General features: G+C 47.1%; 1 protein-coding gene across 1 annotated transcript; it reads left to right on the forward strand.

Moving 5' to 3' along the window:
• The first annotated feature begins 22,982 nt into the window (after positions 1-22,982).
• fscn1b (fascin actin-bundling protein 1b) lies at positions 22,983-39,069 on the forward strand. The gene is made up of 5 exons (XM_056280686.1): positions 22,983-23,829; positions 25,481-25,637; positions 25,747-25,868; positions 26,004-26,174; positions 37,789-39,069. Exons 1-5 carry the CDS (start codon positions 22,983-22,985, stop codon positions 37,992-37,994), a joined length of 1,503 nt encoding a protein of 500 aa, XP_056136661.1. The 3' UTR covers positions 37,995-39,069.
• The last annotated feature ends 14,889 nt before the right edge of the window (positions 39,070-53,958 follow it).

Raw genomic sequence — 53,958 nt, forward strand, 5'->3', positions numbered from 1 at the left:
AGCTTTTGATACAAACATATAATGTAGTGTCAGCAACTTGGGGGGGGGGGCACATTTTGGTGTCCTTACTTTGTGGGATTTTTGATGTAGGAAACTTAAAATTTACATCACAGAACAAAGAAAAAGTCAGTATCTACTTTTTCAGATATGCCTCACATTTCTGGGCTGCCAAAATAATTTAGATGGATAAAAATTATATTGGAATACAGAAGTAATTTTACATGCATGAAATTTTCTTGTGGTATCTAATGAGTGATTACCATATTTTAAATATTTTTTTCATCCAGGGGCTCTTTGCCCCAATATTATAATCAGCTTGCTTATTTGATATATTCCTATGAAAATTAATTTGTTCATGTAGTCAGACTGATTGTGCTCCCAGCACAGATGGCCACAATTGTCTGAGGAATCAAACTTGCATCTACTATTTTCTATTGATTGGTTCAGAGAAATCATTCAGGGTGAACACCAAATTGCAATGTAGTGTGTGTGTGTGTGTGTGTGTGTGTGTGTGTGTGTGTGTGTGTGTGTGTGTGTGTGTGTGTGTGTGTGTGTGTGTGTGTGTGTGTGTGTGTGTCACTGCAGAAGAGCAGGATGAAGGCTTCGGGTTAAAAATCTCTCGTGGATTTGCTGACAATGAAGCCCATGTTGGACAAAGGCCCTGTACAGGTAGACATCTGCCAAGCAAGTTTGGTCCTGCATGATGAAAGGATGAATTCTGAGTCCGTTGTAGAATTTGTATTCTATTTCACCTTCCACTGGAAATGAATTGCATGAAAACTAATTTAAGATTTTACTGGTGGAGCTCATGCCAGAGAAGAAAGGACTGACCTTCCTGAATCATATGCAATATGAACTTAAAACTAAGGTTCCTTTACATATATTCACACACACACACACACACACACACACACACACACACACACACACACACACACACTACACACACACGATTATTTATGTGTAACCTTGTGGTTAAATTATAGGCCTTAGATATATTATATTGCACTATTAGATAAGAGTTTGGCCTATGTTTGTTATTTTGTATACCTTTTGAATATGAATATATTATATTGTTGATATTGTTCTGCAAAACAGTTGTTTACCAATGTGAAATGCATTTACTTTCGTGTTGAAACTTACCATTGTTGTGATTGGTTGGCTGTGGAGAGAATACCTTACCTTGAATGTGATTGGTTGAGAGGGCAGCGGAAAACGTCAGCACGAGCAGACTGGACGGAGGGAAGGAGGTCTCTCGTCCCTTGTGTGAGCAAAACGGAGCAGTTTGATGTCGAGTTGTTATATGCTATTTTGCGGTGAGAGAAATGTAATTGAAGTTTAGCGAACAGTGATGTGTGCGGGTGTCTGACCGAGACCCATCCCGGGAACTGTTTGTGTGGACTGTGGAGACAAACTGACTACTCGTCAGTCCCATATGTGGACCCAGTGACGTTACGGAGCGAGTTAGCCAGTCGGTGTTCGTTGCTAGCACAGCAAGACGGGCGAATGGACTGGATGCGGTAAGGGGCTCTCCCCACAGTGAGTCGGGCCGTCTTCTAGTTTAGCGAAGTAACGTTATCAGTTACAGTGTAGTGGTGGGTTCATGCGACCATCGAGGAACGCAGAAGGAGTCGTCTGTTGCCGTGTTGGGCTGCCGAGGCGAGCGCACGGTTCGACCGTGAGATGGTGCTAACGGCTAACTAGCCAGTTAGCTAGGATGGCTGCCGGCCTGACGTTCGCTGCTGCGCTGCGGCGGGAACCGCGAGACGAAGAGGAGCATTCTTTGTGAGTACAAGCCGGATGTGCGGGCTCCCAAGGGGAGCGAAGAGGGCTGTTTAGGGTCCCCACGTACCCGATAAAGAAACAGGCCTGCAACTGGGGGTTGACTTTCTTTTATTTTATTGCCGGCTTAGTTATAGGGTTATTGAGCTGTATGCTAATGTGTTAGTCTGATTAATTTGTGTATATCTGAATGCAGATGCTCATTAGCCATTGAGGCTTATCACTTTCATTCATTCTAATTATTATTACTCATAATACATTTGTATATATAATTCTATGTACCTGTGTGAGTGTGGATTATTCATGTGTGTTTATTCCTGTGGTGTCTAGACCATGTTAGATTGCCTTAAAGGGGTCATATGCCATATTTGAGCGCCTTAAAGGGGTAGTCAACTTTTTTAGTTGGAGTTACCAGATGACACTGTAAGACATTTAGAGCCTTTAGAACATACTTTAAACACATAAGAAGCGAAGTTAACATACTTCAATAGTTTATTGGATACCGAGTTGTATAGAGAACTCAGGAGCGTTGTCCTTGACAGTTAGAAGGGATAGATAGCGCTACATATGTATGTGCATGCACATGCACATGTGCAAAGAAGCGGCTGGCGACTCCACATGTATCGGAGGAAGCATGTGGTAGTCTGCAGATCGGCAGAGGGGGTGGAGCAGCGACCGGGACGGCTTGGAAGAGTGGGGTAATTGGCCAAGTGTTCATTCTGTTCATACACGAGTTAATGATTAACTTCACGACACGGTTTGAACTTGAGGGGTGTGAGAGACCTCAAAAGATGGCGGTATTTGTCCAAGGCTCGTGAATGTTACCCCATGATTTTAGCGTCATAGCTGATAAAGATTCCCGTTGGCTATATGGTGAGGCCTTTTATCTGAAGTGGTGTTTACGCGTATGTGTGCGCTGAAATTTGAAGCCTGGGTGGCTTTGGTGATGTGCAAATGCAATGGGACTCTGGCTATGTTACTGTCAAACTCTACTGCAGTCGATCAGTTTATTGGTCTCCTTCACTCCAATATTAAACCGCTAAGAATCTTGGCATCATCTTTGACCAGAACAGTATGTCTTTTGACCACCCTGTTAATAAGCTTGTACATTTAGTCCTGTTTTCTTAAACTAAGAAATATCGCAAAAAATCAAATATGTTGTCTTGAGGGAAAATGTAACAATTAATTTATACTTGTCATGGTTGTGTGTTGTCATGTGTTATTTCCAAGGCTCACCTGTTGCCCATAACCTGTTTGGCTTGCCTTGCCCGTTTCTGCCCCTGCTTTGCTCTCCTGTTCCCCATTCTCTCATTTGGCTTGCCATTTCTGTTCCTGCCCTGCTCACTGGGTCTGCACACTGGGTCATCGGTACTGCATTTGGGTTAGCACTGTTCCATTGTGCTGCAGTCGTTGTGTGATGTCTTTGTGGTTGTTCTCGAATTGATTGGTTGAATCTGATGTAAGGTTTTTTTGAAATGGAGCGTAAACGAGCATTGCGTTGATGCTGATACTGTGTCATGGTGTGATCCTTCAAACATAATATTGGCGACGAAGATGGCTGATATTTCTCTTCCACCTCCTGCCCCCTTTCTGGCATTGTCTGATGAGCCTCCAATACCCTGGACTCGCTGGTTACAGTCCTTCGAAACTTACCTCATAGCCTCGGGGCTGAGCAAAGTGAGCGCGGCTCGGAAGACGGCTCTGTTCCAGCACTGTTTGTGAGCTGAGGGTCAGCGTGTGCTCGGGACGCTAGTGACCATCCCTGACTATGACACAGCTGTGGGGCTTCTGAACACCTATTTTGCTGCTCCACAGAGTGCCCTCCCGCGGCGATTTTTATTCCGTCAGCGACACCAACTGCCCGGGGAGTCTGTGCAGCAGTATGTAGCTAATTTGCGAGGGCTGGCTAGCTCATGTAAATTTGGCGCGCTGCAGGACGAGATGGTCCGCGACCAGCTGATTGAATACACCAACAGCGCGAAGGTGCGTGAGACACTTTTACTTGAACCAGATGATCTCTCGCTGTCTAGAGCAATTACCATTGCATTGCAAGTGGAGAGTTTAGCTGAGTGTGCAGCTATGCTAACTACACAGCAAGTGGCCACCCCCAGTCAAGTTGCCCCCTCAGATTGCTCTCTTTACTCGAGGCTTCCCCCGACACGCTTCCCAGCCAGAGCGAAGCAGACCCCGACTCCTCGGATGTCGTGCAACTGGGGCAACGACAGCGTTCTCGGCCCCGCCCACAACAGCCCTGCCGTAACTGTGAATCTCGGTCTCACGCCTCAAGGGTCCAGAACTGTCCAGCCCGTGGCCAGACATGCCGTCGCTTGCTGCGGTAAGCAAAATCATTTTGTTAACGTCTGTCACTCCTCCCCAGCTGGGTCAGAGAGCTACGCCTCCCAGACTGCACCCACCATTATTCATAATGTGACCTCTGGGCCAGTGCCATTCAAATCATGCACAGTCAACCTCCATGATGTGTGCATTCCTCTGCTGTTGGACACCGGTGCCAGCATGTCTCTTCCAAATGTTGATACTTACAATTTTTCAGATCACTACCGCTGTCCGCACCCTCAGCTGCCCTCTGCAGCTATGGTGACTCGAGAATCGATCTGGTCAGCTCTCTCCGAGTGACTGTCCGCTATGGAACCAAGCTTGTGCCCAGTGTTGTCTTTCATGTTGCCTGCCGTGGGGCCAACCTAATGGGCCTGGACCTGTTCTCTGCTCTGGGGTTCTCCCTCTCGGACATGGGGGGGTCAGTAATCCTAAATGTCACCACGCTATGGCAGCAAAACAGTAATCCTAACTGTCACCATGCCATGGCAGCCCAGACCCGCAAACATCACTGTTTGCGGGTCTGGGCTGCCTCTCTGCCTTCACCCATCAACCTCTCCTCGATCCTGCTGTGAAACCCATCATCCAGCCACTGCACTGCATCCCACTGGCTCTCCATGATGGGGTCTCGGCCGAGCTGCAACAACTGCTGGAAGCTGGCATCACTGAGCCAGTGGACGCTTCACCCTGGGTCTCAAACCTTGTGGTGGCTAAGAAGAAGTCTGGGGCCCTACGTGTCTGTGTCGATCTACGTGCAGTGAATAAGGCGGTGATCCCTGACAAGTATGGCATCCTGTGCATCATGTTCTTCATAAATTTTATGTCCATTATAATTCTGTTATCCTCTTTCAATGTTGTATTATGTAAATTGCGTGAACACAACATCCATTGCACGCTGTCCGTCTTGGGAGAGAGATCTCTCCTCTGTTGCTCTCCCTGAGGTTTCTTCCTATTTTTTCTCCCTGTTAAAGGGTTTTTTTTAGGGAGTTGTTCCTTATCCGATGAGAGGGTCTAAGGACAGGATGTTGTGTTGCTGTTAAGCCCACTGAGGCAAATTTGTAATTTGTGATATTGGGCTATACAAATAAAACTGATTTGATTTGATTTGATTTATTAAGTAAGTGAATTAATTAATTGTAAAGCGCTTTGAGTGGCTGTTGCAGCTAGAAAAGCGCTATAAAAAATGCAACTTGAACTTGATTGAAGTATCCACTACCCACCTCAGAAGAGCTCACAGCTCAGTTCTGTGGCTCTACGGTGTTCTCCAAGCTCGACCTCAGACAAGGATACTTACAGGTGCCTCTCCACCTCGGCAGCAGAAACCTCACAGCCTTCGTGACACATGCAGGAGTGTTTCGCTACACTCGGATGCCTTTTGGCCTCAGCTCTACACCTAGTTGCTTCCGGAAAGTCATGGTCTCTGTGCTGGCTGGCATACCGGGCGTGGCCATATATCTGGACAATATAGGCATACACGGGACCACCACTGAAATCCATAACGAGCGACTCAACAGGGTTTTCGCAGCTCTAGCAAACCACAAGCTAACTCAATGCTGAAAAATGTGTCCTCTCTGTGCCAGCCATTGAGTTTTTGGCGTTCCAGTTGTCAGCAAGTGGCATAACCCCACTCCAGTCCAATGTGAACACCATTCAGGCCATCCCCGAGCCCAGCTCAACCGCTCAGGTCACCTCCTTCTTGGGTATGACAGGATACTACCTGAAGTTCCTCCCTCAGTACTCCGCCACCATAGCCCCCCTACGCCAGCTGCTGCGTAAGTACGGGCCTTGGGTGTGGTCTCAGGCATGCAGTGACGCTGTGCATGATCTCAGAATGCAACTGACTTCACCACCAGTGTTGGCTCAATTTGATATCTCCAGCCCACCATCGTGACTTGTGACGTGTCGGCCACAGTGATAGGGGCTGTGCTGTCGCAAACCCAGAACAGCATGGAGAAGCCCATCGCGTTCATCTCCCGTACCCGTAACCAGATCGAGCAGCAGTACTCTGTGGGTGAGCGTGAGGCATTAGCCTCCATCTGGGCCTGTGAAAGGTGGCACCTGTACCTCTATGGCTGCTCCTTTACCCTCAGAATGGGTCACCAGGCACTGACAGCACTGCTGTCCACATCTGGAACAGGCCACAGATCCCTGAGGCTACACTGCTGGTCTGACTGCCTCTGCCAGTACAACTTTAGCCTGCAGCTCACCTCAGGCAGAGACAATGTTGTGGCTGACCCTGCTCTCTTGCTCTGTCTCTGCCCCAGCCCTACACACAGGCACTGACTGTGTGGAACAGGACATTATTCAAATGCTACACACACCCCTCCAAGCCACTGTCTCTTTGCAGGAGCTGAAGGAAGCCTCCGAACAGGACCCTGTCCTTGCTCAGCTCTGCACCTACATCCAGAATGGTTGGCCTCACAAGGTCCCAGAGGAGTTGGCTGCTTTCTCCCGAGTCAAACAGGAGCTCTCCTGCTGGAACGACACCTGTGTGGCATGTGGGCTTTGCACAGTGGTCTCAGGTGCTCTGCATGCGCATGTGTTGACCATGGCGCATGAGGGCCACCTGCGCATTGTGAAGCTAAAACAGTGCTGCCGAGACCTGGTGTGGTGGCCAGGGATAGACAGAGACATTGAGGCCCTGGTCAAGAACTGCTCTGCCTGCCTCGTGAGTGGCAAGATTGGCCACCAGGTTCCCCCACCCCGCAACCTCTTGCCTGACCGTCTCAGCCCTGGAAACACCTGCAGCTGGACATCTGCGGAGAGATCCACGGGGTTGGTGGTTGCCTACGACCTACACTCAAAATAGCCTGAGCTCACCACTACTGACTCTGTGACCTCTCAGGTCATGATCGACTTCCTGGACTCTCTCGTCTCACGCTGGGGCCTCCCAAAAACCATTGCCACCGACAACGGTCCTCAACTGGTCTCTGCAGAATTCACTGCTTACCTTGAAAGCAAGGGCATCCGTTATGTACGCACGGCGTATTATCACCCCCAGGCCAACGGCGGCATGGAACCCTTTCACCAGTCACTGAAAAACGACCTCAGAGCACACCTGGCCCAAGGGTGCTCCTTCACGCATGTCATCCGTCACACACTGCTGCACTACAGGGCCACACAACACTCGACCACGGGCGTCTCCCCAGCCTCTCTCATGCTGGGCCGGGAGCTAAACATGCCTCTCGACAGGCTCCGCCTGTCTAGACCCCAGGCACCACCCTCTGCGGCAGAGCCTCAGTCATCCATCAGCAGGGACGGATGAAGCAACGATTTGACCAGTCAAAACGAGCCAGGGTGCCAGACATCAATGCCTCAGACTGCGTCAGGGTCCGTAGGCCCCACTGGGACAATAAAATGGCCTCATACTGGTCCTCTCCAAGTCACCCGTCAGCTGGGCCCAGCCACCTATCTCCTCAACGATGGCACTCGGTGGCACTCCAGCCGCCACCGGAAGGTACCAGCTCCACCACACACAGCTGGTGACACACCCCAGACCATACCCTCAGCATGGCAAGACGCCCCAGGGCCTCAAGCAGCCCCTACACAGGCCCCAGACATTCCTGGACCTCAGCTGCCCCTGCCTTCTGTCTCTTCACCTCGGCCTGCTCAGCCTCATGCCTCCCCGCGACCTGTTCGCACACGTTCACACCCTGGCCAACTACAGGACTTTGTGTCAACTTTTCATGTTTGAAACCTTGCCAGGGGGGTGGAGAGAAATTTTATGTCTGCACACTGGTTCATCAGTGCTGCATTTGGGTTAGCACTGTTCTATTGTGCTGCAATCGTTATGTGATGCCTTTATGGTTGTTCTTGAATTGATTGGTTGAGTTTGCTGTAAGGTTTTTTCTAAATGGAGAGTAAACGAGCGTTGCGTTGATGCCGGTACTGTGTCATGGTGTGATCCTTCAGACATAACTCACCTGCTCCCCATTTCCTCGATTGTCTTAACAGCAGGTATGTATCCCTCCTGGTTGCCGTGGCTCAATGTCAGGTTGTAAGCAAAACTTTACACTTGGCGCCCGGGTAGCGTAGCGGTCTATTCCGTTGCCTACCAACGCGGGATCGCCAGGTTGAATCCCCGTGTTACCTCCGGCTTGGTCGGGCGTCCCTACAGACACAATTGGCCGTGTCTGCGGGTGGGAAGTCGGATGTGGGTATGTGTCCTGGTCGCTGCACTGGCGCCTCCTCTGGTCGGTCGGGGCGCCCCCGGATCGGCGGAGAGGAGGTGGAGCAGCGAACGGGACGGCTCAAGAGGAGCTGGGTAATTGGCCGGATACAAATTGAGGAGAAAATTGGAAAAAAGGGAAAAAAAACTTTACACTTGTTAGTTCACGTTGGACTGGTGCTTCATTCCTTCCCTGTGTTTTTGTACTTATCGTTCAGTTCAGTAAGTACCTTTGTTTCATTAAAGCCTTGTTTTATCCCAGCCTGTCTCCACTGTCTGCATTTGGGTCCTGTTCCTGCTCTCCCCGTGACAGTATAACCAGACCCTAAAATGGACCCCGTAGATCTGCTCAGCCTGCTGTATACTTAGGAGGATTTCGGTGTCGAGGGACACTTTCCTCAGAGAAGAGTCAGTCTGTTTTAAGCTCATTACCATCTGGAGGAATGGCCCCGAGTATGCCCAGTAACTGGCTTTTTCCGGTGGAAACTCTGCGTCAAACCTGTTCCTCCAAAGCCTGTCATTTCGGCCTGCCGTGTTTTTCCGGAGTCTCAGCTGCCCAGCGCCGCACTACGAATATCCTTCCTGTTCCAGTGGTCGGGATGTTCCTGCCGACGCCCAGTCTGTTCCCGCTCCTGAGCCATCAGCTGTCTCTGCTGACATCCAGGCTGATCCTTTCCCGAGCCATCGTTTGCCTTTGCCAACGCCCATCCTGTTCCCGAGCCGTCGGCCGCCTTTGCCGACGCTTGGTCAAATCTCGATCCGCCACCCGCCTTTGAGGTTGCATGTCTCCAGCGGCTCCGACGCCCGAGCGGTCCCGCGGTTGTCCCGTCTACGTCGCCGACCTCCCGAGCGGTGGACCTGTCTGTCACGAGGAGAACAGGACCCAAATACAGACAGTGGAGACAGGCTGGGATAAAGCAAGGCTTTAATCAAAGAAAGGTCCTTACTGAACGATAGGTACAAAAACACAGGGAAAGAATGGAGCACCAGGCCAACGTGAACTAACAAGGTTAACGCTTCACTATCGACCGACACTCAGCCAGGGCAACCGGGGGAGGGGGGGGGTATATACCTGCTGGAAAGCCAATCAAGGAAATGGGGAGCAGGGCAGGAAGGGAAATGGTAAGCCAAATAAGGTAATGGGGAACGGGATAACACAGCAGGAACCGAAATGGCAAGCCAGTCGGGGGACAGATGAGCAAAACGGAGGCAGGAACAGACATGGCAAGCCAATCAGGTAATGGGGAACAGGTGAGCCTTGGAACTAAGCCATAACAAAAGCATAACCATTCCATTTTCTCCCGTCTTGATTGCTGTAACTCTCATGCCTCAGTCATGCTGCTGTATGTAGTTCACGGTTGCTTCAGCTGCCATACTTGACTAGAACTAGCTGTAGGTCCCACATTACTCCTGTTCTTGCATCCCTCCATTGGCTTCCCGTAAAATTCAGTATAAATTACAAGATCTTATTGATTACGTGTAAAGCATTGCATGACCTTGGTCTTTTATCCATCACCCGCTCCAACTGCAAAACAGACGCTTGAACAAAGCTTTAAAAACACAAATAGCAGGAAAAGACAGCGGGAAAGCTCACAAAATGACTGGGCGATCTGGCGACCAAAAGTGTCTGTGAGTGGCTCAGGGAGTGTCTCGTGAGCGTGTGTGAGACGAACCAACAATAATCAGGGAGATCGGGCGCAGGTGCGCAGGACAGGGCAGGAACCAGACAGCCAATCGGAGAAAGGGGAGGGAGATTGGGTGCAGGTGCGCAGGAACCGCACAGCCAATCGGAGAAGGAAACAAGTGAGTGAAGCCGCGCAATCAGGGTCACTCAGGCACACGGGCGCAGCTGAACTGAAACACCAACCAGGGAATGGGAGAGCCCCGATGACCCAGAGCACACACCCATGAAAACTGACACTTTGATTTAACATAAAACATGAAACGTCATCTGAGTTTGTGAATACATGCTTCTTATATTCATTATCAAATCTGTACTGTGCATCTGAGTAACTGGGCAATATTGCGTAGCCCATAGTAGGTAGATAACTAGCGTGTTTTATGTGTCACGGGGGGCGGAGCGGGATTTTAAAGAAAAGTCCAGTCATTTCTACTGGGGAGTTGTGCTGACCCAAAAGAGCCTCCAGAGAGAAATTGAGGTTGAAATTGGGGTTAATTTATTGTGAGACAAACACAAGTTAAGAACAGATTTAGGAATAAAATGTAATTAAAGGACATAAAATGCCGCAGGATTGAAAGAGCCCAATGTCCAATCCAGCTAAGAGCAGTCCTGTTTTAGCTTTGGCTGCGGCACGAGGGTGGTCTCCAACTGGCGAATACAGAGGGTGAAAACAAATCAATATGTCTCCGTCTCCTAAGGCACCAACAGCTCATAGGATGTAAGGTGGAACGTTAACTCATAGGGGGGAGTCAAAATAAATTTTAACTCAATACACTGCAACCAAAACAAACCAAATATCAATGCAAAAAAGAAGAAAAAAGCCCCAAACGTATCAAACAAAAGCCAATGGAAATAAACACAAAGGAAAGGCTCTTTCCTATCCAGCTCCTATCAATTTTTCCTAAGCCTTTGAAGTTACTGTATGGACTGGTACCGCCTCCTCACGTTTAACAGTTCAAAAAAACAAATGTGAAAGCGGGACTAACTGAAGGAGAGGTGCGATGTGATTTAGATGTAGCGCTATCTGTTAGCCACTGGAGGTCACTGTGAGCATATGTTACAGTGACGCAAGGACTTCTGGGTAACGTTAGCGGTTCGTGTTATGTTCTGAAAGGAGTTAGCCGGCAGTAGTGAGGAGTTTTGTGCTAGTGTATGACTAAAGTATAATAAATGGTCGAGTTCAACAACATGAGTCAGTGAATTCACAACAAGGGGTGAAGCGTACATTCACTCCTCCGCTTTCCCACGAAGTGTGTGCCTCTTTCTTGCAACGGCCCGCGGGTGCAGTATGCCTTGTACGCCAAGCTCCTTCTCCTTCCCTCCGCCTCACTCGCGGCTCCTGCAGGACGTTCGCTGTTCTCCCAGCTTCTACACTCTCCTTAATCGCGACTAGGCCATAGGCTGGCGTCTTCCCTTTGCTCTTGCGCGTCGTGCACGCCAAGTCTCTTCCACACTGCTCCGTCACGGCGTCCATGAGCGCTCCTCTCCCGATCGGCACACCTGCCCTGCACCTCTGTCCATTATCTACCAGGATCGGCATCCCCTACAGAGCCTAGTGCACCGATAACAACGTGCTGAACCCAAGTATCTTTCCAGGTCAATGTAAAACCCCGCGAAAGCCCAAAGTTCCCACCCAAAACAGCGCCATCACATACATCCCCTCACAAATCACCCTGTTACACAAGTCCTGCATCTGTATGATGAAATGTGTAAAATAATACCGGGCGATCAAATAGCTTGTCAGGTTACATTGCGTTGGCTGTTAAAGCGGCAACGTGCTTGTTATGTCTGCACACTACGACAGTGCTGCATTTGATTTGGTGCCGTTCTATTGTGCTGGGATCGATTGGTGATGCCTGCGGGCTCTGGGTTGTTTGATCGGGTCTGCCTTTGATGCTGTGTCAGTCAAAATAAAGAATGCCACGGAGAGGTTGTGTCGAGCGACAGCGCTGTGTCCTGAAGTGATTTAAAAATACAATATTGGCGACGAGGATGGCTGATATCTCTCTCCCACCACCTGCCCCCTTCCTGGCATTACCTGGTGAGCCTCCGGTACCATGGACTCGCTGGCTACATAGTTTTGAAAATTACATCATCGCCTCAGGGCTCGACGACGTGAGCCAGGCTAGGAAGACGGCTTTGTTGCTACACTGCTTGGGAGCAGAGGGTCATCATGTGCTCGGGACTCTGGGGAACGTCACAAGCTTTGACGAAGCTGTGGGACTTATGAGCACCCATTTCGCTGCTCCACAGAGTGCCCTCCTTCGGCGATTTATATTCCGTCAGCGACACCAACTGCCTGGTGAGTCTGTGCGGCAGTACGTAGCTAATTTGCGAGGGCTGGCTAGCTCATGCAAGTTTGGCGCGCTTCAGGACGAGATGGTTCGCGACCAGCTAATCGAACACACCAACAACGCAAAGGTGCGTGAGACTCTCCTGCTGGAAAAAGACGATCTGCTGCTGTCCAGAGCAATTACCATCGCACTACAGGTTGAGGGAGCAGCTGAGTGTGCTGCTATGCTAAATACACAGCAAGTGGCCACCTCCAGTCAAGCTGCCAACGACTCCTCCCTCTACTCACGGCTGCCCCTCGGGATGCAACCCAGCCAGAGCGAGGCGGGCACCGACTCCACTGGGGACGTCTTGCAACTGCAACGACGGCGTTCTCGGCCCCGCCCTCAACAGTCCTGTGGTAACTGGGTCTCGGTCTCATGTTTCAAGGGCTCAGAACTGCCCTGCCTGTGGCCAGACATGCCGTAGCTGCGGTAAGCACAATCACTTTGCCAACGTCTGTCGATCTTCCCCGGCTGGGCCAGAGGGCCACACCCCCCAGTCTTCAACCGCCGTCATTCACAAGGTGAGCTCTGGGCCAGTGTCATTCAAATCATGCACAGTCAACATTAATGATGTGTGCATCCCCCTGCTGTTGGACACCGGTGCAAGTGTGTCTCTCCTGAATGTTGATACCTACAGTCAATTTTTCAGTTCACTGCCACTGTCCGCACCCTCAGCTGTCCTCTGTGGGTATGGTGACTCCAAAATCGATCTGGTTGGCTCTCTCCAAGTGACTGTCCGCTATGGAACCAAGCTGGTGCCCAATGCAGTTTTTCATGTGGCACGCCGTGGGGCCAACCTGATGGGCCTGGACCTGTTCTCCGCTCTGGGGTTCTCCCTCTTAGACACAAGGGGGGCAGCAATCCTGACTGTTGCCACACCTTGGCAGCAGAAGTGGCCATCACTGTTTATGAGGCTGGGCTGCCTCTCCGCCTTCGCCCATCAACCCCTCCTCAACCCTGCTGTGAAATCTGTCATCCAACCACTGCGCTGCATCCCGTTGGCTCTACGTGATGGGGTCTCCGCCGAGCTGCAACAACTGCTGGAAGCTGGCATCATTGAACCGGTGGACGCGTCACCTTGGGTCTCAAACCTCGTGGTGGCTAAGAAGAAGTCGGGGGGCCTGCGTGTCTGCGTCGATCTACGTGCAGTAAATAAGGCAGTGGTCCCTGATAAGTATCCACTGCCCACCTCAGAAGAACTCACTGCTCAGTTCTATGGCTCTGAGGTGTTCTCCAAGCTCGACCTCAGACGGGGTACTTACAGGTGCCCCTCCACCCCAGCAGCCGAAACCTCACAGCCTTTGTGACACATGCAGGAGTGTTTCGCTACACCAGGATGCCTTTCGGTCTCAGCTCCGCCCCTAGCTGCTTCCAGAAAATCATGGTCTCCATGCTGGCTGGCATACTGGGCGTGGCCATTTATCTGGACGATATAGTGGTACACGGGCCCACCAGTGAAATCCACGACAAGCGCCTTAACATGGTCTTCGCAGCCCTGTCCAAGCACAAGCTAACTCTCAATGCTGAGAAATGTGTCCTCTCTGTGCCAGCCATCGACTTCGTGGGGTTCCGGCTGTCAGCGAGCGGTGTAACTCCACTACAATCCAACGTGGACGCCATTCAGGCCATCCCTGAGCCCAGCTCGGCCGCCCAGGTCGCCTCCTTCCTGGGTATGACAAGTTACTACCTGAGGTTTCTTCCCCAGTACTCTGCGACCACAGCCCCCCTGCGCCAGCTGCTGCGTAAGGACGAGCCATGGGTGTGGTCAAAGGCATGCAGTGACGCTGTGCGTGATCTCAAGACTCAACTGACTTCACCACCAGTGTTGGCTCACTTCGACATCTCCAGCTCCACCTTTGTGACCTGTGACGCATCAGCCACAGCGATAGGGGCTGTGCTGTCTCAAACCCAGAACGGTGTGGAGAAGCCCATTGCCTTCGCCTCCCGTGCCCTCAACCTGACCGAGCAGCGGTACTCTGTGGGTGAGCGTGAGGCATTAGCCTATATCTGGGCTTGTGAAAGGTGGCACCTCTACCTCTATGGCCGCTCCTTCACCCTCAGGACAGATCACCAGGCCCTGACAGCGCTGCTGTCCACATCTGGGACAGGCCACAAACCCTGAGGCTGCACCGCTGGTCTGACCGCCCCCGCCAGTACAACTTCAGCCTGCAGTTCACCCCAGGCAGACACAATGTTGTCGCCGACCTGCTCTGTCGCTCTGTCTCCACCCCAGCTCCACAGACGGACACTGACTGTGTGGAAAAGGACATTGTCCAAATGCTACACACACCCCTCCAGGCCACTGTCTCTCTGCAGGAGCTGAGGGCAGCCTCCGAACAGGACCCTGTCCTCTCCCAGCTCCGCACCTACATCCAGAACGGCTGGCCTCACAAGGTCCCAGAGGAGCTGGCTGCGTTCGCCCGAGTCAGACAGGAGCACCCCTGCTGGAACGACACCTGCGTGGCACGTGTGTTTTGCACAGTGGTCCCAGCTGCTCTCCGTGCACGTGTTTTGAATACGGCGCATGAAGGCCACCTGGGCATTGTGAAACTGAAACAGCGCTGCCGAGACCTGGTGTGGTGGCCGGGGATAGACAGAGATATTGAGGCTCTGGTGAAGGACTGTTCTGCCTGCCTTGTGAGTGGCAAAACTGGCCACCAGGCTCCCCCACCCCTGCAACCTCTCGCCTGGCCCTCTCAGCCCTGGGAACACCTGCAGTTGGACATTTGTGGTGAGATCCATGGAGTTCCCCACCACCAACGCTTCATGGTGGTCGCCTACGATCTACACTCAAACTGGCCTGAACTCACCACTTCCGGCACTGTGACCTCATAGATCATCATCGACTTCCTGGACTCTCTTTTCTCTCGCTGGGGCCTCCCAAAGACCATCACCACTGACAACGGCCCTCAGCTGGTCTCTGCTGAGTTCACTGCTTATCTCGAAAGCAAGGGCATCCGTCATATACGCACTGTGTACTACCACCCCCAGGCCAATGGCGGCGTTGAACGTTTTCACCAGTCACTGAAGAACGGCCTCAGAGCACACATGGCCCAAGGGTGCTCTTTCACGCAGGCCATCCGTCACACTCTGCTGCACTATCGGGCCACACAGCACTCGACCACAGGCATCTCCCCAGCCTCTCTCATGCTAGGCCGGGAACTGTGCATGCCCCTTGACAGGCTCCGCCCCTCCACACCTCAGGCACCTCCCTCTGGGGTCAGAGCCTCAGTCACTCGTCAGCAGACGCGGATGAAGCAACGGTTTGACCAGTCCAAACGAACCAGGGTGCCAGACATCAATGTGTCAGACTGGGCCAGGGTCCGCAGGCCCCACAGGGACAATAAAATGGCTTCATACTGGTCCTCTCCTCTCCAAGTCACCCGTCAGCTGGGCCCAGCCACTTACCTCCTCAGCGATGGCACTCGGTGGCACTCCAGTCGTCTACGGAAGGTGTCAGCTCCACCACACACAGCTGGAGACACAACCATAGCCATTCCCTCAGCATGGCGAGACGCCCCGGGGCTTCATGCAGCTCCTACATGGGCCCCAGACATTCCTGGGCCTCAGCTTCCCCTGCCTTCTCCCTCCCCACCTCGGCCTGCCCAGCCTCAGGCCGCCCCGCGACCTGTTCGCCACGTTTACGCCCTGGCCACCTAGAGGACTTTGAGTCAACCTTTCATGTTTGAAATCCTGCCGGGGGGGGGGGGATGTTATGTCTGCACACATCGACAGTGCTGCATTTGATTTGGTGCTGTTCTATTGTGCTGGGATCGATTGGTGATGCCTGCGGGCTCTGGGTTGTTTGATCGGGTCTGCCTTCGATGCTGTGTCAGTCTAAATAAAGAATGCCACGGAGAGGTTGTGTCGAGCGACAGCGCTGTGTCCTGAAGTGATTTAAAAATACAATAGTGCTCCTGTCAATTAAGACCCCCCCCCCTTCAAAAATGGCAGATTTCTTGTCTTGTCTCACTTGGCTTCCTCAAAAGAATTTCCCCACGCCACTGTGTAATTGTGTGTTTTAAATATTGCTATATGACTAAAGCTTTACTTACTTACTTACTTACTTACTTACTGAGCTACATAGTAGCTCTAAGAGCCAATCCCAGAAGCGGAACAGCTAACAAAGGGTAAAATCAAATGAGGTAGAGATGCATCAAGGTGATGATTAGGTTTGCATGTGATGGTTAAAGTTAGCATTTTTTGCAGAGTAGAAAAAAAACAGATGCAGACTTTTGAATAAATACACAGTGATAAAATATAATGACGAATAGATAATCAAACAAACAAAGACAAAGTTTTTTCTTCTCTCTGCAGGAGCTGTGTGATTGGCATGAGTGCAACATGTTGATGGAACGCCAGAGCGCTGCTGCAGAAGTCTACCGCGCCCCCGTGGCAGGAAACCAGTACTGCAGCTCTCACACCGCCAACAGCAAGAGTAGCGCAGTGCTCAACAATCTAGTCACGACTCACCTCACACAGGTAGACACAGTACACACATATACAAACGTACGTGTATGTGTCAACTGTCCTCGCTTTTCTCTCTCTCACTCTGAAATCTTTTATTCCTTTTCTAGCAAGAGAAGACTGTTGTCACCGTGGAACTGAGTAACCACTTCTGTCTTCATGAGGAGACAGATGATCCTCAAACAGCTTCCACTGACCACCAGCATACTGGTCTGCCTCATACAATTCAATTCAATTCAATTCAATTCAATTCAATTCAATTCAATTCAATTCAATTCAAAACTTTATTGCAGACTCAGGGTCCATAACAGACAAAGACGAATAGGTAAAAGACAAACCCTAGACAATACACAGAGTAAGCACAATGAAATAACATAAATGGAAAAAAATCAGTGTGTTAAAAGAAGGCAGCTATACCAGTGGTCCCACTGCCGGGATTGGTAGCGGGTGGCACTGAATCTTATATTAGTTAAACTCATGATGATTACATTATCAGAGTCATTGAGCCAGCAAATAAATTTATACATAAGATTTCTTAGAAGAGCCTGAAAGGTATTGACTCCTGCAACCACAAACATTTCACTTGCACTACACCATCTAGGTCTTTTTAGCAGTATTCTCATAGCATCATTATAAGCCACTAGAAGCCTCTGTAAGCTTGCTTTTTTTATAGTTTGACCACAGGTGTGCAGTATAGAGTGTTGTACAATATGCTCTGAACAGAGACATCTTCACACAAACTGAACACATACCAAACTTGTGTGACAGAGTGTTTGCTTGTGCATACATCATGCGGCATTGCCTATAAATATCATCATCGCCTGTCAAGTCCAGATACAAGTCCAGATGCTGGGACACACCGAGGTACCAAACTGACAAACACATTCACACACAGACACACGTCCTACACAAAACGCCCAAGGATACTGCAGAATATACGCAACTGCATTCTGTGTCGTTCTTGTTTTTTACCATGGTAAATAAAAATCTATGCAAATTAATATTGCTGTAATTTTCTTTACGTCCAGGTGGGGGCGGTGTGGTCCGAGCTAGGTCCTACGCTCACTCGTCTCTTTGAGCATTCCAGCACCGCAAATTCAGAGGGCATCCTCGCTCGGGCGCGCTCCCCCCACTCCCCTCCATCAGCTCCAGTCCTAGTCTATAGGTCCTATCCGCCTCCAGACCAGTGGCGGTTTTAGCATGTTTTAACTGGGGTGACAAAAGGGTGGAATGAGGTTCGAGTTGGGGGGCCGAGGTTATCTCCCCCAGACAAATTTTAATTTCAGAGACTTCATTTACTGCATTCTGTTGTTTTTTTTAAGGATGTCATCATCATCATCATCATCATAATTTTTTAAGACATTTTATTGATCCCTGTAGGGATCAATAAAATCATTGTAAAGCACTTTGAGTGGCTGTTGCAGCTAGAAAAATGTTATATATAATGCAACTTGATTGACTGATTGATTGATCACATAATAATGAGACAATGAAAGATCAACTTTGATGTTGAACACTTAACCTAATCCTATTTATTTCTAAAAGAAGTTTAAGCAAGTATATATCTATAATCACGCATGCAATAAAGTCTCGATTACAGTTTTTTTCTGCCAAAATCTTTTATAGAGTCTTTTTATAGATACATAGCCTTTTATTGTCCCCTAGGGGAAATTGCAGTCTGCAGCATCACAAGAAATATACACAAGAAAAAAAGAAATAGACGAGTATATAGAACAATAATACAGTAATAATAATCCACCCTCCAATCCCCTCACCCCCACTCCCTCACACACACTCAGAAATAAATTATTGAATTGCATATGTTTCTAACATAATACCTTTCCGCTTCCGGTGTGGGACGATGGCGGCTCAAATTCACGTTTGCAGCGGCCTCACCCAGTACCGGTGTGGGAAGATGGCGGCGCGAATTCACGTTTGCGGCGGCCTCACAGTGCCGTCCATGCAGTGCCTTTGTTCACATCTGCATTTAAGTTTGTCTTCGTTTGATGGCTGGGAGAGCTGGTGCTGGACTGGCTGGGAGAGCTTGGTCTGCTGCATCCTGTGGGCCCAGGGACCACGGCCCTGCCTGGAGCTGTGCCGAAAGAGGTAACACCGAGGACGGGCTGACAGGGCGCGGAAGCGGGACAGGCTAAGCTAACTGCTAGCCCATGCAGACCGGCAGTTCCGATAACACCTAGGCCTAGGGTGGTCTGGCGGCAGCCTCGCCTCGCCTTGACTGTGTTTTTTGTGTCGTCGTGTGGGGTGCAGGGGGGGGGTGTCGAAGGTGTCTGGCTGGGAGAGCTAGCGTTGGATCGGCTGAGGGAGCTTGGTCTGCTACGTCCTGCGGGCCCAAGGACCACGGCACTGACTGGCGCTGCGCCCAAAGAGGAAAAACCGAGGGCGTTCTGACAGGACGCGGAAGCGGGGTAGCCTACGCTAACTGCTAGCCTATGCAGACCGGCAGTTCCGACAGTCATCCTGGCTGGCGTTCGTTCTCCTGGCCAGTGATTTTTTTTTCTTTTCTTAGATATACATATGTGTTAGTTTGGATATATGTGTTCTTGTAGTTCTTGGGTGTGTGTTTTGTCTTTGTGTTGCACCGCTGTAGCCTGTGGGCTGGGGAAACGACGTTTCGTTTCATTCATGTTTGCAAGTGCATGAAATGAAATGACAGTTGTTTCTGATTCTGATCATATGCTCTTCTGTCTTCGCTGGGGTTTTTTGTGTGGAAAAAGCTGGCTATGCCACAACTTTTCTCCTTCCTTTTCACTTTTTTCAAAAATCTGCTATTCTGACCTTCAATATTCAAGATGAAAAACAAGCACGACACCGTCCAGACCCATGGCGTACCCACGTTGCACGAGTCGTTGCGCGCGCGTCCTACTAAACGTCCCTCTCAGGTTGTCCATGAATGAGTTACCACAATTTACGATGCATAATCCGTGGAGGCAGTTGCGCGCGCACCGCTGGAATAATTTGTCGATTAAATCCGCACCATACAACACGATTCACGAGATAAGCTAGCAGGCTAGCTGTAGCTAGGCTATGAGCAAGCTATGAACTGTCAACCGTCGCTGTTGTAGATTTCGTGATTTTTATTTAACACGCACGGCTGCAAACCCTGACGCATTGAGCGTGAGACACATAATTGACCACTATCACACATTTCACACTGTCAAATTCTTGTAAAAAAAACAATTTTAAACATACAGCAACAATAAACGAGTGAAAATACTGTAACGTGCATGGATAAGAAGACACGCTCGCGGGTCTGACCCTTTAGTCGAGCGGTTAGCGATGTCTCCTGCGGTGCGGGCGACACGGGTTCGCTTCCCGGCCGCGGCAGTTCCTGTGGTTGTGTTGTCCCCCGAATTCGCTACATTGGTGTCAGAAGTGGGATGGAGCGACCGTAAGGCCATCGAAAGCGTATGCGCCCTGAGGCGTGAAGGAGCTGATATGCTTAAGCGCGGGGACGCGCTTCCCGAAAGAGGGGGGTAGTGGAACGTGCATGGATAAGAAGACATGCTGGCCGCTGGCTCGCGGGTCTGACCCTTTAGTCTAGCGGTTAGCGATGTCTTCTGCGGTGCGGGCGATACGGGTTCGCTACCCGGCCGCGGCAGTTCCAGTGGTTGCGTTGTCCCCCGAATTCGCTACAATACCTTTCCTATTAGCGCCAGCTGTAGAATTAAATGGGCATGCAAAGATTGAGATGAGACGGAGTAGCAGTGACATAGATTGGTGGATTTTCCCGGGTCAGGTGGCGGGCACAACCATTTTTTTTTCTTTATTCAGGGGGGCAAAGTGAGTCCTACTGGGCGGAGGCTGCCCCAGGTACACAGCTAAGATGGGTTAAATGCAGCGGAAGAATTTCCCCACGGGGATCAATAAAGTAGTAAATAAGTTTACACCAATTAAAGAGAAATATTATGAACTTTGAACACCAAATTTTGTAAATATGAATTGCCTACAAATAGAGGGCTGCGGAGAAAAGGCTTTTTTTCGGGGGTGGCAGCTCCCACCGCTTGCCACCCCTTGGAACCACCACAGCTCCGGACAAAACCCCAGTCTCACCTCCGTGCCGAGCCCCCATGTCCCACACATCCCCACACCCCCCTCCACCCCCAGACTGCAGCTTTTCTCTCCCAGACCCCCCACCAGCTCTGCTGATGGAGCCAGTACAGCAACTAGCATTCCCCCCCCCCCCCATAAGGTACTAACTATAGTAATGGTCAACTCATTCATTCATTCATTATCCAAACCGCTTAGCCTTACTCAGGGTCATGGGGATAAAAATATCCCAACATTTAAAACCAGTGATTGTAAAAGTTGGTGTAGTAAATGTTAGTAAAGCTGGGTAACATTCTTTGTTGTAGGTTAGAAATGTATTTGGTATTTGTTTTGTAATTTTCACAATTTTAACTGTTGCCCATATAGGTCAATGGACATAGAATTAGCAAATGCTTTGTACAGTAAGGAAAATTTATGAAAATTTGAAATTTTCTTGTAGTTCTTCTGTGTCTTTTCATAACTGATCCATTCAACATTATCTAGCACTGATTCCTCAGCTAGACACACTTTGTAGAAAACATTAAAACCACAGCTGTTTGCTTAATGTAATGCTTGCTTGACATTAGGAAACCTAGGTGGGGCTTTCCCATCTCATCCACAGACACCCGTTCTGGAAAAAAAAAACCTCCGGCAAGACCAGTCAATGCTTTTGCAGATAACTTTGACCCTCCCCGGGGCAAATTAATACTAGTCTGCTAGGCTTAGTTTTAATGAAGCCCATGGGAAGGACGGCAGAAGCAGGGTAGGCCAGGTCACAGCTAAATGATAAATGTTTGAGAGAATGATATAAGGTTAGGGGACAAACCGATAGCTCCCATTTAGCGCTTTTATTTTACGAGTTTGACATTGAATGTTCTACATGTACTCCTAAACCTCAGGATAATAATACTGAACTAATTCAGATTACATTCAATACTGGGCTTCCAGAATACTTACGATAATCAGTTAAGGCTAAAATCCAACCATGTCATGGCTGTGTGCTTTTGTGTGTGTGTGTGTGTGTGTGTGTGTGAGGGGGGTTAGAGTGTGTGTGTGTGTGTGTGTAAGGGGGGTTAGAGTGGTTGTGTGTCTGTGAGGGGGAGTTAGAGTGGTTGTGTGTGTGTGTGTGTGTGAGAGAGAGAGAGGGGTTAGCGTGGTTGTGTGTGTGGGGGGGGTTAGAGTGGTTGTGTGTGTTGGGGATGTGGGGGGGTTAGAGTGGGGGTGGGGTGGGTGGTTGAGTGTGGGGGGGTTAGAGTGGGTGTCGTGGGAGGGGTGTTTTTGTTGCTTGGAGCAGTGAACATTTTTACAGACATGGCCTCTCACCCCGTAGCCGTCACACAGTTGCCATCAAAAGGCTTCGCCTCGGTTAGAGGCAGAGAGAGACAAAGAGAAAGACAAAGAGACAAAAAGAGAGTCACAGAATATATACCATCAGAAGGAGATATGCTGTCAGATCTGTGCTGAGATCCCAGATGATTACTGCTTAGTAAGATTCGAAGAGATGCCAATAGGACTGACCATTTTCATATTTTCACATACAGACAGACACACACAGACAGACAGACAGATAGACAGACAGATAGATAGATATTGTAAGCACAATGTGTGCCAACCACACATATACACATTCCCCCAAAGACAAACAAGGGTCTGTCAGCTGGTGAATGGTTCTACCCATGTGGAATTGAGGATGGGCATAGCTCAATTAGGAAAAGAGACGAAGCCAAATAGAAAGAAGAGTGAGACAGAGTGAGATGTAGAGATAGGGTGTGTGTGAAATAGAGAATTCACTTGAACGTAACAGACTTAAAGATATTGTTTGCATGCAGGTGTGTGTGTATGTGTGCTTGTATTTCTTTGTGGGTTAAGGGCTAGGATATTAATGTAGTCAATGAGGTGTCCTCAAAAACATACAAGTGTGTGTGTGTGTGGGGGGGGTTCATTTGGGGGGTGGGGTGGGCCTACTACAGATATAAAACTCTCAGCAAACAGCATTTCCAGCAAAGCTGTCCAGGATTTGCAGCCAGGGACAGCTATCGCTGCTTGCATTCAACAGCCCGACCCAGCCCAGCCCAGCCCATCTCTCTCGCTCTCTCTCCCCATTCCCCTTTTTTTCCCCCTTCTCTGGCGGACGCCTCTCGGCACATATCTGTTACCAACTGCAAATATGTCCGCCAACGGCGCAAACGGACCCGGAGATGTGCTGCAGATCCCGCTGGGCCTCATCAACTGCAGCGGCAAGTATCTGACCGCGGAGGCGTTCGGCTTCAAAATCAATGCGTCCGCCAGCAGCCTGAAGAAGAAGCAGACGTGGACCCTGGAGCAGACCGGGGAGGACGGCAGCGCCGTGTTCCTCCGCTCCCACCTGGGCCGCTACCTCGCCGCGGACAAGGACGGCAACGTCACCGCGGACAGCGAGACGCGCGGCGGCGGCGACTGCCGCTTCGTCATCGCCGCGCACGGCGACGGCCAGTGGTCGCTGATGTCCGAACCCTACGGACGCTACCTGGGCGGCAGCGAAGACCGCATCACCTGCTTCGCGCAGACGGCCGCGCCGGCGGAGAAATGGAGCGTACACCTGGCCGTGCACCCTCAGGTCAACCTGTACAGCCTGACGCGCAAACGCTTCGCGCACCTGAGCGCCGGCGACGAGCGGCGGGCGGCGGAGGTGGCCATCGACCGCGACGTGCCGTGGGGCGTCGACTCGCTCATCACGCTGGTGTACCGCGACCGGCGCTACCACCTGGAGACCTCCGACAACCGGTTCCTCCGCAGCGACGGCACTCTGGTTGACGAAACAGACAAAGACACCGGCTACACGCTGGAGTTCCGCTCCGGCATGGTGGCCTTCCGGGACTGCGACGGCCGCTACCTGGCGCCGGCGGGTCCCACCGGAGCGATGCGGTGCGGTAGGGGCACTCGCCTCGGCAAGGACGAGCTGTTCGGGCTGGAGCGCAGCCACGCGCAGGTCGTTGTGACGGCGGGCAACGAGAGGAACGTGTCCACCAGGCAAGGTAAGGACTTCCGGCGTAGCGCTGGACTGCCCCAGCTCCGCCGGATCGATTTAAAAAAAATTTTTTAATCCAACTGGATAGATTAGGAAAAAAATGAAGGATATTGTGTATCTGACGATGAAGTCACCGCATATTTGGGCATACACTAAAGACAGCTGTTGCATGAAAATTGTGTGTGTGTGTGTGTGTGTGTGTGTGTGTGTGTTGGATGGGAGCTACTACAGATGTAAAACTCGGGAAACTGCATTTCCAGCAAAGCTGTCCAGGATTTGCAGACAGGGACAGCTATAGCTGCCTGCATTCAACAGCCCGATCCAGCCCATCTCTCTTTCTCTCTCTCTTGCCCCCCCCCCCCGTGCATGTGTGTGTCAGCAGATTGGATACACCCCTCTTATTTCCTTCATAGACAAGACTTTTCCTCCCCCCTGCACCATGTGTTTTTCATTATCATGCTCAGTTCCTCTCTCATGCTCTCTCTATGCTTCTCTCCCTCCCTCCCTCTCTCTCTCTCTCTCTCTCTCTGGTCTTTTTGCTGAAGTAATTCTATCTATCCTCTGTGGCTAGGGTAATGTGGGAGGGGGGGCAACCTCAGTCTGCCATTATTCACAGTCGTTCCTCTCACTGGTCTAAAATAAGGGAGGCGAGAAGTCAGAGGGAAATAAAAGAGGACAGCAGAGATAAAAGGAAGAGCGAAGGTTACAGAAAAAAAAACGAGTGGAGAGGTACTAAGAGTGATAATATTTTCGCAAATCTGAGCAGCCATCTGTATCCTAATGGAGGGAGTGTGGCTTTTAGGCCACTCACAACACATATGAGTGGCTTTGTTGGCACTTGGTCTCGGTGTGTTAGTGAGCCTCAATGCACGTTTTAGCAGTAACAGTGGTAGTTTAGCCAGTAGCCACTCACATTATATTGACTTAACAGTCAATATGCATTCATGTATGAGTAGGTTGATGCATGGATTTGATTTTGTGCTTGTGTGACTGTGTGTGTGTGTGTGTGTGTGTGTGTGTGTGTGTGTGTGTGTGTGTGTGTGTGTGTGTGTGTGTGTGTGTCTGTGTGTGTGTCTGTGTGTGTGAGAAAGAGAGAGAGAGCGAGAAACAGAGGTCCCTAGGTTGGAACATATTTTGTTGAAGATACGCGAAACTCTTTGTACGAATGAGGTCACGTTTGATTCAAAGTGTTTCATTACCCACCCCAGATGTGGCTATGACGGTAAGCGACACCCAGGTGGTATTGTCAGAAACTAGGGTCACGGAGGTTGTGTCAAAGATAAAACCTATATTCATTTAGTAGCGCTTCCATTTCATGCATCGTCAGTTTCACTCTTTCTCCTTCCATGTGCTCCCAAGGCCATGTCTAAATTTAGCAAAGTGAAGTCATGTCTGTAGCGCAGAGCCGTTCATGGACGTTTTGTGGGCCAGCAGCTGAGAGACAAAAAGTGAATTCTGAAAACTAAATTCATGTGTTTGATGTTAGACTAATAGTTGTACAAAAAAAGATATGAATGAACTTCATGTTGACGCAGCCTTTGTAAGTAGAAGGGCAGAAGGGCTTAAACCTCAGGATCCTCTCTGTGCTGATTCCCTTGGATGGTTTTTTGGTTAGGGGAAGTAGCAGTTCTTCTGAAATACCTGTCCTACACCTCTAGGTATGGACTTGTCAGCCAACCAGGATGAGGAGGGGGACCAGGAAGTCTTCCAGCTGGAGATGAGTCGAGAGGACAGGAAATGTGCCTTCCGAACTGCCACTGGAAAATACTGGACTCTGACAGCCACTGGAGGCCTGCAGTGCACCGCCTCCTCCAAGTTAACCCCTCTCAAACGCGCACACATGCTCCATCATAAACACATATGGCACCTGGAGCTGCGACGTCATCTCATTGGGATTGTTTATGTGTTTGTGTGTTTGTCTCAGGTCTGCCAACAGTTATTTTGAACTTGAATGGCGTGATGGCCGTGTGTGTGTGCGTGCAGCTAATGGGAAGTATGTGACTGCCAAGAAGAACGGACAGCTCACTGCTGCTGTTGAAAATGCCGGTTAGCTGCGTTTCCACTCCAGCACAACGAACAGACTTAAGTGACTTGAGACAAAATAATATATATCATGAAAAGAGGGATAACAGACATTACCTACACTAACCATTTGCCTTTTTTTTTCTTTTTCTTTTTTAGGGGAAGCAGAGCTGTTCCTGATGAAGCTGATCAACCGTCCAATCATTGTCCTTCGTGGAGAGCACGGTTTCATTGGCTGTCGTAAGGCTGGCATAGCAACCCTGGACTCCAATCGTGCTTCATATGATGTCTTTCAGCTCGAGTTCAACAATGGTGCTTACTGCCTGAAAGGTACATATGAGTGCTTTCATGTAGGTAGGATAGAGAGAGGGGCATAGACATAGATTGGCAATGTAATGTTACATATTACAGTTACAAGTTACAAATGTCCTTTCGCACCCATTCTTTGTCCATATCTGTCATATTTAAGGTTATAGCTAATCCAGGAATATCCCATAAAACAATGCAACAGTGAAAATAAGTAAACATATGTAATTGTCAATAGCACATGCTAACAGGAAAACTGGTATGACCGCTGCAGTAGAAACCGGAAGTCAGTGGACTACAGTTATGCACAGAGCCGAACTAGGCAAGGTGGCATCAGAAATGACTGCAGGGGCAGAACTATTTTTGAAAACTTTATTTTTCCGATTTTCAAGTTTTTTGGAAAAGGTATACAAGACACGAAAAAAAGAAAAATATGTAGAACCCCCCCCCCTTCCCAAAGCTGAAGGGAAAAAAAAGACTATGCAGGGACGTCTTATTCCAGTTCCACATAACTATGTTTTTGAAGACAATATAATGGTGTACACATATATCTGTATAAATATTGTAGTTACAACCAGGTTAAAAAAAACCCCAAAAAAAAACATTCAATAAAAGGGAAAACCTTGAAGTCTATGAAAGGACTCTGGGTCAAAGCAAAGTTTTGACGGGTTTTTACAAATTTTATAACAGAGCTTTTCTAAAGGTAGAAAGGACAGCACCTCCCTTAACCACTGCAAAAAGGTTGGAGCTTTATTCGACCAGTTAAAAAGAATAAGTCTGTGAGCTAGCAATGAAGCAAATGCTAGAGCATTCGCTTGCAGAGTTGTGACCTTACAGTTAGGGGGTGGTATGCCAAAGATGGCTGTGTGAAAGTCAGGGGTTATGGTCCGTTTACAGATTTGCGAGAACCCATTACAGCCAGGGTCTGTGGTGGGAACGATTCTGGCAAGCTTGTCCCCCGAGTAGTGAAGACAGTGAAGCACCTTAAATTGAATTAAACCATGCCGTATACACAATGAGGAAGTGTGTATATGAGTTAAACTGCCCCAAGACGCCTTTTCAGAGAGCTCTACACCCAAATCCCTCTCCCTGCAGTTTTTGTTTTGTCCCAGGACATCTGTTTTAATCCTTGTACCAGTGTGTAGATTATAGAGGCACGTTTTTTCCCCAAAAGGATCTAGCTCCAGAATAATGTCTAACTGGCTCCTGGGTGGCAGATAAGGAAATGAGAGAAACGTTTTCTTGGCAAAACTATGGATTTGAAGGTACCTAAAAAAAACGGGATCTGGATATGTTATGGTCTTTGGTAAGCGTTTCAAATTAGGTGAAAGTTCCATCTGTAAATAGATCGCAGAAAAACACCAGTCCATTTCTATGCCAATGTTGAAATGCATTATCTAACACAGATGATGAGAAGAATTGATTATTTGCTACTGGAAAAAGCCCACTAGTATGCTTTAATCCAAAATGCTTCCTAAACTGTGGCCGTATCCTAAGTGAAGCTTTAACCACCGGGTTTGTTATTTGTATGTTACGATTATGTGGTAGTGGAGAGGTGAATATCGGTAAAGGATTGGATAAGAGTTCCATGTGAGCCCAATCTGTGCCCTGTTTATTCTTATATGTAAATGCCCAAGGTAAAAGTTTTACAATGTTCTCACCCCAGTAGTAATAAATAAAGTTAGGTAAGCCTAATCCCCCTGCCTCCTTAAGGACCTCCAAGTATATTTTCTTCATCCTGGGGTTTGAATTGTTTCAGATGAATGATGAAATTAACCTATCTAGTTGTTGAAAAGTTGTCTTAGATATAAATATGGGAATCATTTGAAAAAGATAGAGAAATCTGGGTAAGACTGTCATTTTAACTATATTAATGCAGCCCGCTAATGAAATTAGTAGCGCTGACCACTTTTTAAAATCTTGTTTTGTTTGTTCTAATTTGCTCTAAAGTTATGGTTATATTACCTCCCCATTGTATGGGTGACTTTGACTCCTAAATATGTAAATACACTGTGTTCAAGTTTAAATGGAAAGCTAGAGTAGTCTCTATCAGTGTGGTTAATAGGAAAAAACAAGCTCTTTGAATATTTATCATATAACCTGACAGGCAACCAAAGTTATCCAGGGTAAGTAATAGTCTTGGTATGGATTCTATTGGGTTGACTATATAGAACAACATGTTCTATATATTGAATATATAGAACAACAGGTAAAGTGATATCTTATGCGATATACCACCTCAGGAGATACCTTTAATGCCATCCTCTGCCCTAAGAGCTATAGCAAGTGGCTCGATTGCCAAATTGAACAGGTAAAGAGAGAGGCTGCAGCCCTGTCTGCAGTCCTTGTAGAGCAAAAAATAATCAGAAACAATATTATTCGTCTGTCAGTGAGCAACATAATATTTTAACACATGCTAGGAATGATGAACCAAAGCCAAACCTTTCTAGAACAGCGAATAGATATTGCCATTCGATGCATTCGAATGCCTTCTCAGCGTCTAAAAAAAATCACTGCTTCTGTCTGTTCTGCGGAATGTGGTGCATACAGTACATTAAATAGGCGGCGCATGTTATAGAATGACTGCCTGCCTGGTATAAAACCAGTTTGATCAGGGTTAACAACCATTGGGAATGCAGTTTCAATATGGGTGGCCAAGATTTTTGTGAGGATTTTGTAGTCACAGTTCAACAAGCTTACAGGGCGATAGGAGCCACACAGTAAGGGATCTTTGTCTTTTTAAAGCAACACTGATATGATTGCCTGCGTCATATTTTGGGGTAATTTCTGTCGGTTAAAAACAATAGGTTAAGTAGCGTTGCCAGCTTGGCAGCAAATTCTATATACATTTCAATTGAGAAACCATCCGGACCCGGTGCTTTGTTGCTCTGCATGGATTTAATTGCTTGTATCACTTCATCTGTTGATATATCTATGTCTATCTGTGCTTGGTCCTAAAGGGCAATTCTTTGGTTTGGTCAAACCGTCTAAAAAAAGGTGAAAATATGCGATGAGTCGCTGGGTGGTTCTGACCTATAAAGGGTAATATAAAATTGTTTAAACTGGTTATTGATGATGTCAGGGTTGGTAGTCTTTACCCCTGCTGCTGTGCAAATTTCAGGAATAGTGTTAGCGGCTGTGGACTGTCCAACCTGATGGGCTAAGAGTTTTCCAGCTTTCTGACCATGTTCATAAAATGTCTGTTTTGATTTAAAGAATAATTGTTCGGTTTGTTTAATGGAGAGATTGTCCAATTCTGTTCGTAATGATATTTTTTTCTTATAAAGCTCAGGTGTTGGGGAATCAGCATATGAATAGTCCACTTCCACTATACTATGGGACAGTTCTATTAGATGTTGTTTGTGTTTCTTTCTCTCATGTGCTGTGTATGAGATTATTTGGCCTCTAAGGTAGGTTTTAAGAGCCTCCCAAACAATGGTTAGTGGCATACCCGGAGTGTGGTTGAGTTCCATAAAGATGGAACTCAACCACACTCTGGATTTCTCTCCCATCATTTCCATCTGCTGGGAGAGAAACTTTTTAAAGGAGTCCCTAGACAGCTATAGAGGATCAAATCACCAGGTGCATTGGGGTTTATGGCAGTCTAGGAAGCCTATATCTAGCTGTACAGGACTATGATCAGAAATAACAATACTGTAGTGAATTCGGGGGGGGCAGCTCAGCCAGACTGTCACAGCTGGGACGCAAACTCGGATTTCCCACACCGCGGGCGAAAACGTTAACCAGTTGACTAAAGGGTCCGACCCGTTAGCCAAGGGCTACCGAGCCTATTCATCCGTGATCATTACATTGCCCCCTTTTTTTGAGGGTCCGGCCGGGTACACTCTTCCTGAAGGAAGGGGACAATGTAACGATCAAAAGCAGGGATACCTATGCAGGGTTACAATGAAAATCTGCAGGATAGAGGTTCCTTGGGGACTGGGTTGGGAATTGCTGCTATAAGACACGGAAGAGGAATGACCCCAGTTTCGCTCTTCCAAGTGCTAATGGCTTACAGGAAAACCCTGTCTATAAAGGCACAAGGAACCCTATTTGAGTTCACAAGACAAATGTTTCCTCAACAGGTTTGAGCACAAACAGTCTTATGAAAAGTGTCAACGACCCAAACAAATGCTGCCCAATACATGGCAAGCCACACCCCCTCAAACTATGTAAAGCATTCAGAGCCAAAAATCTGGAGTACAGAAAGACTTTTCTCAAAGAAAGAGGACTCTGCTTTAAGTGTTGTGGCTCAACCACTCACTTAGAGAAGAACTGTGCTACTGCAGTTAAGTGTACAGAGTGTGACAGCACCTATCACGACTCTGCTATGCATCCGGGCCCTGCACCTCAAATCAAAGCTCCCTCAACTGCACCACACAATGGCGGGGAGAGAGAAAAAAGCAACAACATCACAGCCATTGTCAACTCAAACTGCACTGAAGTTTGTGGAACAGGACAAGTCAGCCGGTCTTGTTCTAAAATTTGCCTTGTGAAAGTATATTGCAACGATCAACTGGACAAAGCTATCAAGGCCTATGTCATCCTGGATGACCAAAGTAACTGGTCGCTAGCAAGGTCCAATTTTTTTGAGCTGTTCAACATCAAATGTGAACCATATTCTTACTCTCTGAGAATGTGTTCCGGCACAGTGGAAACATCTGGCCGACAGGCTGAAGACTATGTTGTTGAGTCACTCAATGGAAAGGTCACAATCCCTCTCCCTCCACTCATTGAGTGCAACCATATACTCAACAATCGGCCCGAAATCCCAATGCCAAATGTAGCTCTACATCAAGGCAGCAGAGCACATCCCAGAGGTTGACCCTGCTGCTGAGATTCTCCTGTTGCTCGGCAGAGACCTAATTAGAGTGCACAAGGTACGAGAACAAGTCAATGGCCCTCACGATGCCCCCTTTGCCCAACGCCTAGACCTAGGCTGGGTGCTAGTTGGAAAAGTTTGTTTGGGGAACACACACAAGCTGACAGTCAATACCTTTAAGACAACTGTGCTGGACTATGGCCGTCCCTCTCTCCTCCAACCCTGCACAAGCTTTTTACACATCAAAGAAAAAAATCATCATGGCAGGGAGGTGTAAGACAGGATCTCAGAGTCCAGTAAGGCCGCGGAAGAGATGTTGAGACAAACCATATTTAATCACACTGAACATGACAACAAGCTGGCATCTTCAGTTGAAAATGAGATCTTTTTGAATCTGATGGATGAAGAAGTCTACAGGAACGAGTCACTTAGTTGGGTAGCCCTGGTCCCATTCAGACAGCCGAGATGACGCTTGCTTAACAACCGAGAACAAGTGGTCAAATGCTTTGCATCACTGCAACAAAGACTAAACAGTAGACTTTACAGACAAAGACCTCCTCACCAAGCAGTGGAGACAAGTACAAAGTCTGGCCGACAAATTCTGGAACCATTGGAGTCGAGAGTACTTGTCCACCTTGCAAGGCTGGAAAGAATGGACCAAGTTCCTCCAAAACCTGCAAGAAGGAGACGTTGTCCTTCTCAAAGACAATCAAGCTGCCCACAACAACCCGCCAATGGCCATAATCACAAAGACCTTCCCTGGAAAAGAAGGAAGAGTGAGAAAGGTGGAATTAAAGACCTCGGATCAAGGACGTTCAAAGAAGTTCCTCAGACCAATCTCAGAAGTCGTCTTACCTCTGACTAATGACTGATGTTCAGAAAACCCACTTAGTCACAGGCCGAGTGGTGACCTCACAGAGGCTGGGTGGGGAGTGTGTTGCCTTTAAGACCTTTATTTTTATAAGTGTGAGTCATCACGTCCTCTCAGTCATGTTGAGGAAGCCGGCTGAATTTGTTTAATGTGTGTTCGTTTAGTTACAAACCCAAGGAAATACGAGATAATCTACACTGTAAATGCTACAGAGGCAATGTCGTGAGTTAACGATTTTATTGTTATACTTATCAGGTAATGTAAAAAAGTTATTTACATGAAAAAGCATTTGATTTTTTTGTAATTAAAAGGGTTTTATTTACATTTACATTTGAAAAAAATGCATGCTACCAACAGGATGGTGATTGTTTGTATTGTTTTCGTTTCCGTTTTCACTCTGTCTGTGTAAGATGGTGTGAAGAGCCACAGTAAACAGCAAGTAAAGCTTACTACGACTCAAGTCATAATTTTGCAAGAAAGAGTTTAGCTAGTTGTATAGCTGCAGTTCCTACACTGTAGTGAGGACAACATTAGCAATTTTTTTTTTTTTACATAAGCAGTTATAACACAGTTCCTTTTGTAGGTAAGTGACACTGATCTCAGTGTCACCCTAGCAGTCTCTGGCAAGTCACCAAAGAACTGTTACAGGTCTCATAATAACGAGCATCCTCAATATCCGAAAACAAAAAAAGATATCCGTGTGTGTGTGTGTGTGTGTGTGTGCACGCGCTCGCGCATATGTGTGTGTATATATATATATACACTACCGTTCAAAAGTTTGGGATCACCCAAACAATTTCGTGTTTTCCATGAAAAGTCACGCTTATTCACCACCATATGTTGTGAAATGAATAGAAAATAGAGTCAAGACATTGACAAGGTTAGAAATAATGATTTGTATTTGAAATAAGATTTTTTTTACATCAAACTTTGCTTTCGTCAAAGAATCCTCCATTTGCAGCAATTACAGCATTGCAGACCTTTGGCATTCTAGCTGTTAATTTGTTGAGGTAATCTGGAGAAATTGCACCCCACACTTCCAGAAGCAGCTCCCACAAGTTGGATTGGTTGGATGGGCACTTCTTTGAGCAGATTGAGTTTCTGGAGCATCACATTTGTGGGGTCAATTAAACGCTCAAAATGGCCAGAAAAAGAGAACTTTCATCTGAAACTCGACAGTCTATTCTTGTTCTTAGAAATGAAGGCTATTCCATGCGAGAAATTGCTAAGAAATTGAAGATTTCCTACACCGGTGTGTACTACTCCCTTCAGAGGACAGCACAAACAGGCTCTAACCAGAGTAGAAAAAGAAGTGGGAGGCCGCGTTGCACAACTGAGCAAGAAGATAAGTACATTAGAGTCTCTAGTTTGAGAAACAGACGCCTCACAGGTCCCCAACTGGCATCTTCATTAAATAGTACCTGTTAGAGCCTGTTTGTGCTGTCCTCTGAAGGGAGTAGTACACACCGGTGTAGGAAATCTTCAATTTCTTAGCAATTTCTCGCATGGAATAGCCTTCATTTCTAAGAACAAGAATAGACTGTCGAGTTTCAGATGAAAGTTCTCTTTTTCTGGCCATTTTGAGCGTTTAATTGACCCCACAAATGTGATGCTCCAGAAACTCAATCTGCTCAAAGAAGTGCCCATCCAACCAATCCAACTTGTGGGAGCTGCTTCTGGAAGCGTGGGGTGCAATTTCTCCAGATTACCTCAACAAATTAACAGCTAGAATGCCAAAGGTCTGCAATGCTGTAATTGCTGCAAATGGAGGATTCTTTGACGAAAGCAAAGTTTGATGTAAAAAAAATCTTATTTCAAATACAAATCATTATTTCTAACCTTGTCAATGTCTTGACTCTATTTTCTATTCATTTCACAACATATGGTGGTGAATAAGTGTGACTTTTCATGGAAAACACGAAATTGTTTGGGTGATCCCAAACTTTTGAACGGTAGTATATATATATATATATATATATATATATATATATATATATATATATATATATATATATGCATACATACACATGCACACACACGATAATAATAAAACAGAAAATTGCTTTGGAAATGGGCAGCAGGTATTAAACATTCGTGTTAAATGAAAAAGGCAACATTAACTGTGAGTCACAAATCATAAAAGTTAGAGTAAATGGATAAAGTTAAACCGTAAAGTTACCCTGTAGTCTTGGTGCCTTAGCTAGCTACTTCCGCTAGTTGTTGACACTTAGCCGCTAATATCAATTAGCCGCCAATATATTCGAGTTTGTCAACATCTTACTGTACATTGTCCTGAGGCTTTAGATTGTTCCTGATATAATCCATCACCTTAGATGGATCTTTGAACCGCTTTTCTTGGGCGGACGATGAAGTGATATGAAGCACCGCTGGGAACTGGATCCCAAACTTGATGCCCTGGCAGCTCCAAAGGAGCCGCTTAATATCGGACAAGGCCACTCTCTTTTTCGCCACCGCCGCGGTGTAATCCGGAAAGATGCTCATGCTCTTGCCGTGCAGGGTCAACGGAGCTGAATGGGCAGCTTTGCGGAAAACCTCCCCTCTCTCTGAAAAATGGTGGAACTTCACCACAATGATCCTAGGGAGTTCTCCTTCGTTGGGTGAGTGCCGCAGCCTGCGGTGAGCCCAGCCTGCAGTGAGCCCAGTCTGCGGACGGTCGAGGTGAAGCTGAGGCTTAGTAACTGCTGCAGTAGTTTAGCGATAGTCATAGTAGGCTGCTGGCCTCCACTGTTCTCGAATTCCTCTTTTATCCTGACAATGCGTGCGTTACACCGGTGTTGTCGTCCCTCCAGATCGTCTGCCTTCTGGGGTAGCATAGTGACTTCAGATTTTAGCTGGCCGACGTTCTCCTCCATATTCGTCGTCTTGTATGTATTCGGGCCATCCTCCACATCTTTCAGACGGATCTCTTGTTTTGCCATGTCGTCCTTTATAGAGTCTCTTTTTGTCTTCAGATCCTGTGTGCATGAATCTATCCATGCCAAGATCTTGCTCTCACTGCTCGCGATGGCAGCCATCACCCCTAGGTAAACCTGTGGACTCCTCGTCTGGGCCCTTCACAGAGCCCGAGGCTTTAGCGGCCTGGTCACTGCTGGATTTGTTTTTGCCCATCGCGTCTTCGAAATGGTCGATATACAAATACAGAGTTGTGAGTCCAGTCTACTGGCGGTTCGGTATCATGTGTGTTCAACCTGTTAAAACACGTGCACGGATAAATAGACTCGCTAGCCCTTGGCTGCTGGGAACCGCCAAAGCCGGGACGCGAGCCCGGGTCTCCCGCACCACAGGTGACTACATTAACCAGTCGACTAAAGGGTCTGACAAGTTAGCCAAGGGCTAGCGAGTCTATTTATCCTTGCACATTACACTATTTATCTGTGTTTGCTCTAAAAAGTTATAATATTAATGAAAAGTTCACCCTTATCAGGAACCCAATATAAACACATCCTCACATGTTACTGCTTACCAGCCCCCCCCCCCCGTGTAATCGGGCAAAACTATTTTTCACTTGATGATAACACAGGGGGAATAATAATCTGTAGCACAATTACATTCAATGTATTTGCAGCCATGCACAGCTGTCTAGCCACAAGAATACAGGCTACTGCACCACTTTAAAAACATGAACAATTCACAATCGACTTGAAAATGTTATCAGTAGAATGCATCTTGGACGCAGCTGTCTTGCAACAAGAGTGCCGTAATGTGCTGGGTTTGACCACAACAGATTGGTCAAGGTCAGCCACCCTCATCGATGTAATGCAAAGCACCTATTCTACCATATAAAACAACATTAACGTCACATCCCCTTCTTGGTAGCAATGCCAATGATGAAATAATGTCTACGCTTATTACTGACATTTCCCATGCATTTCCAGAAAGCTACAAAATAATACAAGCCCAACCAGGCTGCCTGTTCTTACCCTGATTCAAGAGTTGCAGCCCCCTTGATGCTGTGTTGAGCCTCCTCAGCAGTCTCTTGTTCCACTCTCCATGGAATTTGCTTGTAAGGTCCCTCTCAAATAACCGTTGAATCAGCTGAGCTTTCCTCCTGTGCAACATGGTCCGTCTGCTCACTGAATATTTTTTTTTGAAAAAGGGTTCTAGCAAGTTGCTCCAAATGTTAATCCCAGCTTCAATGACATCATCACAGTAGGCACTGCTGTTAGAGGCTTGCAGTATCTATCCAAAATGTTCTGTGCAGTCCACTTTTCTTCTCTAGATCAGGCAATTTCAGTCTGTGGAAACTGGCATGCAACAGTAAATAATGCTGCTACAAAATCTCCTGGGATTAAGTCCAGCAATGGTTTCACCTTTTTCCCAGGTAGAGAGGGAGGAAGCATCCACGTTAACCAATGCTGACTAGCTAGCAAGGATTAAATTTGCGAAAATTAGTTTTGGCCATTTTGGTGAAAACTTCTTATTTCTAATTGTGGTTCCTCTTTATTTTGTGCTACATATTTTAACAATGCAGGCAAACTTCACCCAGCACATCATGTTAGAGGCCGTGCACAAATATTTTTTATGTACCTCTGTCGCCATTGCTTTTCCAAAGTCTTGTTATCTTTTACGCATAGCTCCGTGAATTCTTGTTTGGAGCAGGTGCGTAAAGAAAAACGAGGTGCTTGATTTTGGGACTTGGCATATGCCGGTTCAACACCAAAGGTAGTTCTGCGTACTGAAAACAAAGGTACAAATGGTGCAGATTGTGTAACAGAATATGAATATAAAACTAAGGGGACATGATATTCTAGCTGAGGGGGCAGTGCCCCCATTTTGCCCCCTCATGGTGCCAGGCCTGCTCTTGATGCAAGGATCTACATTGATCCTCTGGTAACTTGTGCATTTAGTTTGAAGAGACGAACAAGAGGTGTAGTGGTATTTGGAAAAACAGATGTTTGCAAGATATACAGCAATGAGGTAATGTATCTGTAATTGCGGCTATGTATCCAGTCTGTGTGCTGTGAATAATTTTGCCAAGGAATTTGCGGGAAATCTGGCCCGGAGACAAGCATTTGAAACGATCACATAGCTATATCCAATTCTCACTGGTGGTCTCATTCAGTTTTGTTGGTCATATAGAGTTAGTTATCTTGAGACTGAAAAAGTAATCACTAGAAAAATTTTGTTTCAGCTTTAAATCTTAACTTTACGTACAGCCAAATGCAGAAGATAAAGCTATGTTTTTGTCACTGTTGTGCAGATATGGCAATACAAGCTCCTAAAATATACTTACCAGGGGCAACCGGGTGGCATGGCAGTCTATTCCGTTGCCTACCAACATGGGAATCGCCGGTTCGAATAGCCGTTTTCAATCCCAGTGTTACCTCTGGCTTGGTTGGGCATCCCTACAGACACAATTGGCTGTGTCTGCAGGTGGGAAGCCGGATGTTGGTATGTGTCCTGGCACCCCCTCTGGTTGGTCGGAGCACCTGTTCAGGGGGGTGGGGGAACTTGGGGGAATGGCGTGATCCTCCCACGCGCTACGTCCCCCTGGTAAAACTCCTCACGGTCAGGTGAAAAGAAGAGCCTGGCGACTCCACATGTATCAGAGGAGACATGTAGTAGTCTGCAGCCCTCCCCGGATCAGCAGAGGGTGTGGAGCAGCGACCAGGATGGCTTGGAAAATAGGGTAATTGGTCAAGTACAGTTGGGGAGAAAAGGGGGGGAATCCCAACCTCCAGGGTCACAACTTTAAAGACCAAATTTTTCCAAAATCCAGTTAAGCTATATATATATGTGATAAATTGATATTTTGACTTGAAATGGTATTTCTCTTGACCCAAGGGCAAAAAATATAGCAACTTTGCATATCAAAACCAAAACTGTACCTTCCGAATAACCTCTCACCATTCAAACTAACATGTACACCGCATGGACGCCCGCGCTCATTAGGGGGTTTTTTTTGTTTGTTTTTTCTCATCCAGATGCCCAGGGGAAGTACTGGTGTGTCGGTGAGGACACAGCAGTGTTGTGTAGCAGCACCTCACCTGTCCAGTTCATGTTTGAGTTCTGTGATCTCAACAAGATGGCGATACGTGCACCAGGAGGGAAATACCTAAAAGGGGACCATGCCGGGGGGCTAAAGGCCAACGCCGACTCTCTGGACAACGCCACTCTGTGGGAGTACTGAGGGAGCACAGCCTGACTTCACTACCATGTAACACAATTGCTTCAAACTCAGTAGATTAGTCAGTTTTTTCTTTTTTGTTTTTCTTTTTGCATGTGCATTGGTGTGTGTGTGCGCGTACACGTGTTTGGATAGTTGTCTGAGTGTGCTTGTGTGTGAGGTGGAGATGAGAGCTGCTAAACTGGAAATCATGGCACCGATGTTCTTCTCACAGTAGAAAATATCTCTTTGAGTGAACATTTCAAACTGGAAACTTTGATTAACAGCTTCTCATATTAAGATGGTGAAAGAAGAAATGGATGAATGAATAACCATAATGTTTGGAAACACCTTATCTGCTTTACCCTGCCAGTCCCATTGAGGCAAGTTGTTCCCGATGATAACGGCTTAATTACTCGATGGACTCAGTTTGAAACTCACCTTGTCTATGGCGGCTACCAGAGTAAAAGAACGGTGAATTCTACTACTTCTAATTTACAGTATCTAACTTTTCTTCCAGCTTAGTGTGGTGAAAGTGGAGCATTTCTGATCTCATTTTGCTGTGTTAAATTTCAATCATTTCCTGTTCTCAGACTTACTGCATTAAAGCACATTGATAAATACGAATGACGCTGCTGACTGACACGTATGTGCTGTAAATAATGCCTTCTTCGAACGTGACCGCTTCACAGACACAGCAACCATGGAATCATCAACTGTAAGCGTGCCAACACTTTCAGAAATGAAGCGGTTGGGGCTTGCAGACAGACGAGGGGCAGAAATCCAACATGGATTGCCCCGCCGCACCCCATCACACAACCCTGCTCACTTTCTCTGGTTGGTCTAGTCAGACAAAATGAAGCCCAGCTCAAAAGCTCCAGTATTAAGTAAGCTGCTAGACTTTTTCTGATTCTTCAAATGAATGTAATCCTTGCCAATGTGTTTTCAAAGGGGGAATTAGGGACAAGGCATATAAGCAAAGCCTTGAGATTCTCATTTAGACTGATTGTGCATTAAAACACATGTAATTGTGCACCCACACATTTTAGTCAGTGTGTAAAAAATAAGTGACCCGAAATTTACATGCTGGCGTGGTGGAAAACCAGAGGACACAGCAGGGACACACACACACACACACACACACACACACACACACACACACACACACACACACACACACACACACACACACACACACACACACACACACACACACACACACACACACACACACACACACGTTGATGTACACAGCTAAATGATAATAGAAAAGCACATCTCTGTAGTAATAAAACACCTGCCTATGTATCCCCAGAAGCCGCTATTGGCTTGTAAACACAATGGTTTGGTAGACCCATCGGCCATCTTTGTGACTGTGCCTTTCATTAAAAAAAAAAAAAAAAAACCCCCCCCCGTCTTTTCCTCACACTTGTGTATTTGAAGCAATCTGAACAAAAACGTCAATAAAGATTTATCTCTTGAAAGCAGTCACTCCTCTTGAGTCATAATCTTCTTCAAACCGCAGTCTATGCAGCAGTCGGTGAATTGCAAGTCATGCCACACTCGACATTTGAATATCAATAATGATGCAAAGCAAAATGTAAATTTTGGGATAGGCTTCGGGCTGCCTTGTTGGATGCGGTTCTAGCATCCCTTTGACCGTCGGTCATTGACATTGCCTACGCGTTTCTGCAGACACGACCTTTATATAACACAGCGAAGACAACAGGAAGTCTGGGTGTGTGAGCGTGAGAGCTTGTGAGAAACAGAGATACTCTTATCGTGTCCCTATGAGACTTTTAGTGAGCCAGAGGTATACTGTGTGGAGGACAGGGGTTTGGTACAGGGAGGTAACCTGCTCCACTTTCTCCTCTCTGAATAGCTTATCTACTCAAAATGAACATATTTAGGCCTCTACTTCTGCCTGTGCTAAATAGAAAATCCCGCTGTCATTGAAATGTAAGAATAGCAAATTATCCATCCCTTCGTCTTCTGTCATCCTTCAGCCGGATCCCTCCGGGTTGCCATGGTAACAAGTAATGGTAGGGATAGGGTTCAGTGGGGATGATCTTAACAAAATGTTTCATAACAGAAAGGAAACAAAGAAAGGTCACTTAATCTTAGCTCAGTAATCCCAACAAACCTTGTTGTTCATATTAGATAACAGTGTGGCTAGGGAAAGGAGTGTACCCGGGCACTCGCATGTAATTGAAAGATGACTTTGTGCACCGAATTCTTGGTGGGACATGTGATCGTAGCGAAGTGATTTGTGTGGTTTACCACGTTCGCCATGCACACACACACACACACACACACACACACCCACACAAAAAACAATATGATGCGGTTCACATTAATCATAAACATCCATGACCAATGTAATTTCCGTGTGTGTGTGTGTGTGTGTGTGTGTGTATGTGTGTGTGTGTGTGTGTATGTGTATACTCTGATCATGTTGTATTTCTCAGAGGAAAAGGTTAAAAACGGCCACTGAACCTGTCCACCACAAATCAAGTTACTTCTGGCAAAGCGAGTCTAAAGTGGACACGGCAGTTGTGTGTGAATGTTGGCCAGACCAGGACAGAGATGCATGTGAATGAACACGTGCACAAGAGGGCGAATGACACGGAAGAGTTTTCGTGTTGGGTTTGAATTCACCGACAGTGCTGGGCCGGATAGAAAAGGGGGGAAAGGGAGATGGGGATGCAGTGATGTAGAAGTGGGCTGGTTTATGTAATCTGTTCATCAGCACTGCAGGACAAGAAGCGAGGAGGAGGAGGAGGAGGAGGAGGAGGGGTGGGCCAAGATAATGGAACAAAAGCTAAACAGCTTCTTTAACAAATACATTTTGACCACGGAACAAACCAATACGCATATGATCCTATGTTCAGCATGAGTCCTCAATGAGAGTTGATCATGGTCAGTAGTCTAATAGACTTATTTTTCTGTATATTATAAGTAAGAAGAGACCTCAAGTGTCCTGGCGTTAGAAACAGATAAGGATTAAGACGATTCTCGTCCAAATCAGCCAGTGGTGTGATTTCCCAAGATTGTATCACTCGTGAAATTTCCATTTATATATAAAAAAAAATATTTCTAGTATCATAAACCATGCCTTGTGATGGACTGGCGGCCTGTCCAGGGTGTCTCCCCGCCTGCCACCCGATGACTGCTGGGATAGGCTCCAGCATCCCTGTGACCCTGACAGCAGGATAAGCGGTTTGGATAATGGATAAACCAATAATTTTTGCAACTATTTGGAAATATGGAACAAAAGTGACGTCATTAAACCGTACAGAAATTTGAGGCAGCCTAAATGTATCCAATGCTGCCATCTAGTGTAGAAGCTTAATTATGAGTTTGCAAATTAAAATGCACATTCTTCACTTTGACAATGATGCATCCAATTCAGTGTGACTGTGAAGGAGCATGTACATAAGAAATGGTCACTTTCTTAAAATGCTATAGATGCATGTTGAGATATTTATATAAAAAATAACGAGAAACAATAAAAGATGCGCATTAAAGGATGTTTAACAGTGACGATTTATTTACACAGCTATATCTCAGACAATGTGTAAGCTTAGCCTACTGTTTTTGATTTAGTTGGTCTTCGTCATAAAAACACCTTATTCAACCTCAGCATCTTATTTATCGATATTTTCTCCAGTCTAGAAAAAATACTGATTTATTTTTTCTTTCTTTCTAGCTCCTCATCTCCCGCTCCAGCGTCCTTTCTTATGTACCCTTTTTTTTGGTTTATTGAAACAGGAGGTATTGATCTTAGTCAAGGGTGCAGAGAGAGTAAACAGACGGGCATGAATCCCAAACACATGCACAACTTTTAGACATGTGCACCCACACAAACTCACAAGTACCTGTGTACGTACACACATTATCACAATACAGTATCATTATATACTACGTTTACCTAATGATAACATGTCAATCAATCAATCAATCAAGTTGCATTTTCTATGTCAGACTCTGCCAGACAATGAGCAACTGTGTGAGTCAGTGAGTCTTGTAAGAGCGATTAAATAAAAAAATATATATCATGCATATATATTTAAGAAGTTTGATTATGTAAGCCAATAAGTGATGAGGTAGAGTAAAGGGACTTATGCTTGAAAGTTGTGCTTGCAAATCATATCCTTGTTATTTATTTATTTATTACCAATTCCTAGATACCACACCCCTAATCCAGGCTGGCTGTGGGCCAGTCAAACTTTAACACTTTAATCGTCATTGACTAGATAAGATCTGAAATTCCAAACTCACCCTTGAAGGAATTATTCAGCCCCAACTCACAACTCTACTGTGCTCACAACTGTGTGGCTCTATATTTCGATTTCGTCTCTCTTTTTTTAATATATAATAGAAGTCCAAAATACTACTGTGTCACTTATTACACACACACACACACACACACACACACACACACCACGCCCACACCACACCTTAACCCCCACATTAAACCCCACCTTAATTATTTGAGCTTCCAGTCAAGCTGACATGTCAAATCCACAAGACCATAATCACACAGCTACTGGTCAAAGGCTGAATAACCAGTCCGGCTGAGCAGGTAGGCCTATACAGTTCCATAGACCAAGTACTGCCATTTCACTCACAAATCACAAGACAAGGAAACAGTGGATTAAACCATCCCAAGGCCGTGTATGACTCTAGACTATGGCAATATTTGTGTTCATGGAAAACCACCCACGCAGACAGCACACCAGTTATTACTGATACTTTTTTTTGTGGCCGCTTCTTTCACTTCCTTTTCCTTTCTTTTCTTTCTTTTGGCAGCCCCGCTGGGCTTTTGGTTAACGCTGTCCATTTGCTGCTGCTGCTGCTGCTTGGCCATTTTTCCCACACACTTCTCACTGATGCAGCCTAACTGATAGTGGGTCAGGTAAAAATTAATTCCACTGTTTTTAAACTTGACTTGGCTTAAGAAAAACTGATCTTAAATCTGTGCAATGTAAGCCACCTGCTCTCTATGCCCACCTACCTTGACCGTTAGCTGATGTGTATAGTGTATTAACTCCAAGTGGTGACTGGCAAGTGGTGACTGGCTTGCTCACCAATCACCACTCGCTCAGCCATCTCATTAATATAATAATCAATCACTGATCCATCCATTATCCAAACCACTTATCCTGCTGTCAGGGTCGCGGGGATGCTGGAGCCTATCCCAGCAGTCATTGGGCGGAAGGCGGGGAGACACCCTGGACAGGCCGCCAGACCATCAATCATGAGACTTAATTTTCTTGGAAACAACTTTTTATTTCATTCTGATTGGTTAATTATCAAGAGAATGGGTCAAACTTTGTATCATTTGTGGAGCCCGACCAATCTGCACACAAATATCCCGTAGTATATGTGTTTTGAACGCATTAACCGTATCCACATTGATTCAGTCATTAGTTCATTCATTCATTCATTGAGTATTGTTTCACTACAGGCAGATCCACCTCACTCGCTACGGTGGGCGTGGAAATAAAATCAATATGTACATGCAAACACTGTTGATTTCTTCTCATGGAGCCGACATTAAAACTGTTTTGATTTAGTAAATGTCGGCTGTCAGTCAGCCTGATGAAGGCAAGTTAGCCGACTGCTGTCCACCCAGCTCCTCCAGGAGCTGCTGCTGACAGACAGCAGAGATGGGCAGACACGTCCAAAACGCAGCCCACAGAGTCAGCATGGTCTGGATGACAGGATGCTCATGTCTTGTGTCCCTCTCAGGTCATCCATGAGTGAGGGAGTGACCACAATTTGCACCCATGGTGGCAGTTGCGCAGTGCCCGGGTAAAAACATTTATGTTATATAATTTCTAAAATGTAATCCTGAAAAATAATCCCCCGTTTTTAAAAATTGTGTCTGTAATCTGATTAAATCTTTTTTTCCTGTAACTGTGGTGGAATACAGTTGCTTTTTTTTTTGGTATTCTGATTATGTAAGTAGGTAGGTCAGATCTATCTATCTATCTATCTATCTATCTATCTATCTATCTATCTATCTATCTATCTATCTATCTATCTATCTATCTATCTATCTATCTATCTATCTATCTATCTATTGTGGTGGCCAGTGACACAGAGAAATTGCAACAACAAAAAAAGTCAATGAGACGAGGATCCTTCAAAATAAGACTTTTATTGACGTATCAACAAAGTCTGAGTCAGGTCTGCAGAGTGACTGAAAATCAGACAAAAGCCTCCCTGTCTTTACACCATTTACAAATCTAGTGAACGATCTACTTGTGTCAGTCAATGTCCTGCTGTTAATCAGGGACCTTGTTGATCAGGACATGTTGGTGGAGCAGGAGCCTCTCTATCAACGCAAGGATGACGTTAGGATGTCTTCAGTCATCCCCCTTTGACAGTCTAATAGTTGTCTTGATATGCTACTACTACTGCTACTACTGTTTTCTGCATAATAATGGTTACACTTACATGATGGAATGTCACTTATCATACTTTTGGGCATAAAAAAGTGTATCTTCTACTAACGTTCTGTCTTGGTTATATGGCCTTGTGCTACTTGCCACAATTGCTTGTCACTCTAGTCACATGAAATGACATACCCACATGTGCCCTTACGTACTACCATATATTTCCCCCCTTTGAGGCCTACAAGGCCTCACTATCTATCTATCTATCTATCTATCTATCTATCTATCTATCTATCTATCTATCTATCTATCTATCTATCTATCTATCTATCTATCTATCTATCTATCTATCTATCTATCTATCTATCTATCTATCTATCTGTCTTTCTACCTGTCTGTCTATCTATCTATCTGTCTAGGTACCCTGTAGCAGTATGTTACCCAGAAACACATTTGTTTTGGCTTAGGGCTTATCTAAATCCTTCAATTGTTTCATCGATTAACATCTGTACACCAAAGGAAACTCCAAGTACACAGTTTCATTTTGTATTTGAATGTGTCCTATTTCAAATTTGTCTTTATTTGAGTTACATATGTTGGTATGATTTGTAGAGTTTATTCAAACCATGCCCTACCAGTATGGCACTAGCAGTACATTTGTTTTGACTAAGGTCTCTGCCAAATCCTTCAAAACCATCATCACTTGATCTTCGTACACCAAAGGAAAAGATAAGTGGCTATGCCAAATTTACTAAAATCCATTATTCTGCATTGTATGCTTAGCGACAGCCATGGGCACAAGTCCATGATACTGGGATGGCATCCAGCGCTTGACCTGTGCCCCTGTCCATAGGGTTAGTTAGTGGTTGTGTCAGGAAGGGCATCCGATGTAAAATTTTTCCAAATCAGTAAGCGGATTGACAAGACCATACCGGATCGGTCATATACTAGTACAGGCAGGGGCAGGGACCATTTTTCTGCAGAATGTGTAATTTTACTGTTCTGGACAATGAAGATTTTGCTTCCTGAACACTTTTGGGTGTATTTTATGGATTTGCAGCTAGTGATCACGAAATTCGCCTGAACTTTTTCCTATCACATACCGTTTTGTAGATAGAACCTATTTCTGTGATTTCCCATCATATTTTAAGTCTAGTAGTATATTCCCCACAAAGCAAGCTATTTTGGTCAGTCCAAGCATGCCTGAGCATGCACTCAGTGTAGGTACTATGCAAATGTTGTCTTAGGCATGCCTCAGCATGCTTAGTCAGGTTAGCTGCTGGCAGACAGGCTATAAAAGCTGCTCACATTTACAGATGCTGTTTGGATGCATATTGTTGCACATGTTCTTCAAGCAATAGCATAGTGAGTATACTTAACAGTAGGATTTATTGTCTTCAGGAAGATTTAATACAGCAGAAATGTCTCATCAATGCTGCAACAGCTGCGATGTATTCTGTTACATCTGTGGTGAGGATAGGTTTAAGGCTCAAAGATGCACCAATGCTGCACTTATTAAGAAAGAAAGCCTATGAGCTCTACTTCGGATGTAAAATTGGTGACCAAGAGAAACCCCGGGCTCCCCACATTTGTTGTGCAAGATGTGCAGTCAACCTGAGACCTTGGCTCAGAGGCACTTGGAAGTCAATGCCATTTGCAGTCCCAATGATATGGCGAGAACAGGAGTATCACAGGACGGACTGTTACTTCTGTCTGATCAATGTAACTGGCTTCTCTACTAAAAATAAGAACTCTATTGAATACCCCAATCTGCCTTCAGCCGTGAGACTGGTGCTACATGATGACAGTTTGCCAGAACTGAAGCCACCAGAGACATGGAGCCTAGATGAGGCAGATGAAGATGCCACAATGCATGAACCAGATGTGGAAAACAACACTGATCCAGATGTTGACCCTTTATGCCTGGTTATCCTCATCTCATAACACAGCCAGAATAAAATGACCGAGTAAGGGACTTAGATTTGTCAAAAGCTAAAGCAGAATTACCTGATTCAAGATTGCAAGGATGTTTGCTGTCACCAGGTACAAACATTTCCATCTTTTTGAACCATCAAGAACATTTGACAAACGTCTTTATGCAGGTTGAGAATCTTTGTTTCTGCACGGACATTGCTGAATTGTTCATGGCTTTGGGTTGTGTACATGACCCACAACAATTGCGTCTTTTTATAGATTCATCAAAGTTAAGCATGAAAGCTGCCCTGTAACACAATGGTAATGTCCACCCTTCAGTACACATTGGCTAGGCAGTACACATAAAAGAAACCTACAATAAGGAACTGCTATTGAAACACATACATTACAGCAATTACGACTGGAACATCTGTGGTGATCTAAAAGTATTGGCACTGCTACTAGGAATGCAGCTCGGATATAAAAGTACTGTTGTTTCCTTTGTGAATGGGATAGCTGTGCTAAAGAGTCACATTACATTAAGAAGAACTGGCCGCTCTGTAAGCATTTTGTTCCAGGGCAGAAAATTGTGGAGCATAAATCACTTGTAGACCCAGCAAAGACATTTCTGCCTCCCCTTCATATAAAACTCGGATTAATGAAACATTTTGTGAAAGCAATGAACAAAGAAGGTGATGGATTTTGCTATTTGAGACAGATGTTTCCAAGAATAACTGATGCCAAGATTAAGGAAGGCGTTTTTGTTGGTCCACAAACCAGACAGGTCATCAATGACAGGGAGTCGGAAGATCTGCTAGTGGAGTCAGAGAAAATATCATGGAAGCCATTTAAGGATGTTGTTGAGAATTTTCTTGAAAACTACAGAGCACCAAACTACATTGAGCTGCTTGACAGCATGCTTAAAGCATAAAAACCATGCAGTGCAACATGTCATTGAAAATTCATTTTCTGCATTCACACTTGGTCTTCTTCCCTGCTGATCTTGGTGCAGTCAGTGACGAACATGGTGAAAGGTTTCACCAGGACATTGCGACCATGGAAAAGAGGTATCAGGGCAACTGGAATCCATCAATGCTGGCCGACTATTGTTGGACACTGACACGAGAGGCACCAGATGCCGAGTACAAACGAAAATCAGCTGCTAAACATTTTAAGCTAAATTGAACGAACACAATGTGTCAGCATCATTATGCGATTCAACATTGTTAAATTCAATAAAAGTTATTTTAATTTTTGTCCAAATTCCTACATGATACAGCAAATCTGAAATTATTTTTGTGTTCAGCTTGACATTGTCTACCATAATCAAAGAAGGTTGAGTCAGGTCATCTGGATGCAACGTTTACTGACAGATACATTTCATCACTCAACTAAGTGACCGCTTCAGTGTAAACTGACTGCAGGTGTCCCCACCCTTATAAACAATACAGTTGCATAACGACTGAAACCAATGACCAGTTTCATATACAAATATTGGTGTAACCATTACAGTTTCAATGGCTGTGTGTACTATTCACAGAGGATTTGGGAATTTCAGTCAGTTTAAACTAAAGAGATCACTTAGTTAAGTGATGAAACGTATGTCAATAAGAGTTGTATCCAGATGAACTGATTCAGCCTTCTTTGATTTTCTTACCTGGATTATTGAGCATGCATCAAGACACGTCTATCATAATCTGTAATTTTTTTTTCAGGTAGCAAAACGTTTGAAAAAATTTGTTGTCCAGTTTTACATTTTGCTTATAATAATGTCATACTTTCAATTAGGCAAGGTTATCAATGGAGCTCTTTTACTTATAGTGCGGAGTATTTTTTTAGTGTGGTATTAGTAAAGGATCTGAATACTTCGTCCACCACTGTCCAGTGGACCTGAACATGGTGTGTGTGTGTGTGTGTGTGGGGGGGGGGGGTAGCAGCACTGTGTGCTCCCAAAGAAAATGTTTTATTTTACTTGCTCTTCACGGTAAATGAGCCAAGGCCAGTGACTCTAAGGCTGGAAAAAGAAATCACTTTTCACCATCAAAAGACATGCATAGGTTAATACTCCTGTCTGTGCCCCTGACCGAAGCATGGACAGAAGAGCTGGGGTTGGTGCCCGGGCGCTGCATGGCGGCTGCCCACTGCTCCTAGCTACAGTGTGTGTTAGGATGGGTTAAATGCTGAGGACGAATTTCCGAAGGGAATAAATAAAGTACATCTTAATCTTAAATCTTTTCTAATGACTAAACATTCAAAACGGGTCCCACAGACCTGAACCCCACACAAGGGTTAAGTTAGGCGCTAGCAACTAAAATTACAGAACTAGTTGTTATGTCTGCACACATCGACAGTGCTGCATTTGATTTGGTGCTGTTCTATTGTGCTGGGATCGATTGGTGATGCCTGCGGGCTCTGGGTTGTTTGATCGGGTCTGCCTTTGATGCTGTGTCAGTCTAAATAAAGAATGCCACGGAGAGGTTGTGTCGAGCGACAGCGCTGTGTCCTGACGTGATTTAAAAATACAATATTGGCGACGAGGATGGCTGATATCTCTCTCCCACCACCTGCCCCCTTCCTGGCATTACCTGGCGAGCCTCCGGTACCATGGACTCGCTGGCTACATAGTTTTGAAAATTACATCATCGCCTCAGGGCTCGACGACGTGAGCCAGGCTAGGAAGACGGCTCTGTTGCTACACTGCTTGGGAGCAGAGGGTCATCGTGTGCTCGGGTCTCTGGGGAACGTCACAAGCTTTGCCGAAGCTGTGGGACTTATGAGCACCCATTTCGCTGCTCCACCGAGTGCCCTCCTTCGGCGATTTATATTCCGTCAGCGACACCAACTGCCTGGTGAGTCTGTGCGGCAGTACGTAGCTAATTTGCGAGGGCTAGCTAGCTCATGCAAGTTTGGCGCGCTTCAGGACGAGATGGTTCGCGACCAGCTAATCGAACACACCAACAACGCAAAGGTGCGTGAGACTCTCCTGCAGGAAAAAGACGATCTGCTGCTGTCCAGAGCAATTACCATCGCACTACAGGTTGAGGGAGCAGCTGAGTGTGCTGCTATGCTAAATACACAGCAAGTGGCCACCTCCAGTCAAGCTGCCAACGACTCCTCCCTCTACTCACGGCTGCCCCTCGGGACGCAACCCAACCACAGCGAGGCGGGCGCCGACTCCACTGGGGACGTCTTGCAACTGCAACGACGGCGTTCTCGGCCCCGCCCTCAGCAGTCCTGTGGTAACTGTGGGTCTCGGTCTCATGTTTCAAGGGCTCAGAACTGCCCTGCCCGTGGCCAGACATGCCGTAGCTGCGGTAAGCACAATCACTTTGCCAACGTCTGTCGATCTTCCCCGGCTGGGTCAGAGGGCCACACCCCCCAGTCTTCAACCGCCGTCATTCACAAGGTGAGCTCTGCGCCAGTGTCATTCAAATCATGCACAGTCAACATTAATGATGTGTGCATCCCCCTGCTGTTGGACACCGGTGCAAGTGTGTCTCTCCTGAATGTTGATACCTACAGTCAATTTTTCGGTTCACTGCCCGCACCCTCAGCTGTCCTCTGTGGGTATGGTGACTCCAAAATCGATCTGGTTGGCTCTCTCCAAGTGACTGTCCGCTATGGAACCAAGCTGGTGCCCAATGCAGTTTTTCATGTGGCACGCCGTGGGGCCAACCTGATGGGCCTGGACCTGTTCTCCGCTCTGGGGTTCTCCCTCTTAGACACAAGGGGGGCAGCAATCTTGACTGTCGCCACACCTTGGCAGCAGAAGTGGCCATCGCTGTTTATGGGGCTGGGTTGCCCCTCCGCCTTCACCCATCAACCTCTCCTCAACCCTGCTGTGAAATCTGTCATCCAACCACTGCGCCGCATCCCGTTGGCTCTCCGTGATGGGGTCTCCGCCGAGTTGCAACAACTGCTGGAAGCTGGCATCATTGAACCGGTGGACGCGTCACCTTGGGTCTCAAACCTCGTGGTGGCTAAGAAGAAGTCGGGGGGCCTGCGTGTCTGCGTTGATCTACGTGCAGTAAATAAGGCAGTGGTCCCTGATAAGTATCCACTGCCCACCTCAGAAGAACTCACTGCTCAGTTCTATGGCTCTGAGGTGTTCTCCAAGCTCGACCTCAGACGGGGTACTTACAGGTGCCCCTCCACCCCAGCAGCCGAAACCTCACAGCCTTTGTGACACATGCAGGAGTGTTTCGCTACACCAGGATGCCTTTCGGTCTCAGCTCCGCCCCTAGCTGCTTCCAGAAAATCATGGTCTCCGTGCTGGCTGGCATACTGGGCGTGGCCATTTATCTGGACGATATAGTGGTACACGGGCCCACCAGTGAAATCCACGACAAGCGCCTTAACATGGTCTTCGCAGCCCTGTCCAAGCACAAGCTAACTCTCAATGCTGAGAAATGTGTCCTCTCTGTGCCAGCCATCGACTTCGTGGGGTTCCGGCTGTCAGCGAGCGGTGTAACTCCACTACAATCCAACGTGGACGCCATTCAGGCCATCCCTGAGCCCAGCTCGGCCGCCCAGGTCGCCTCCTTCCTGGGTATGACAAGTTACTACCTGAGGTTTCTTCCCCAGTACTCTGCGACCACAGCCCCCCTGCGCCAGCTGCTGCGTAAGGACGAGCCATGGGTGTGGTCAAAGGCATGCAGTGACGCTGTGCGTGATCTCAAGACTCAACTGACTTCACCACCAGTGTTGGCTCACTTCGACATCTCCAGCTCCACCTTTGTGACCTGTGACGCATCAGCCACAGCGATAGGGGCCGTGCTGTCTCAAACCCAGAACGGTGTGGAGAAGCCCATTGCCTTCGCCTCCCGTGCCCTCAACCTGACCGAGCAGCGGTACTCCGTGGGTGAGCGTGAGGCATTAGCCTGTATCTGGGCTTGTGAAAGGTGGCACCTCTACCTCTATGGCTGCTCCTTCACCCTCAGGACAGATCACCAGGCCCTGACAGCGCTGCTGTCCACATCTGGGACAGGCCACAAACCCCTGAGGCTGCACCGCTGGTCTGACCGCCTCCGCCAGTACAACTTCAGCCTGCAGTTCACCCCAGGCAGACACAATGTTGTCGCCGACCTGCTCTCTCGCTCTGTCTCCACCCCAGCTCCACAGACGGACACTGACTGTGTGGAAAAGGACATTGTCCAAATGCTACACACACCCCTCCAGACCACTGTCTCTCTGCAGGAGCTGAGGGCAGCCTCCGAACAGGACCCTGTCCTCTCCCAGCTCCGCACCTACATCCAGAACGGCTGGCCTCACAAGGTCCCAGAGGAGCTGGCTGCGTTCGCCCGAGTCAGACAGGAGCTCTCCTGCTGGAACGACACCTGCGTGGCACGTGGGTTTTGCACAGTGGTCCCAGCTGGTCTCCGTGCACGTGTTTTGAATACGGCGCATGAAGGCCACCTGGGCATTGTGAAACTGAAACAGCGCTGCCGAGACCTGGTGTGGTGGCCGGGGATAGACAGAGATATTGAGGCTCTGGTGAAGGACTGTTCTGCCTGCCTTGTGAGTGGCAAGACTGGCCACCAGGCTCCCCCACCCCTGCAACCTCTCGCCTGGCCCTCTCAGCCCTGGGAACACCTGCAGTTGGACATTTGTGGTGAGATCCATGGAGTTCCCCACCACCAACGCTTCATGGTGGTCGCCTACGATCTACACTCAAAATGGCCTGAACTCACCACTTCCGGCACTGTGACCTCACAGATCATCATCGACTTCCTGGACTCTCTTTTCTCTCGCTGGGGCCTCCCAAAGGCCATCACCACTGACAACGGCCCTCAGCTGGTCTCTGCTGAGTTCACTGCTTATCTCGAAAGCAAGGGCATCCGTCATATATGCACTGCGTACTACCACCCCCAGGCCAATGGCGGCGTTGAACGTTTTCACCAGTCACTGAAGAACGGCCTCAGAGCACACATGGCCCAAGGGTGCTCTTTCACGCAGGCCATCCGTCACCCCCTGCTGCACTATCGGGCCCCACAGCACTCGACCACAGGCGTCTCCCCAGCCTCTCTCATGCTAGGCCGGGAACTGTGCATGCCCCTTGACAGGCTCCGCCCCTCCACACCTCAGGCACCTCCCTCTGGGGTCAGAGCCTCAGTCACTCGTCAGCAGACGCGGATGAAGCAACGGTTTGACCAGTCAAAACGAACCAGGGTGCCAGACATCAATGTGTCAGACTGGGTCAGGGTCCGCAGGCCCCACAGGGACAATAAAATGGCTTCATACTGGTCCTCTCCTCTCCAAGTCACCCGTCAGCTGGGCCCAGCCACTTACCTCCTCAGCGATGGCACTCGGTGGCACTCCAGTCGTCTACGGAAGGTGTCAGCTCCGCCACACACAGCTGGTGACACAACCATAGCCATTCCCTCAGCATGGCGAGACGCCCCGGGGCTTCATGCAGCTCCTACACGGGCCCCAGACATTTCTGGGCCTCAGCTTCCCCTGCCATCTCCCTCCCCACCTCGGCCTGCCCAGCCTCAGGCCGCCCCGCGACCTGTTCGCACACGTTTACGCCCTGGCCACCTAGAGGACTTTGTGTCAACCTTTCATGTTTGAAATCCTGCGGAGGGGGGGGGGTGTTATGTCTGCACACATCGACAGTGCTGCATTTGATTTGGTGCTGTTCTATTGTGCTGGGATCGATTGGTGATGCCTGCGGGCTCTGGGTTGTTTGATCGGGTCTGCCTTTGATGCTGTGTCAGTCTAAATAAAGAATGCCACGGAGAGGTTGTGTCGAGCGACAGCGCTGTGTCCTGACGTGATTTAAAAATACAATACTAGTGTTTATTGAATTGTTACTAATAAAAGATAGAAGTGACTAGTCGTAATCAAATTAGTAACCAAGGCTTATTCTAATAGAACTAGTATCTAATTTTTAGCCACTACTGGCTTTACTATAGAGACTAGTGACAGTCAGAATAGCAACTAGTGTTTAAAAAACAACTACTAGTGTCTAATTTTTGGTGACTCTTGCCTTAAACTGAATAAATGTTAAAACGGCCTGCCGTACGCTTGTGTAGTTAGGATCCATCCATCCATCCGAACGTCTCACAAGCTCCACCCTCTCTGATTGTGGGTGTAAATAGCCAACTGGGCTTGGCTCCGCCTCCTGTCTTCAGCGCCACTGTCTCCAAACCATACAAACATAGCTGGTCTCACAACCATCTTGTAAACCTTCCCTTTAACTCTTGCTGGTACCCTTCTGTCGCAAATCACTCCTGACACTCTTCTCCACCCTGCATGCACTCTCTTCTTCACCTCTCCTCTGCACTCCCCGTTACTTTGGACAGTTGACCCAAAGTATTTAAACTCATATGCCTTCGTCACCTCTACTCCTTACATCCTCACCATTCCACTGTCCTCCCTCTCGTTCACGCATAGGTATTCCGTCTTGCTCCTACTGACTTTCATTCCTCTTCTCTCCAGTGCATACCTCCACCTCTTCGGGCTCTCCTCAGCCTGTACCCTACTCTCACTACAGATCACAATGTCATACTGGGCGTGCCAAGCCAATGCGTACACAAAATCCTTATCAATTACAAGTTGAGTTTTTAGAATGCAATTAGCTCCAAGTGGAGCAGTACTTAAACTCTTGTTCATAATTAGCATGCTAACATGTACAAATAAATCGGTAAGATCTCGCCCTTCCGTATTCA

Source organism: Lampris incognitus, chromosome 5, assembly GCF_029633865.1.
Source record: "Lampris incognitus isolate fLamInc1 chromosome 5, fLamInc1.hap2, whole genome shotgun sequence".
NCBI lineage: Eukaryota > Metazoa > Chordata > Actinopteri > Lampriformes > Lampridae > Lampris > Lampris incognitus.

What these genes read in the sequence shown, in the direction of transcription:
- fscn1b (XM_056280686.1), top strand. Translation starts at nt 22,983, where the DNA reads ATGTCCGCCAACGGCGCAAACGGACCCGGAGATGTGCTGCAGATCCCG. An exon ending in GAACGTGTCCACCAGGCAAG is followed by an intron (nt 23,830 to 25,480) that starts GTAAGGACTTCC and finishes CTACACCTCTAG; the next exon opens with GTATGGACTTGTCAGCCAAC. An exon ending in TGCTGCTGTTGAAAATGCCG is followed by an intron (nt 25,869 to 26,003) that starts GTTAGCTGCGTT and finishes TTTCTTTTTTAG; the next exon opens with GGGAAGCAGAGCTGTTCCTG.